The sequence below is a fragment of the Salmo trutta genome, chromosome 13, assembly GCF_901001165.1.
Source record: "Salmo trutta chromosome 13, fSalTru1.1, whole genome shotgun sequence".
NCBI classification, from domain to species: Eukaryota; Metazoa; Chordata; class Actinopteri; order Salmoniformes; family Salmonidae; genus Salmo; species Salmo trutta.
Genome location: NC_042969.1, coordinates 68,509,081 through 68,578,624, shown reverse-complemented (window position 1 = coordinate 68,578,624; position 69,544 = coordinate 68,509,081). Strand labels below are relative to the sequence as shown.

At 42.9% G+C, this 69,544-nt stretch overlaps 5 protein-coding genes across 47 annotated transcripts; 2 read left to right on the top strand and 3 right to left on the bottom strand.

The window, feature by feature from the left end:
* Positions 1–10,924: 10,924 nt before the first annotated feature.
* On the bottom strand, positions 10,925–25,451 carry LOC115206411 (bromodomain and WD repeat-containing protein 3). Of its 2 annotated transcripts, none has more exons than XM_029773345.1 (41): positions 25,150–25,451; positions 24,989–25,047; positions 24,851–24,880; positions 24,572–24,631; positions 23,557–23,704; positions 23,345–23,443; positions 23,015–23,175; positions 22,690–22,911; positions 22,277–22,377; positions 22,116–22,186; positions 21,790–21,890; positions 21,575–21,615; positions 21,376–21,477; positions 21,134–21,287; positions 20,666–20,800; positions 20,446–20,574; positions 20,131–20,356; positions 19,735–19,902; positions 19,298–19,487; positions 19,045–19,135; positions 18,797–18,940; positions 18,631–18,701; positions 18,315–18,519; positions 18,070–18,186; positions 17,727–17,834; positions 17,454–17,578; positions 17,267–17,349; positions 17,017–17,128; positions 16,844–16,905; positions 16,601–16,756; positions 16,210–16,456; positions 16,060–16,126; positions 15,924–15,971; positions 15,710–15,835; positions 15,475–15,627; positions 15,110–15,279; positions 14,716–15,011; positions 14,470–14,625; positions 13,944–14,297; positions 13,653–13,808; positions 10,925–13,538 (listed from the first exon to the last, which is right to left on the bottom strand). In XM_029773345.1, exons 1-41 carry the CDS (start codon positions 25,184–25,186, stop codon positions 12,127–12,129), a joined length of 6,693 nt encoding a protein of 2,230 aa, XP_029629205.1. In that variant the 5' UTR covers positions 25,187–25,451; the 3' UTR covers positions 10,925–12,126. The 2 variants fall into 2 exon arrangements, with proteins under 2 accessions (XP_029629205.1, XP_029629206.1); XM_029773346.1 differs by having other exon boundaries at positions 13,659–13,808; positions 25,150–25,450.
* A 2,087-nt stretch (positions 25,452–27,538) lies between these two features.
* LOC115206418 (high mobility group nucleosome-binding domain-containing protein 3) lies at positions 27,539–30,839 on the bottom strand. Of its 2 annotated transcripts, XM_029773394.1 has the most exons (7): positions 30,747–30,839; positions 30,621–30,658; positions 29,258–29,281; positions 29,140–29,169; positions 28,980–29,018; positions 28,734–28,865; positions 27,539–28,517 (listed from the first exon to the last, which is right to left on the bottom strand). In XM_029773394.1, the coding sequence occupies exons 1-7, from the start codon at positions 30,769–30,771 to the stop codon at positions 28,458–28,460; spliced, it is 348 nt and encodes a 115-aa protein (XP_029629254.1). In that variant the 5' UTR covers positions 30,772–30,839; the 3' UTR covers positions 27,539–28,457. The 2 variants fall into 2 exon arrangements, with proteins under 2 accessions (XP_029629254.1, XP_029629255.1); XM_029773395.1 differs by having other exon boundaries at positions 30,621–30,760.
* A 462-nt stretch (positions 30,840–31,301) lies between these two features.
* On the top strand, positions 31,302–42,921 carry LOC115206417 (tail-anchored protein insertion receptor WRB). Its single transcript, XM_029773393.1, has 5 exons — positions 31,302–31,416; positions 33,138–33,303; positions 41,691–41,758; positions 41,913–42,027; positions 42,351–42,921. The coding sequence occupies exons 1-5, from the start codon at positions 31,327–31,329 to the stop codon at positions 42,422–42,424; spliced, it is 513 nt and encodes a 170-aa protein (XP_029629253.1). The 5' UTR covers positions 31,302–31,326; the 3' UTR covers positions 42,425–42,921.
* A 298-nt stretch (positions 42,922–43,219) lies between these two features.
* On the bottom strand, positions 43,220–50,436 carry LOC115206412 (lebercilin-like protein). Of its 2 annotated transcripts, none has more exons than XM_029773347.1 (9): positions 50,225–50,436; positions 49,114–49,430; positions 47,134–47,411; positions 45,915–46,157; positions 45,551–45,688; positions 44,718–44,787; positions 44,485–44,618; positions 44,220–44,310; positions 43,220–43,913 (listed from the first exon to the last, which is right to left on the bottom strand). In XM_029773347.1, the coding sequence occupies exons 1-9, from the start codon at positions 50,311–50,313 to the stop codon at positions 43,300–43,302; spliced, it is 1,974 nt and encodes a 657-aa protein (XP_029629207.1). In that variant the 5' UTR covers positions 50,314–50,436; the 3' UTR covers positions 43,220–43,299. The 2 variants fall into 2 exon arrangements, with proteins under 2 accessions (XP_029629207.1, XP_029629208.1); XM_029773348.1 differs by lacking the exon at positions 50,225–50,436 and adding an exon at positions 49,542–49,905.
* On the top strand, positions 50,421–66,821 carry LOC115206413 (SH3 domain-binding glutamic acid-rich-like protein). Of its 40 annotated transcripts, none has more exons than XM_029773350.1 (12): positions 50,421–50,590; positions 55,146–55,331; positions 55,485–55,565; positions 56,761–56,928; positions 57,870–57,896; positions 57,993–58,019; positions 58,965–58,991; positions 62,048–62,074; positions 63,026–63,055; positions 64,273–64,314; positions 64,855–64,915; positions 65,820–66,821. In XM_029773350.1, exons 1-11 carry the CDS (start codon positions 50,546–50,548, stop codon positions 64,870–64,872), a joined length of 678 nt encoding a protein of 225 aa, XP_029629210.1. In that variant the 5' UTR covers positions 50,421–50,545; the 3' UTR covers positions 64,873–64,915; positions 65,820–66,821. The 40 variants fall into 40 exon arrangements, with proteins under 40 accessions (XP_029629210.1, XP_029629209.1, XP_029629212.1 ...); XM_029773349.1 differs by having other exon boundaries at positions 64,852–64,915; XM_029773352.1 differs by lacking the exon at positions 62,048–62,074.
* The last annotated feature ends 2,723 nt before the right edge of the window (positions 66,822–69,544 follow it).

Sequence of the window (69,544 nt, the reverse complement as noted above, 5' to 3'; positions counted from 1 at the left end):
GTTTGTTTCATTCTATTTCGACTTTATGATGTTTTTTTCCCAAGTGCAATATTTATGTGTGTGGTCACAAGCGTTCTATTATAAAGGCTGTCATGGCTAACTGCAATATTAGTGTATTGTTTTTTCTCAAGTCTTGAGTGTCATTTGCAGTAAAGTCTAGGCAACAAATAACATTGAATTGCTTTCTTTACACTTTTTAGCTGAGTTAGGTTATTATTAACCACTTTTTATTTTACACACAGAGACTGATCATGTAGATCATATTCTTTGTTGTTTAATTAGTTAAAACCTGCATTGCCCACTAGCAGGGATTTTTTGCATGTTTTAGTGCAAAAAGAAAGTGTCACCTTTTTGGGCCCTCAGCTATCTAACAATTTCTGCTAGTTAGTTTTTGCTACCATGTGGGTTTTAGCTTGGTTGATTTAAAACATTTATCTTTCAAAGGAGTTGTTTAATCTAACTGCTTAACTATTTATCTGTACATGGAATTGTATTTGTTGCTTTTTTTGTCATTTTTTCTAATCTTTACAGGAAAATGCCACGGGCACTATCTGATGTATGGAGACATTTCACTGCAGCTAATGTAGAAGGAAAAGCTGTGTGCATTTTAGGGCTGGAAGGAATACATCCTGTGACGTACGGCATTAGCATCAAATAGCCCCCACGACATGCAACTTTTCAGGGAAGTTAGGAACCAATATACACAGGCAGTTAGGAAAGCAAAGGCTAGCTTTTTCAAACAGAAATTTGCATCCTGCAGCACAAACTCCAAAAAGTTCTGGGACACTGTAAAGTCCATGGAGAATAAGAGCACCTCCACCCAGCTGCTCACTGCACTGAGGCTAGGAAACACTGTCACCACCGATAAATCCACAATAATTGAGAATTTCAATAAGCATTTTTCTACGGCTGGCCATGCTTTCTACCTGGCCATACAACTCTCCTTCCGTGGCCTCCAACTGCTCTTAAACGCAAGTAAAACTAAATGCATGCTCTTCAACCAATCGCTGTCCGCACCTGCCCGCCCATCCAGCATCACTACTCTGGACGGTTCTGACTTAGAGTATGTGGACAACTACAAATACCTAGGTGTCTGGTTAGACTGTAAACTCTCCTTCCAGACTCACATTAAGCATCTTCAATCCAAAATAAAAATTACATCTAAAATCGGCTTCCTATTTCGCAACAAAGCATCCTTCACTCATGCTGCCAAACATACCCTCGTAAAACTGACTAGCAAAATAGCCTCCAACAAACTACTCTATCAGTCTATCACAGTGCCATCCATTTTGTCACCAAAAATGCTCTCATTGGCTGTCCCTCACTATATATTCATCGCCAAACCACTGGCTCCAGGTCATCTATAAGTCTTTGCTAGGTAAAGCCCCGCCTTATCTCAGCTCATTGGTCACCATAGCAGCACCCACCTGTAGCACGCACTCCAGCAGGTATATTTCACTGGTCACCCCCAAAGCCAATTCCTCCTTTGGCCGCCTTTCCTTCCAGTTCTCTGCTGCCAATGACTGGAACAAATTGCAAAAATCACTGAAGCTGGAGACTCATATCTCCCTCACTAACTTTAAGCACCAGCTGTCAGAGCAGCTCACAGATCACTGCACCTGTACACAGCCCATCTGTAAATAGCCCATCCAACTACCTCATCCCCATACTGTTATTTTTATATTTGCTCCTTTGCACCCCAGTATCTCTACTTGCACATTCATCTTCTGCACATTTATCACTCTAGTGTTTAATTGCTAAATTAGAATTATTTCGCCACTATGGCTTATCTTACCTCATTTGCACACACTGTATATATACTTTTTTCTACTGTTATTGACTGTATGTTTGTTTATTCCATGTGTAACTCTGTGTTGTTGTTTGTGTCGCACTGCTTTGCTTTATCTTGGCCAGGTCGCAGTTGTAAATGAGAACGTGTTCTCAACTAGCCTATTTGGTTAAATAAAGGTGCAATTTAAAAAATAAAGTGCTATATACTGGTATTTATGCACTGACCGTTTGGGTTTTTACTTGACCTTCTATAACGGTATTTGAATGTTTGATTTGTTAAATGTGATACCCCGTGTGGAACGTCCATTTTTATAGTTTACTTCCTACTTGAGTCATCCCTCTCTGCTCTCTCTCCATGCCGCTTTCCACACAGACCTAGTCCCACCCCGTCACTCAAGGAGCGCATTTGTTGTTGCTTGACCACGAGACACTTTCGTTCAGTCTACATGGTCAATGCAGCACATGCAACAATGTTGATGACAACCATGTTGTTTCCACTTTGATCTTATTATAATTCCACAAGCGTTCTATAATTACAATATTCGTTTGTGTTTCTTACATCTGCAAACAGCTAGTTTGTGTTTTCTTAGCAAGTTAAGCTGAATCGTGTTAGCCACTAATGCTAATCGCTAGTTAGCTGGCTAACTAGTACTGAGTGAGAACAAACGTAGCTTGCTAATACAGCCTGATACCAGTACTGGTGGAGGCTTAAATCAGCATGTTGTTTGTGCAACAGTATCTCCTAAATCAAAGAGGAATAGACGAAGCATGAATATGTTGACTATAAATACAGATTTAATGTAGCCAAAGATTATAGGGTCCCCTAGGAAACACTGAACATCATTTTGGTTCCTACCCTATCACAATAACTCGTTCAATTGCATTTTCATTCGTTGTCATATCAAACAACACTGTATTCACAGTGCCCACTACTATTTATATTCTAACTATAGAATTATAATAAACATTCTATTTCCATGATCCCAAAATTTCACCCAAGTGTTTTGATCTAAATCGCAATTGCAACATTTGGTTAAAAATAAGGCCTAGTTTTTTTGCCCATATCGTGGCAGTGTGGAAATGATCTCAAATGAGTGCAGGAAATGCAAAAATTGATGGAAATGCAGGAAATTATTTTAGGTTGAAGTTGAATTGAACAGTACAAACAATTTGAATGGAGAAAGACCCATGGAAATAATTTAGAATATATATGTTGCCACCCTATGTTCACGCACTACTCAGAAAGCAAATGTATAACTTTTATTAATCAAAAACATCAAATACCGTCATATCGTCAAAAATTTGAAAAATACCATGATATGATATTTTGGCCATATCACCCAGCACTAGTGCATTTGCAAATACTGTACCCAATCAATCAATCAATCAATCAAACGCATTTATAAAGCCCTTCTTACATCAGCTGATGTCACAAAGTGCTGTACAGAAACCCAGCCTAAAACCCCAAACAGCAAGCAATGCAGGTGTAGAAGCACGGTGGCTAGGAAAAACTCCCTAGAAAGGCCAGAACCTAGGAAGAAATCTAGAGAGGAACCAGGCTATGAGGGGTGACCAGTCCTCTTCTGGCTGTGCCAGGTGGAGATTATAACGAAACATGGCCAAGATGTTCAAATGTTCATAGATGACCAGCAGGGTCAAATAATAATAATCACAGTGGTTGTCGAGGGTGCAACAGGTCAGCACCTCAGGAGTAAATGTCAGTCGGCTTTTCATAGCCGATCATTCAGAGTATCTCTACTGCTCCTGCTGTCTCTAGAGAGTTGAAAACAGCAGGTCTGGGACAGGTAGCACGTCCGGTGAACAGGTCAGGGTTCCATAGCCACAGGCAGAACAGTTGAAACTGGAGCAGCAGCACGGCCAGGTGGACTGGGGACAGCAAGGAGTCATCAGGCCAGGTAGTCCTGAGGCATGGTCCTAGGGCTCAGGTCCTCCGAGAGAGAGAGAGAAAGAAAGAAAGAAAGAAAGAGAGAGAGAGAGAGAGAGAGAGAGAGAAAGAGAGAAAAAGAGAGAAAGAAAGAGAGAATTGGAGAGAGCATACTTAAATTCATACAGGAGACCGGATAAGACAGGAGAAATACTCCAGATATAACAGACTGACCCTGTTATATCTCAAGTTTTTCTCCTGTCTTATCCGGTCTCCTGTGTGAATTTAAGTATGCTCTCTCAGCAAAATCATATGTGAAGAATGCAACAAAAATGCAGAATCATCTGGCCAAGTGCATAAAGTTCCCTCAGCGCTCACAACAAGCGACCTCTGACAAAAGTCCCTCTACTTCTATTCGAGGTGAAAATTATGAATCAGACACCTTATTGATAGCAACAGCTCATGGTCCTCCTGGAATCACTCATTTTTTTTACTCAATGGAGGAACGTAGTCAGAGAAATGCTGATGAATGTCTTGCTTGAGCTGTGTATGCAACTGGTTCACCTCTGATGCTCACAGGCAATGTGTATTGGAAGAGATTTCTGAATGTTCTTCGCCCAGCATACACCCCTCCAACCAGACATGCTTTATCTACTAATTTGCTGGATGCAGAGTTCAACAGAGTTCAAGTGAAGGTCAAGCAAATCATAGAGAAAGCAGACTGTATTGCAATCATCTCTGATGGGTGGTCGAATGTTCGTGGGCAAGGAATAATTAAATACATAATTTCCACCCCTCAACCAGTATTCTACAAGAGCACAGACACAAGGGACAAGAGACACACCGGTCTCTACATTGCAGATGAGCTGAAGGCAGTCATCAATGACCTTGGACCACAGAAGGTATTTGCACTGGTGACAGACAATGCTGCGAACATGAAGGCTGCTTGGTCTAAAGTGGAGGAGTCCTATCCTCACATCACACCCATTGGCTGTGCTGCTCATGCATTGAAAGTGAGAGCACCACATTGAAGCTGCCCAGAAACACCTGTTGGGGTGGTGTTGTCATCATGTTTGACAGACTCCTGGAGGGGAAGGAGTCTCTCTAAGAAATAGCCATATCACAGTCTGCCGATATGGACAGCCCCATCAAGAGGATTCTCCTGGATGATGTATTTTGGGAGAGAGTGGTAAGCAGCCTGAAACTCCTGAAATCAATAGCAGTAGTCCTTGCACGGGTTGAGGGAGACAATGCCATCCTGTCTGATGTTGACTCTGCTTGCAGATGTAAGAAGAAATCCGTACTGCCCTGCCCACTTCACTGTTGCTCCAAGCAGAGGAAACTGCAGTTCTGAAATACATCAAAAAACGTGAAGACTTCTGCCTGAATTCCATACACGCCGCAGCATACATGTTGGACCCCAAGTACGCTGGCAAGATCATCCTGTCTGGTGCAGAGATCAACAAGGCCTATGGCGTCATCACTACCGTGTCTCGCCATCTTGGCAGTCTGGCGAAGTACACTTCCAAGCAAGGGCTTTGGGATGGAGATGCAATATGGCAGTCATGCCAACATATCTCATCAGACACCTGGTGGAAAGGACTTTGTGGATCTGAGGCTCTTTCCCTTGTTGCCTCCATTATCCTTCAAATCCCACCAACATCAGCCGCCTCAGAGCGCAACTGGGCCTTGTTTGGGAACACACACACCAACGCACGCAACAGGCTGACCAATACAAGGGTTGAAAAATTGATGGCCATCCGGGCAAATCTGAGTCTTTTTGAGCCTGACAACGAGCCATCCTCAACAAGGTTGGAAAGTGACAGTGAAGATGAGGCCTCAGAGTCGGATGTTCAAGAGGTGGACATTGAGGAGGTCCAGGGAGAAGACATGGAAGCCTGGGAGGAAGACAACCAAAGCTTTAGTTTCTAGACTATCATTTTACAGATGTATGTTGAAAATGTTTTTGGGAGACGCGATGGATCATTGGGGATCATTCAATTTCCCTTTCTTTTGTTGTTCAGTGAAATCATCCCATGTGAAGAATCAACTTATTTAATTAAAGTTCAATTTGTAACTAAATAGTTTTTTACATTTCTATTGGAAGGATTTAATAATTTGCAATTATGTCTACTTATGATAAGGTAAAATGTTTATATTTCTGTCTCCATATTATATGGTAAATATATCCAATGCAAAAAAACATCTACATATAAATGATATTAATATTAATTTGCATATATTTGGGTTAATTCCCATATATTCCCATGGAAAGTTTCCACCTCTGAATATTCCCCAAAATGTGCAACCCCAGTCTGGGCATACTGCCAAATTTCAGATACTACAGTGAGGATTTCTGCCAGGTGTTCAATCAGTCACTTGCATGAACACAGAAATTGATTATTAGAAAAGCATAAACAGTACACATAAATTGGTTAATAGAAAAGCACAAACATAAACATTTCCATCACAGAACTGTACAGTCCTATTGATCAAACAACCATGAAAATATAGGCTATCTCCCTCAGTTATGCACATCAACAACAACAAGATCAACAACTAATGTTAGCCAGAGCAAGATGAGCTAAAATCTAAAAAAGGAACATTAGATAAACCCTCTCAAACATTTTCATCTAGTTGGCCGTCAAAATTCCACTGATAAACGATTGGGAATTGTAGCCTCCTTGTTCTTCTGCAGCTTGCCTGTCAATGCATGCTTGTCCCAACCAAGCGCCCAAGCTAACTAGCTAAAGTTGTCTAGCTCGCTAGCTAGCTACTACCAGACACAAAATGGCCACCTCACTCTGGCCATTTTACTCGCAGTAGCAGCGCTAGTTAGGCTGTTTTTATGTTATCTAAAGCGTTCTTGACTAACTTAATTTTTTTGTCTATGTTTACTGACACTGGTCATATTCAGCGGGTGTTGCGTGTTCATAAATTCATCACTTGTTCTGCGCTTTGGCACACACAGACAAGAGTCCTCTGAAATCAGAGTAGATAGCCAGAGTGAATTGGTGAATGCAAGAGATATGCTAACTGGATAACAGTCATTCAAGTTCTTGCTAGCTAACCAAATGACACCTGTATCTCTAGCTGTGTATAGCCACCGAAAAACGATATGAGGGGAAAAAGACTGTCACTCACCCACTCCTCCAATGGCATTACATGACATCCTCCTAGCAGCTAGCTATCTACAGTAGCTAACGTTAGTCTCAGTGTTTTTAGCTTGCTACAAAAATAAATACACTAGCCTATTAGCCCCCGTTATGACTGACTTGTGATCATTGCCCTTGCTAGTATTATTATTTATATTTTTTTACCCCCTTTTTCTCCTCAATCGATCTTGTCTCATCGCTGCAACTCCCCGACTGGCTTGGGAGAGGCGAAGGTGGAGTCATGCGTCCTCCGAAACATGACCCGCCCAATCGTGCTCCTTAACACCCGCCAGCTTAACCCAGAAGCTAGCCGCACCAATGTGTCGGAGGAAACACCGTTCAACTGTCGACCGGGGTCAGCCCGCAAGCACCCGGCCCACCACAAGGAGTCGCTAGGGCGCGATGAGCCAAGAAAAGCCTCACTGGCCAAACCCTCCCCTAACCCAGACAACGCTGGGCCAATTGTGCTCTGTCCTATGGGACTCCCGGCCATGGCCGGTTGTGGCACAATGCGAGAAATGAACCCGGGTCTGTAGTAACGCCTCTAGCACTGAATGCGATGCAGTGCCTTAGACCGCTGCGCCACTCAGAAGGCTGCTGCCCTTGCTAGTTTTATTGTATTGACATTCCCAGTCTTAGTTACATTTGTAAATTTTTGTCCAGAATATTGAGTCATTGAAACTCTACCAGAGCATCCCGAATGGAGGCAGCAATCAATTTACCAGGCCAGATAGTAATATTTTTTGGACTACCAAGAAATGTATTGTTGTTGAACATTAATCATGCATTGAACTGCATCCATCTATTCTGCCAACAATGCCTTAGTATACGCCATGGAACGCTGAGTCAAATAAAACCTATTTTTAAAACCTCTTATAAAGTTGGTTTTGTAGCATAAACTGTGCATTTAATATTGACTGATATTACGATTGTCTGTTTCATATCTGCAAAGTAGTTCAAATTAACGCTGTCAGTTCCACTTTAAACAGGTCACTGGTTACTTTGTGTGCTAAACTTAAAATGTTGTTTTTTTGCAATGGGAAGTAATAGTTGTACATTTCAATTGAGAAATGCTTAATGGTTGTGTTTTTGTATTCTTATGATTGGGACCTACTGGCTTATTATGTCTGAGTTCATTGATTGCTTAACTTTTAACATCATGCTGTATGTGACTGCTGTCTTTCCATTGGCTCTATGCAGTGGTGTAGTGGTGCCTGAAGAACTGGGTATACTCAGATTTTGCCAAAAAGTTCCCAAACGGCCCGCCCAGCGAAGGAAAGGCAACCTGTATGAAAAATCCTGTTTTCATATTCTTTTTTTAATTTAGTTTTCCTATAGTTTTTCTGATTTTCACTCACAAAAGCACACTTTTTTTAATAGAAAAAAATACAAAGATTTGATGGTCTAAGTCCACAACAATTCTTAAACCACATCAATCTGATCGGGTGGGCCTATCAGGGCATGGCTCCCCACCCAGGCCCATCCATGTCTTTGCCCCTGATGCAAACACATCACATCATATCATAAATAGCCTACTAACCAACACTTCGGACTAAACTTTTTCAATACCTGGTTTCAATACCCATTGTTGCCTTACTTAGCATTTACTGGTAGATATAAATGGAAACGTCTTTCCTATCCTACCGATGTAATTCTTCTGTGAGCTGCTCCATGCCAAAACCAGTTGAGAGCTGCACACTTGCTGCCAGCAGATGATATACCGCTGAAATTGTGCGCGGCGGGCATGTGAATGGATTTCACGTGCTTTGCGATTGCTTATGCTACTTTGTGCATGATTTCTCTATTGTACTACATAAATCGTATACCTGCACTACAATACTTTGATACGTATCAGTAGGGATTAAGAAGTAATTATAAACTGGGTGGTTCAAGTCCTGAATGCTGAATGACTAACAGCTGTGGTATATCAGACCGTATACCACGGGTATGACAAAACATTTATTTTTACTGCTCTAATTACATTGGTAACCAGTTTATAATAGCAATAAGGCACCTCGGGGGGTTGTGTTATATGGCCAATATACCACGGCTAAGGGCTGTATCCAGGCACTCCGCGATGCGTCGTGCGTAAGAACAGCCCTTAGCCGTGGTATATTGGCCACATACCACACCCCCCCATGCCTTATTGCTTAAGCGTATAAACTCCACTACACCAATGTGCCTGTGTTATACACTGCTCAAAAAAATAAAGGGAACACTTAAACAACACAATGTAACTCCAAGTCAATCACACTTCTGTGAAATCCAACTGTCCACTTAGGAAGCAACACTGATTGACAATAAATTTCACATGCTGTTGTGGAAATGGAGTAGACAACAGGTGGAAATTATAGACAATAAACAAGACACCCCCAATAAAGGAGTGGTTCAGCAGGTGGTGACCACAGACCACTTCTCAGTTCCTATGCTTCCCTGCTGATGTTTTGGTCACTTTTGAATGCTGGCGGTGCTTTCACTCTAGTGGTAGCATGAGACGGAGTCTACAACCCACACAAGTGGCTCAGGTAGTGCAGCTCATCCAGGATGGCACATCAATGCGAGCTGTGGCAAGGTTTGCTGTGTCTGTCAGCGTAGTGTCCAGAGCATGGAGGCGCTACCAGGAGACATGCCAGTACATCAGGAGACGTGGAGGAGGCCGTAGGAGGGCAACAACCCAGCAGCAGGACCGCTACCTCCGCCTTTGTGCAAGGAAGAGCAGGAGGAAAACTGCCAGAGCCCTGCAAAATGACCTCCAGCAGGCCACAAATGTGCATGTGTCTGCTCAAACGGTCAGAAACAGACTCCATGAGGGGGGTATGAGGGCCCGACGTCCACAGGTGGGGGTTGTGCTTACAGCCCAACACCGTGCAGGACAATTGGCATTTGCCAGAGAACACCAAGATTGGCAAATTCGCTACAGGCGCCCTGTGCCCTTCACAGATGAAAGCAGGTTCACACTGAGCACGTGACAGACGTAACAGAGTCTGGAGATGCCATGGAGAACGTTCTGCTGCCTGCAACATCCTCCAGCATGACCGGTTTGGCGGTGGGTCAGTCATGGTGTGGGGTGGCATTTCTTTGGGGGGCCGCACAGCCCTCCATGTGCTCGCCAGAGGTAGCCTGACTGCCATTAGGTACCGAGATGAGATCCTCAGACCCCTTGTGAGACCATATGCTGGTGCGGTTGGCCATGGGTTCCTCCTAATGCAAGACAATGCTAGACCTCATGTGGCTGGAGTGTGTCAGCAGTTCCTGCAAGAGGAAGGCATTGATGCTATGGACTGGCCTGCCCGTTCCCCAGACCTGAATCCAATTGAGCACATCTGGGACATCATGTCTTGCTCCATCCACCAACGCCATGTTGCACCACAGACTGTCCAGGAGTTGGCGGATGCTTTAGTCCAGGTCTGGGAGGAGATCCCTCAGGAGACCATCCGCCACCTTATCAGGAGCATGCCCAGGCGTTGTAGGGAGGTCATACAGGCACGTGGAGGCCACACACACTACCGAGCCTCATTTTGACTTGTTTTAAGGACATTACAACAAAGTTGGATCAGCCTGTAGTGTGGTTTTCCACTTTAATTTTGAGTGTGACTCCAAATCCAGACCTCCATGGGTTGATAAATTGGATTTCCATTGATTATTTTTGTGTGATTTTGTTGTCAGCACATTCAACTATGTAAAGAAAAAACTATTTAATAAGATTATTTCTTTCATTCAGATCTAGGATGTGTTTAAGTGTTCCCTTAATTTTTTTGAGCAGTGTATATACAAAGAGTGCATTCTCCTACATGAGTGCACTAGTATTAGGTTCCCACTGCGAGAAAAAAAACATGTTTATAATAAATATATGCTGTTAGGATACTGAATTAATGTTTCAAGGCAGAATTGTATTGACTTGGTCTGGCAAAGCGGTTTTATGCATTGACAATGGAAGCTGATAATTTGTTTCTTTACTTTGCTGTTTTCGGCTGGTCTCGGGAAGAAATTACATGTCCTCTGTCAGACCGAGCACAAATTTATCGATTTATCCGACAGAGACACTTAATATGTGGTCTCGAGACCAACACTGAAATTGATAACACATACAAAATGAGCCTTGAATTGATGTCTTTATTAACCAGAAAAAAAACAGCCCTCTTGCACTCCACAACCATAATGAGTACCAGGAACTTTTCCCTGTGAAATCTGTTTGTATCAAAGTATGAAAAACATTAAGCAAAAATGTCAACGCAATTGCAGTTCAAGACCCCCTCCACACACACACGCACGACTGGCAAAAATCTCCGAAAAGGAATTTAATACTGAGCGTACATAATACAGAACAACACTAGAATGTCTTCCCAATATGAGAAATCACAGTATTTTGCAATAAGTACTTTTTGGTTTCCTGTACTTGGCAAAAGGGTACCAATTTGTGACATGTGGCAAGACAATGCATTGTAATGTCATACAAAAGGAAAATTAATACTCAAATTTAAATAAGCAATGGTTTGCTACAGAGTGATCCCCAAACCATTCACTCAATCTCATATTTACACCTCAATCAATGACTAGAACACACAAGGAAATATTGCAAAATAAACAATGAAACAAATTAAGACAAAACAGAGGAAAACTAGGAATTCAAATTTGTACATTTTGGCTCATATCAACAAGTCACCACACAATCTATTAAAGGATAATTCATGTGGATTTACAAAGGAGTGTTGAAGTCAAAGGAGGGTGAAGAAGATTAATTGTCTCAGCGAGTGTGCTTGGACTGAATCCGCAATCCTGGAAATGTTTATCCCTACCTACTCTAACTCCCAAGACTGCATTTCTGAGACTACGGTAAACTTAGTTGACCCCTGAGTTCCTAATGCAAAACTAGTGTATGAAATACCTCTTTACAGTGTGTTTCTTAGTGCAAACCAGCAAAATATGCTTGATTAAACAGAGGTATATTAAGATAGCACCCAAGCTGACAATGCTCCCCCCGAACGGTTATTTAGCTGGCCAAATCACAAAAGCAGAATGGGAGGTGGTTTTCTCTATATACACACACACACACACACACACACACACACACACACACACACACACACACGTGAAAACCAGCTGTTCAAATGCTTGCATTCATTCATTTTATAAAAAAAAAAAATTTTCATAGAAAATATAAATATCCCTGAATGAAACAGATTCACAGCATTTCCTTTTGAAAGGGCTCCAGTGCTACTACCTTAATGTGGCGATCAAGTGTCTTCAAGTTCTCCAGTTAGTCTCGCTCTGGCTAAGCCTGCTGCGCCAAGTCCTTCATTCGCTGTCGTGATATGTCACTGTCCGTTTGCCACGGTTTCGGGTCTTGATACGTGTTCCACTCTGGGGTTCCCTGTACAACTGGTCGCTGTCTGCGTCAGAGGCATCCCTCCTGCGTTGTCGAGAGTGGCGGGCGGTACCCTTTTCGCTGACCCTTGACCTCTTGTGGCTTTTTCTCTTTGTATTGTTCTGGGAACCTGAGCTAGCAGAGGACTTCTCAGAGGCAGAGGACTCTTCCTCCTCGCTTTCAGAGGCAGAACTGTGGGCACTGCTGCTGCAGCTTTCTTTTCGCTTGCGTTTTTGTCGCTCCAAACGTCTCTTCCACCTCGGACACTCAACCTCCTTCTCATCCTCTGACCCTTGAGAAGAGGCATCTTCCTGACTATTACCGTCCTCGGGTTCTGACTTGGATCGAGATTCCTTCTTGGGATGCTTTGAGTTGGATCTTTTTGTCCCCCTCTCGTCCTTATCACAGTAGCTCTTAGCCTTAGTCTTGCGCATGCACTGTTTCTTTTCATCAGGGTTCTCTGAGGAGTCTGAGGTGTAAATGCGTTTTCTCTTGGAAGAGGACTGTCGTTTTGTAGCAGCTGGGGAGGCTTTTCTTCGGTTGCGTTGATATCCTTTATGTGAAACAGTTTTGCTCTTCCCATTCTTACAACTGCCTTGCATCTCAGAGTTCAAGTCCTCCTCAGAGTCTTCATTGATATATTTCTTTTTTGGTTGGGCTCGAAGGCAAGGCCGCCTGCTAGGGCTATGCTTCTCCTTCCCATCAGATTCTTCCTCTGAGGAAGCATGCAGTTTCCTCCTTGCTCTCCTGTTGGGTACAACTTCCTCCTCCTCGCTCTCTGAAGCAGAGTCATTGCGACTCTGTCTTTTGTTTCGCAATGGAGGTTTTTTATTGGATTCTCCCTCAGATTCAACATATGAATGGTTGCTGTCTGCTTCGTCTTCCTCTCCATCTTCCTCCTCTTCAGACTTCAATATTTTCTTGCGAGAGCTTGATCTCTTTGGAGTGTCACTGAGTTCCTCTGATTCAGGGCCATCCTGTTTGTGGGTTGAGGCAGCTGTTTGCTCTTGGCTTTTTGATGGCAATTTACAATTTTTCTCAGAGTCTTTAGGATGTTCTTCCACCTTCCTCCCGTTTTTGTGAGGGTGCTTTTGAGCATTGTGGTCTCGTGTTGTGTGTTGTCTCTTTCTGGAGCCAGACTTCTCTTCCTCCACATAACTGGTAATGCAAGTTCTACTTTTGCTCACTGCAGCAGTTGCGGTGCTTCTGGAGGACTTCTGAGACACAATAGTTTCTTCCTCCTCCCCTTCTTCACCATCAGAGCTCTCCTCATCCTCTTTCTCAGAGTTACTATCAGCCGGTTGATGTTTTGTGCTGTAGCCATTTACATGAGACAAATCATCTGAAAGAGATAGAAACATTAACACTACAGCAACAAATTAATGAAATTGGAGTAAAGGCAGAGAGAAAGTAGCCTTGACTGTGAAAGCATCTACAGTATGCCTGTAGCTCTTACCCTTACCCCTCATCCCTGCAGCTTGTCTGGTCGTCCTGCGGCTGCTGGAGTTCTTACTCTCTCCATTCTGATGGCAACGAGAGGATGAAGCTTCACTCTCAATACTGTCCTCATTGTTCTCCCAATCACCCGATGAATCCTTGCCTTTTTTAGAACCTAGGTGAGAGAAAGAATGTTACACAATAGTGTTGAAATTTGTTCTCAAAGAATGTCCCCTTTTGTGGCTCTGGTACAGTAGATCCTTGAACAAAAAAATTGATCCAAACCAGTCTAAGCTGACTGTGTGCTTACTCTGTGCTGATGACAGATCCTCGGATCCAGAGGCTGATGACTGATCCTCGGATTCAGAGCTGCTCTGGATCACGGCAGTGCGTTTGCTGACTCGGGTCGCATGGCGGCTGCTTTTCCGCCTATGTTTGTCCTCATCCTCTGAGGCTGAACCATAGTCTTCCTCAGAGGCTTCCAGAAGCTTCATCTTGTTGACGGCTGCCCTGGCAGTCTTCCTTTTCAATGTCCTGCGGCCCACATTCTCCTCCTCATCCCTGTAAGTGTCTGTACCCTGGGATGGTGATCTCTCAGAGTCGTTTCCTCGTCGCCTCTCTCGCCCAAATGTTCTGCTGTGACCGTTCATCTGGGAACCCCTCTCTGGACACACAGTGCAGCAACATTTTAATGGCTAATAATCATATAATAACTAAAAAAAGATCTGCTCTGTACAGACAGTTCAGACCTTTGACCAGAAGGGCAGTTATCTGCTCTCCACTCCCTGTTCTAGTTACCTCTCCTTTTCCTTGCTCTGTGGTGTGATGGTGTTTACCTGGCCGTTTGGTATGCTTCCTATGGGCAACCGCATTATTCCTGGTTAGCCTGGTGCTGGACCTGCTGGGGAATCGGCGAGACATTGAGTTGGACAACTTCTCACCGTCCTCACTCTCCTCCCGCTCATTGGAGGACTCACTCTCGCTCTCAGCAACTGAAATAAAATATCAAAAACAGGGATTTTATTAGAAGGACAACTATTAAGAACTAGCTGCCTTCTGCCGGATTTATGTGAAATACTCACTTTTTTTCTTCTTTGCCCCATTGTTCCTGGTGACTCTTCTGGTTCCCCTGGTCTCTCTGCTGTGATGGTGCTGTGAGGACTTCGGGCGTTTCTCCTCTTCAGAGTCACTCATATATAACTCACTGTAAATCTCAGAGTCTGACCTTGAGGAAGCTTCAGAAGAGCTGTGGCCTGAGCTGTCACTGCTGTGGCTCCTCCTCCTGGTTTTCTCAGGAGCAGACACTTTGGCTGAGGTAGATTTGGTCGTCGACGCCGCTTCCACTTTTTCCTGAGTTTTTAGAGCAGCCCTCTTTTGACTGAAGGGAAAGAACAATATAATTAGAAGTGCTGTACGTCATGTGGACAAGTACGTTTCCTTAAGCCCAATGAGGTGGGCAGTAGAAGTGAGGCCTACCTTGTGGTGTCAGTGCTGGGTGCAGCAGACTCGTGGTGCTGAAGCTTCTTTCGGAACCTCTGGCTGCGGCGGAGCTTCTCGCTGCTCTTGACGGCAGTTTTGTATTGCGATATGATTGTTCTGATTCGCTCTTCGAAGAATGCAGAGAGCCGCAAAGTCATACTGTAGATCTGGGGACAGAGGAGATAAAAATATGTAGAGTACACCAATTTGGCATCAGGTCCTAGTCACTAGATTGATGACAATCCAGAACCTGACCAAAGTCAAATTGGAAATGAAAAATCAACTCAATGAGTTTTGGATTAAGGTAGGATTTTTTACACTGGAATCACTTGTATGGTTTGGAAATGCAAGAGCTGAAATACCTTTGAGCGTTTGTTTGGCGTGAAGGCTTTAGCATTGGCAAATATCAAAAGTGTGTCTTTGCAGAGCTCCATGGGGTTTTCATAACGGTCCTCCTCAAGGGTCCCCTTCACCATCCCAAAGTCCATGGGAGTGTCAATGATCCTAAGGTAGTCCTGCAAACAGACATGAGTCACATTCGATCAACATTTCTAACAAAGCCAGAGTCATTATTACAGTAGAACTCTGTTCTCTTACTGGGTAGGAGGTAGGATCCACAGGCTTTCTGAAGGGCTCAGAGTCCTCACACTCAAAGACATAGTTCATCAGGCGCTTGCACTGCCCCTTCCAGGAGTCTGGGTCAGGTACCGTCTCAGAAGAGCGCTGGGATGAAGGAAGACACATAAGATAACTGAGGGAAGTGGCTGGGGATGTTTTCATAGCTGATTTTACATAATCTTTCATTACTTACCTGGCACAGTCTGTGTCCAGAAGAGGGGCCTGGTGCCTCTTCCAGGTCCTGGGAAAGACATTCAAATCAACATCAGTTCATCCCAAACATTTCAGAGCAAGGTTTGAATAACTTGCCACATCAAAACCTGATTTACCTCATCCGTGTAGTCCATGTCTTCAATTGCATTATAGATCTCCATGATATCTGTACAGCTAGGTCGACTGAGGAAATAAAAAAGGCAACATATGTTGTTAAAAATGTATCTGTATAAAAGTTTGAGCTCAATAACATTTGGACAACTCACTTGATAAATTTTAGCAGGACATCTGTGATAAGTTTTGCTGAATGGGCTATCTTGCTCCTTGGCTCATTGAAGGTCCGGGCGTTGTGCACAATGTATCTGGCATCCCAAACTACAGCGGACAGTCGCCTATAGAACCTACTCATCAGTCTCAGTCTGATGGTGCTCAGGTCTGTGGGGAAGGCTATCACCGTGCAGTAGGTTGGGTATTGAACTATGTCCACCGGGCCAGAGAATGGGGCTACAATATCTGTCAATGAGAAGAAGAAAAAAACAGAAGTAGTATGAATTTGAAATTCAAAACCTCACTAGCCCATCTAGGAATGGTATACAATGCAGGGTCTGTTGAGGAGGAAGTAGAATCAAAATGCAGTGGGGAGGTGAGTGTTCTTACCGACAGTGATGAGTTGGTCAATGCCTGCTATGATGCGTTCACACTCGTCATCTCTGCTCCTCTCACCCCACTCTCCTGTCTGGGGTTTATACATGACCTCTCTCATCTCCTCTGCTGTCACTGGAACCCCTCCACCTACACACTCAGGTTGCTGGGCTGAAGAGCACACACCATTGTTGCCATATAGTCCATTGCCAAATACTGTACTAGAATGTCCCATTTACAACAGTCTGTTAAAATTACCATCCTCTGGAATAGCTTCCACATCCCAAGGACTTAGCTTCTCCGTTTCGCCATTGTCCCATCTGGCAACAAAACAAAGACAAGCAGGTTAGAAGCATCAACCGTTGGGGACCATTTTGACTGGTTTCCAACATTGCAGATCCAATCATACTAGCACTTTAATACATTCTCACCGGACTTTGAAGCACTGGAAATGACTGTCTGGATATTCAGGCTGATATGGCTCCTGACAAACAATGATCCCAAACCACCAGGCATCATCTATTACGGACCGGAATCTGTCATCTGCAGTGAGGAATGTTACCATTTTAGGTGGGGGAATGCAGAAAACATTGTATTGAAATGTTGATCTGTTCATCTCATACGTTACTGGACCTTGAGTAGTGTGAGAAAGCCCTGAAGAGAGATGTATCGTTAACTTACTCGGCTGCCAGACTCTACTGCGTGCTTCGTCGTAACTCTGCCGAAGCACAAGGAAGTCAATCACATCCGGCATGTCATGATACCTGAGGGGAGGCGTACAGAAGTGCAAAGTTACAAAATGTCTCTGGTAATATCTGTGTACATGCATCTTTAATGTTAGACCCTTTGAAGCTGTTGCATCACTTACTTGACATAAAATGATTTGTCTGTGATTTTGCGCGTGCCGTGGTCAATGAGCGTCAGTTTCAGGCGGCAGAGTGTCGGAGGGCACACTTCATACTTGATCCCAGTTATTTTAACAAACTCTTGGTCCTGTAGAGAGAAGGAGAGTGTCAAGTTACTCTTCAACAATGTCCTTTTAGACACAGGCCCTCTCAACACACTAGGCCGTTTTCTACCGCATCAGTGGAAGACAGATTCATCCGTTTCCTAGTTTGGAGCAGAGTGGATATGTTCTTACCCTCAGCTCCATCTTCCTCCAGGGCTGTTTCTCCATGTTAATGGGGTACAGGTTGTTCCTGTTCACCGCCTCCACATACGCCTCGTGACCCTGGCGGAAATAGATTACCTGAGAGAGAGAGAGGGTAACAGTAATTAGATCAGAGGAGGCTGGTGGGAGGAGCTATAGGAGGACGGGCTCATTGAAATTGCTGGAATGGATACGTGGTTTCCATGTTTGATACAGTTCCATTCCAGCCATTACTATAGCTCCTCCAACCAGCCTCCTCTGATTTAGACATCAGAGATGCACACATGAACACAACACAGTAGGGGAGACATATGGTCCAGACAGAGCCACGTACCTCATCACCCATCTGGGGAACGAAGGGAGACTTCCTGGGAATGACATCAGTGATCCACGTTGAGGGTCTGAACTCGTTGGAGACTTCTCTGTTGATCGACGGCCTGGCTTTAGGCCGCTGTGATACGTAATTGTTAATTTGTAAGATTTATTTAATATTCAATAGAGAAGTGTGAAACTACTTTGTCATACCATAACAGGATGCAAGCACTGACAAAAAATATGCAGGTTAGTACAGTGGCTAACCTTGGGCTTCTTGGATTTCTGCTTGCTAGTCTGAGGTGGTCGTTCCTCATCCTCACTTTGCTGCTTCTCCTCTTCCTCCTCGATCTCTTCCTCCTCCGAGCTGCTAAGCTGGCGGCGAACTCGTTTCCGTGATGACACGGGAGTGGAGGGCTGCAGGTTAATCCCAGCGTCTGCTGTCCAGTCAGAGTACTCACTGGATGAGTGGCTGTCATGGGAAATGCAAGTTATGTTAGCATTATACCAAGGGAAACAACAATATGACATACGTCATGTACCTCTTGTAAGGAATCAAGAGAAGCAAAGAGCTTATCTGTGCCTTGAACTGTCACTTTTCCATTCCTCTTCCTCATTGGATGAATCCAGTTCACTGCCCTCCATCTCATGGTCCTAGAGGGATAGGAGATGGCAAGATTGACCTCTTTTACTAATATTCGAAATAGCTTGTTATTCTCTAACTGACATGTCAAAAGCATAGAATGTACCTCTGATGTTGTGGTCCCCTCTCCCTCCTCACAGGAGAACTCGATTAATTCCTCCATAATGCCATCTCTGCTCTGCTGGAAGACTTTTTGCTTTTTGCGGGACTGTGCTCGTTTGATGCAAGGCAGTTCATCTTCAGAATCATCCTGAGGCAGAAGCAAAGCAGAAATGCAGGTATGACGTCAGTATCATTTAAAAATTCCTGTGGTCAGTCATGATTTTTAAAAGTAATAAACATATGTCTACTTACTCTACAACTGCCGTATGTCACACGGCGTTTCTTTGCATTGTATAAGGCAATCTCCTCCTCTCCTTTTGTAATTCGGAAGTCATCCTGGTAACTAAGATCATTTACACATTTAATTTAAACTTGCATTTCAGGAATAATGTTCTAGAGATGAACCATTCAGGAGTAGGCTTGTTTATATACATGACATCCTTTGTGTTATATAACTAACTATACAGATTATCTCCCCCTGTTGTTTAAGGGATGTCGGTCTCACCTGTAACCGCTGGATGAGAGCTCAGGTACCACCACCCTGCGTCTCCAGGCCTGCAGGTCCCTCTCCGTGGCCATCTGGCTGCGAGGGGCATTCTGGTGCATCTGTCTCACCCCCTCCACCTGCCCACTGCGCCGCAGACCCACGTTAGGGGACGACTGCACCTCAGCTGCACCTCGCTCATTCACTGATGCTGGGTACAGAGTGGGAGAGAAGGGAACACAACATCACTGCTTGTCCAGGACCCAATCATTCATTCAACCATAATGGATGAGAAATTATTTTCCATTTCCAATAGAGTCCTCGACCATTAACATGTAGGAATACAAAGTTTTTGAGCATGCCCCAGAGCAATGGTAGCTTGTAGAAAGGAAGAGGGCTAGGAATATGCCACCACACAATACTGCTAGTAGAACAGACAGTATGGGTGTGTCCGGTACCTCTGCGTGGGGTGCTGGGGGCTGGGGCCAGTGTCCCTGGTCTGCTCTGCCTGTCCTGCTGCTCCTGCAGCTGCCTGATGGTGTCGTCCAGAATGCTGCGTCTGGCCGTGGCCTCCTCGTGGTCCGTGGTCAGCTGACTGATCACCTGCTCCATCACCTCGCCATCACCTAAGGGGGACAACATGGACAGTCTTAAGTAACACAACCACTTACTCAAACAGATTCACAGATCCACCCACTCACAAACTCTCAGAGAAACAGATGGTAGTTGCACTGGTCAAACAAAATCCACCCATCCACACGTGCCCAACTGCTATTTTAGTGTTGTCGTACTGGTCCAATAAACACCAGGATCATATTGCCTTACAACTGTCTCGTAAATGCTTGTTTACATACTTGTGGCAACATATCCCAGCTGAGGCACAAGGTGTTCGTCTGCAATGTTCTCCCTCCCGGGGACCAGCCGCTGGTATCTAGGGGGGTGGGGGTTCCCATCCACATCCACCAGGAAGGGAGGGGGCATGAGATGGGGTGCCTGCTGGGTCTGCTCATCCAACACAAAGCCGTTGGCGTCCCGGATCAGTGGCCGATAGTCGGTGTGGAAAAACACCTGATCTGGAAGCTGGACGAAGACAGACAGGGAGTCAATCTCAAACCATTGAATAAAGGACTCTTTCCTATGCATAGATGTAGTAGGAGCTCCATCCTTACCTTCTCGTATGGCTTGGAGCTCCCAAAGCCGAAAATGACCAGATGACCGTGAGAGTCTGTGCAGGCAAAGCGCTGGCCGTCGGGAGTGAACTTGCAGTCAAAGACAGCACCATGACCCTGGCCCTCAATCTGTAGGGCAGACAGAGCAACCAAGATGGAGTCAGTCATAGTTGGAGAGAATGGATGTTACCGTCTTCTGTGGTGCGAGGCCCCTCCTCACCATGTTGAAGTAGTGCTGTGTCTTTGTGCCCCGGACGATGTCCCAGATGAAGACGTTTCCGTCGTGGCCAGCAGACAGCATGATCCTGGGATCTGAGGGGTGGGGCTCCAGGACAAACACCTCAGCCTCGTGGCCCTGCACAGAGAATCACACAGCCGTCAGGCCAAATCACTGTCTGATGCTATTCTGCTATTTTACCAAGTCACTGGACAAAATGTTTTGAGGAAATGCTCCTGAAAAGCATGCTTACAGTGACAAGCAGTGGCAAGGGGAAAAACAGTACAACTATAATGTCCTCCTGACTAAGGAATCTAGGACTATCCCTCAACAGTTCTTTATATACAAATAGTTTAAGGATGGAAATTCCTCTACACTACTAGTAGTCATAGCTACAAAATGTCCTCAGCTATCACTGTGAGACAGCACTGTTCATGAAAATAGAATGTAAGACAATGCAGTTGCTCCTACTTTAAGGATATGTAGCAGCTGGCCCGTGTAGGAGTTCCACACTTTGAGGATATGGTTGTTGACCGCTGTGATTACTGAGTTGTCATGGCGATCCCACGCTACCATGGTGACCTTGGGCTTGAAAAAGCTTTCCTCATTGGTCGTGTGTTCTGAGCTGCGGAGAAAGTTGATATGAAAGGATAAAACAGATACAAGCATGTGTAGGTGTAGGTAATGGTGCCGGCAAGCTGTTCATTCCTTACCCTGGTAGAGTGGCGTTCATGTTGAGAAGAAGGCTCCTCCACTGCTGACGCTGAGTCAGCCTCCAGATGCGTGCTGTGCCATCTCGACTGCCACTCACAAACCTACGAGACGAGGCAAACCAAGACAATGGACTCTAGGCAATCCTCATGAAAACGGTTGGGCTAAAGTGAGTGCTTCAACTAATCACATTGATCATACCTTTCTCCTGAGTGGCAAAATTGGATGCTGTCGACCTTGTCCTAAAAATTAGAACATATATTGGACAACCCAATGATTACAATATTACATCAACGTTGTTTGTATTTGTTGTAAATTAAAGCTTCAATGGATTTAATGATTATTTGTTTTAGGAACTCATTATTTTCTAGTGTTCAGCTTTTTGCTGGTTTATCTGCTCTTCAAAAGGATCTTACCGTGTGTTCATGAAGCTCTGATATTTTTTCTGGGTTCCCACCTCCCAGGTAATATATTCTGATGACATCGTCAGTACTTCCCGTTGCTAAGAACATGCCACCTAAAAATGTTTTATAAAACAAAAAAACTCAATTTATCCCAGTTTGGTTCAACCTTTATATACCCATGTTAGAATAACTTGGAACAGTGAGGTAAAAAGTTGAATCAATACTTCTGTTAAAATCCTATCAGCTATGGTTAGTGTAATAGTATGATCAATTTGTAGAAATGTATTTAAAGAGCCAAAGCATTCTTTTACACAAAACTGCGATCTTGACATTGTTACCTGGACTGAATGATGAGCACACCATCTGAACTCCCGGCCTGGGTCGCTCTGTAAACTTCTGTGGGCGATCACTTTACAAACAGAGTAAATGTTTCAGATTTGTCATTTTCAGGATGCAATTACTATCTATCTAAATCAAATTACCAGTAGTTGAAATTCACCTGAAATTGATGTTATTGACATCCCACTGCCAAAAGCAGATTGTTGCATCAGTTCCAGTGGACACCAGGTATCTCTTTGAGCCCTTGGCAAACGGTGAGAACTGAGACAGATGTAATTCACAAAGTTAAATGCTGTTCCAGATATACTTATGCAGCCACATCTATACTGAGGGATGTCTACGGTACAGACAGCAAATCACACTAGTGGTCCAATGTGAGCTGCTGAAGCAATCAGGTTTAGTATGTACATCATGAGTTAAAAAGTGCTGTGTGCAGTTAACACATTACACTGTTGCATGGTGTCCTACATTTGCAAAACTGTGGACAGCATTAGCTTACATACTATTTGCCCGGCTAACATTACAGTCGATAGAAACATAATAAGGGTGTTGGAGGAATATGGAAGCTCCTACCTGTAGGGAGGTAATGGATCCACTGTGCCCCTGTAGGACAGCCATAGGGGCACAGGTACGAAGGCACCACACTCGGATGGTTTTGTCACAGCTGCCAGCTGCCATCAAGGTATTCTCAAAGCTGACAGCCAGGTCTGAGATCTCAGCAGAATGTCCTCGAAGGGTGGAGTGAAGCCTCCCATCAAACGAAGACCATATCTTCACCAAGCAGTCGTCCGAGCCCTTGAAAGTGGGGTTTGATAAGGTAGATAAAGTGATGAGCCTCGGGTATACCACCTAACATGATTTCCCCCAAGAACTTGATCTTTATGACGACAAAACTCACGGTGAAAATCCTGAGACCGGTCCGATCAAAAGCAATGCAGTAGACTGCAGACAGATGACCCAGAATCCTCCTGTGCATCCGCATGTGCTGATAGTTGCTCACAGGGTTCACAGTACTGAACCGTTGAGTACCTGTTAGCTCCCTTCCTCTGTACACCTCCACTGTGAAGGACAAAACACTATGATTCAGAGTCCAAACATGATAACAGAATCATGGTAACAGAAAACAACAAAGAATGTGTTGAGTTATAAGCACACATTGAATTTACAGCACCGGCATGAATAGAAAATAATGTGTGAATGTGTCAATCCTGTGTCAGGGAATACCCACCTAGATTTGGAGGATCTTTGCATGTCAAAGGCATCTCTGGTGGTCTCCCTCTGTTCAGGGCAGCAAATGATGAGCCTTTCCTCTGAACATTGCCGTAACCTGGAAGAGATGGAAAGAAATAAGTAATTGAATCATTTCATTTTAGAACGAATAGTTGCTGATGTATATATTTAGAATGCACGCTCAATCAAGATGCATGTAAAGCTTTGCACCTTTTGATGTTCTGAGTAAGGACTGCCTCCCAGTTCCCAGTAGGGAATGTACGCCTGGAACACATGGCACTTCTTTGTCCAGAATCGGCCCAATCTTCTTACAGATCTGCAGCAAATGGTCAGGTGCAATGTGTTGGTTGGCTGCAACCTATGGGATCAAAAATAGTGTTGATGATGAGCAGAATGTCTAATCCAGCTTTCATTGTTAAACCATTATGCATGCTTTGTTCTTTCTTCAATCAAGCCATCACAACATTTGTACATTTATATTTGGGTAGCTGTTAAGAGCGTTGGGCCAGTAACGAAATTGTCCTGTTTCAAATCCACGAGCCGACTAGGTTAAGTCGTTCTGGAGCGTCTGCTAAATGAAAAAAAAAAAAAAAAAAAAGATGACACCAGGAATCATGAAACTACAGTACTGCAACCACACTGTCTATTTATTATCATTTAGATCATCATAGTCTTTGTCTAATACACTGTCAGCCAGTGGCACTGGAACAAAATTGCATCTATTTTTCTAGGGGGTAAAAAAAAAAATCACTGACATAGCTTGGGTTCTTCATGTACATCGGATCTCATTCCACCAGTGTGCTGTATTCTTTGTGGGCAGAACGTTTTATGTAAAACACATTCATCAACCGGCGAATCACAACACAGGTCACAAGGAAAATAACGCAACTACAGCCTTTCTAGGACGTGGATTGGTCAACAGTGGTGTCCTGACGTAGCCAGAACCCCAAGAGTCCCCACCCTATCTGCAGTACAACAGATACATTTTATAGAGCATATATAAGTGTGTTCCTATACTACAGCGTTAAGCTTTCGAAACATACAACAATAAGTAATCCTACATACCGGTAAAAGTTTAAAATCAGGTTATTATGTAACAAGAATGTAACAACGAATAAAGCTGAATAGAACAAAGAGTAAATGGCCCAAGCATGGACAACGTGGCTGTCACTCAACAATAACAGATATTCGACATTTAATTTACATCTATAGATTATAGACTTACCAAATCTTCGTAAGATCTTGGATGTTCATTTCCTTGCCAGTCTAATCTGCAAGGCAAAAGCTATCCAAAAAGGTGCGTGTTAGTGTAAATCACAACACTCAAGATGCTAGAAATACTGCCAGAAATTAAGTTAGTAAAAACATGTGATGTCAAACGAGTGAGGCGGTCAGAGAAACATTAAAACTCATGAGTGAGACAAGTTCTACGTTCCAGTCCAATCGGGATAGCTAGTAGCTACATACACCGACGGCAGAACGCCGCTGCTACCGGAATACACACCTGATATTCTTCTAGTTCGCTCGCTAGAATCTGCAATAGATACAAAAATAGTTTTTTCGAATGTGTTGCTTTCATTAACTTTTCGCCAACAATTTTGAATAGTAAGAAAAATGATGTCAATAAGGCACGCCAATTTACCTCAGCCGCGCTCTGACATGGACCCGTTGTTAGAAAACGTGAAATTAGGTAATATAGCTCTGTAAGTGAATAGAATAAAATAGTGAGCACAATTGGATATCAATTAAATCAAGATTTATATATAATTTAAGCAATGAATTAGGCAACTATATTCGCCTTACCTGATTCAAGGAGCGAAATATTCCGACTTTTGGCCATTGAATCGGCCGTGATTTGGTGGGTCTACAATTTTAAACTAACTTTATGACTAGTGAGAGTATGATATATTTATTTAATTTCGGTTACACTGCTCTGACCCCCTCCACAGTTGCTCCCGCGTTCTAATCAGCCTGTTTTCAGTCGCCATTGGAAGGATGAGGCCTCAGCAATACGAGTTACTTCCGCCACAGCAGAGGAAATAGGGGGTGGGGAACAACTCTTTATTTTTTGTTCGACTGCAACAAAGACAAAGCGAAGCTCGCCCTCTAAATGAACTGACATTCTATTTGAATACATTAGGAAGCTTTGGGTCAATGTAACGAAAGAAAGCTATTTATATATGCGAAATTATAGTATAAAGACCGCATTGTTGTTGTCTTCTACAAGGTCGAGTGTCTTGTTGATGACGTCATATGTGATGGCAAAACAAAAATGTCAATCTGTCGCATTTTATTTTACCCGGTGCAATTTGTCTTTGATACACTCACTTAGCTACACTATTTAGGCTTTGTTTCAATAACTCAACTGAATAAAGAAAAACATCCATGTGTGGTGTATAGACAAATAGGCTATGCAATGCTGATGAGAACAATGCAGTATTAGCCTGTGCAGTGCACGATAGGCTTCAATTGCGTTGGCGAAATATTAGTGCTATGACAATATCAGGAATATTATATTTTTATTTTTAGACATTTGTCTGGAGATATGACATGATAGACCCACATTTCTTACATCATGTAAATACACTACATGACCCAAAGTATGTGGACACCTGCTTGTGGAACATCTCAATCCAAAATCATGGGCATTAATATGGAGTTGGTTCCCCCTTTGCTGCTGTAACAGCCTCCACTCTTCTGGGAAGGCTTTCCACTAGGTTTTGGAACATTGCTATGGGGACTTGCTTCCATTCAGCCACAAGGGCATTAGTGAGGTCAGGCTCTGATGTTGGGCGATTAGGCCTGGCTTGCAGTCAGTGTTCCAATTCATCCCAAAGGTGTTCAATGGGTTTGAGGTCAGGGCTCTGTGCAGGCCAGTCAAATTCTTCCACACCGATCTCAACAAACCATTTCTGTATGGGCCTCGCTTTGTGCACGGGGCATTGTCACGTTGAAACAGAAAAGGGCCTTCCTTAAACTGTTACCACAAAGTTGGAAGCACAGAATCGTCTAGAATGTCATTGTATGCTGTAGCGTTACGAGTTCCCTTCACTGGAAATAAGGGATCTAGCCCAAACCATGAAAAACAGCCACAGACCATTATTCCTCCTCCACCAAACTTTACAGTTGGCACTATGCATTCCGGCAGGAAGCGTTCTCCTGTGCACTGCACAGTAGGCTTCAATTGAATTGACAAGTAGGCAAAATATTAGTGCTATGACAATTTCAGGAATATTTATTTTTAGACATTTGTCTAAAAATAACATGACATGATATACCCACATTTCTTACATCATGTAAATACTGTATATTGTTTTCTAGTCTCCATGTGGTGTCTATCCTGCACTTGCATTAGAAAGATCTTGACTAGATGGGATATGCAGCTAATGTCAGAAGTGACTTTTCATAGCAGGTCAGGAGAATTTACGCTGCAGGTTTGGAGAATTATGTTAAGGTTAGTTAAAACGCAAAAATCCTCCCCGGTGCTATTCAAATATGAAAGTTTTGATGTCACTGATATTAGCGGCATCCCTTCAAGACACGACCCATTCTAGGCTATGTATGGTACAACAAATGTCATTTGTGTTTAAAAAAAAAGTCATATTGAAAAAAGAATGACATATGCAACAGATATGAAAGCTTCATAAGTAGGTATAACTGAATAGTTACTTATAAAAAAGCATAACTTTATGAATAGTTATAACTGTTATTAATAGGTAACTAATTGGTTGAAATAGTTAATGGGCCATCAACTAGATTCAGCTGATTTTTTCCTGAGAGGACGGTCGGGGCCTGAACATAAATATAAATAATGTGCACTCTGCAAATTTACACAAGAAGCCCAACGGATCTTTGTAGGCTATTAGAATTTAATCCGAAAACTTGGGGGCGGGGGAATAAAATCAATAACGGGACGAATTCGGGCCACAAGTTGACAATCCCTGAAATATTGTGATTGTCATGCAGCTACTTGTCGAATAGGTGGTGTATGGCTACACTGGCCTAATAGAATTACAGACATTTGCTCAATATTTGGCAAGCACCAAAAAACAATCACACATTTTCAATCAATATGATATAAGAGATATTACAGAGTATTTAATCAATGCATAGTAAGTGTCTGTGAATTAGACTATCACGTGTATACAGTTTTTATTTCACTTGTGATCAATAAGAGAACAGAGAAAACAGAGAAATTACAACCATTTAATTAAATTGGCATGTTTATATCAATCATAACACAGATACAGCTACAAAAAAAAGGAGAAATACTGTACATAAAATCCTAAAACCACATGTAAATCTTGCTACAGCTGCTATGTTCACTTGAAAGATTAAGTGAAATTACAGTCATGTTTATCAGTATCCCCAAAAGGATAAGCTACAACCAGTATGTTTAACACTGTAATGCATTTCATGTTATTAGCTTGGCTAAAAACACATGAACCATCCCCATTCCTCACAACGTACCATTACATACTGCATAGAAATTATGAAAAAAACGTAGTTTCACAGCAGCTATATCAAATGTTATTGCAATGCCATCACCGAACAGAGTCAAACAACATTTAACATAATGCACAGGCCTGACGAAAAATCCAGTACATGTACTAGGGAGGATGATGATGAACCATAACTGTGGATTCATAAAACAGTTAATATTCATAGAGCACAGCTTAAACAGTCACCACCTTCCTACCCATTATAAACAAAAATCAAACAAGTATTATTGTGTATAAACCCCTCCAACCCTTCCCCATACAATACAGGTTAAATAAACTGTCCCTCATAAAGCCTATGGAATGTTAGTGTCAGACAAGCTCTCCCAGTTGAATAACAAATTCCTGATATTGGCATGATTGCATGTCATTGCTGCAAACCTGCCCCCCCTCCCTCTGACAACTGCCCCAGACTACAAAAGAAAAGGGAAACACACAATGACCATAACTTTTCTTCCAGAGGTGTAAAAAAAGGGGAAAAGGGAAAAAAAGTGTTTCTACAATCTTACTACTACACAACCTGCCTTTTCTTAAGAAAATAGTTGATAAAAATATTCCTCTGCATTGTACAAGAAAGGAGGTACGGGGAGCACTGGCAAAAGTGTAAGCATATTATTCTGCCTCATCCTCCTCTTTCTCCGGTTCATCTGCATCTGCCACTTCTGCTGCCTCCTGGAGGATGAAAAAAAAATAACATTCTCATATTATAGGATAGTTATTTTAGGTCTTGTTGGTTATACAATATTTTTGTGTGTGGGGGACAAACAGCTGTCAATGCCAATTATAATAGTTGTCCTGTTTGTAATACCTAATACTCCTGATTTTGAATGCTGTATATATCAGTGGCATGGCATATCGTATAATTGAAACTAAACCAACAAGTCTGACCTCCTCATCTTTGGTCTCTCCGTTTTCTGCCAGTGCTGCTTTTTCCTCAGGAGCTTCTTTCTTCTCCTCAGGCTTGACCTTCTCTACTACCTCCTTTACTTTTTTGGGCTTGGCTGCTGCCTTGACTGGTGTCTACAAGAAACAGACAAACATGATATACATGTCAATATAAAAATGCATAGTACGCATAATAATTGGGTGCTTTTGGTTTCAGCAAAAGCTGACAATTACAACATTTGTTTTTACCTTTGTCTTAGGCTCTGGTTTAGCCGGAGTAGTGGGTTTCTGCAAAATAATGAATATTTGATAATTAGTCCAATTACAAATAGACAATAGCATCTATTAATCAAAAACATCCTAAATAGGCTATACAACATATAAATATTATGATATATAGTAAACTTACGGATGACAACCTCGTGGATCGCCTTTTTGGCTGGTGAGAAAAACAAAAAAGTTAAATCAGTTATTGCAGAAAAATAATTTATCTATAATGGACAAATATAACAGCATCAAATACTAACCTCGACTTCAGTGTCATTACTTGCCTGTGGGGGTGGGGAGAGAGAGAAAATAAAATGTTAGTATAAACCAAGAACAACAATCCCACATTCATGGATCGGGAGCGGCCGGGAGAAGTGGGAGTGTAATGCTTGGGGAGGGGGATGGGCTCACATGCTGTACCCCCGCCGCTCCACCCCCAAATTAACGAGGAATTATGTAATCTGAAACTGGGTGGGGGAGGGGAGGCTAACGTATTTACATTACTATGCCATTTGACTTTTCCCATTGTCATGATGCAAAAATAGAGCATTTGTGGTAACAGTTATCGGGTGATCGACAAGTAAAATAGTATGTTATAGTCAGGCTTTAGTAGCCTATACACATAAAGGCCAAATGCCGCCCCCCCATCCACCAGCAACACACGGAGATGTGTTACATGAAGGCATCCATCCACCCGCCATGTCAACCAGTCTACTGTATGATCCCGCCATTAGTAATATCTATAATTCCCTGATCCAACCCTATACGATCCCTTATGCGCTGTCAATGTTGCATTAGGAAAGCAAAGACAGGAAATACGCACGAACAAATAGCAAAACATTTTTTTTATTACCGTGACCACCTATAATTCAGGTGGTCTTTTTCTTTAAAACTAATTATTCTATGACCCCATTTAAGTGATACATAATGCTGAGTTGTCGATGCCTTTCGTATTTGCAAGGGCTGCCATGATACTCCAAAGACTGTACCTTTCCATGCCATAGGGTGTCGCGCATTACACTACGCTTTACTGCACACAGGACACAAAGTGATAATATACGATGCCACAAGCATCTGTTTTTTTTTTGATTAAAACGGGGCTATTAAAAGTATTTGAATACAAACGTGAACTTAATATGTAGGCGATTAAAACACTTCCAATATTCACAAAATATCCTATAGTTCATGCACGCATTTCTGCAATGGCAACATGTAGCTTACTTACATCGCTGGTGGGTTACACCCCTTTGTCTGATCTCATTGCTGAGAAGGCTATTAAGCTACTTTACATTAATGAAATACCCAATATTTGGGTGGAATTATATTATATGATTACGTTACTTATATAAAAAGCACAAGCTGCGATAGTTGATCATGTACGGGTTGTTAAAAGGAGAAAGTGAGATCGAATGGAAAATGTTACCGCACTAAGTAAAAAGGCGCCACTTCCATTACAACATGACAGACATACAAAAACATTCAGACTTTAAAGCAAAAGTGTTACATTGTATCAAGCATATTTTAGCGTACATGCATTTGTTGCAGGTATTTATAAAACACTTCCTGTGTTAAATTATATATTGTAAAATAAGGTTTAATTTAAAGGTACACAATCCAACTTACTTTGCTTCTTTTCGGCATGGCTGCTTTACTTGTATTGTCTAGAAAAGAAGATAACAAATTAGCCTTCTCAGTTACTGAAAATTCAGTGCAGGCTTCTAAAAGTGTTCGATGTAACTCAGTCAGTACCTTCAGAACACACTGTAACTAACATAAATGTTCCATCAGTAGGCCTACGTACAGAAACGAGCTGAAACCGGATTGGATCCCCCTCTCTATATTATATTCCTTATCCTACCAACCTGACGGCCAATGCATTCTCCGCCCCTTGTTGCCATTGATTGGCTTTAAGGTCCAGGCAACATATTTTTAAACCATAGCAAGTTACCTGTGTGGGTATGTCTGTATGCCAATCAGTCGTTCCAACTTTCAATTTTTATTAAAGGGGTGGGAATAGCTTCAAATGGTGTTATTTTCGTTGATATTATATTAGAATAATGTACACATACTGTAAATGACCCTTATAGAATTGTCTTTTTTTTTTATTGAATAAAGTAATTTAGTACATTTAGCCCATGTGGATAATGAATTGATATATTACATCTTCTTATGCATATATTTTGCACATTCTCATAATGATTTGAAGTTAATAAAATATGTTGTATTTGAATAAATAAGAGTTTCTAATGTGAAAATCAGCCCATAGTTCAGACTGGATGTGTCTTCCATTTATGATGAGCGCAGCAGCAACAAAGGTTGATAAGAAAAAATGGCTGCCGGGTGCGCTTGGTTCCTGGTGCTGGGATCTGTCTTTTTGTGCAATCTCTTCAAAATACTGTTGCCGACCATTTCCTCTTTCGTAAGTAGGGGTTATTTAGGCATTGGTCGTGTGAGAAATGCAGGTTTGGCTTGTAAATCATGCAATGTTTTGGCAGATTTGCCCAGGTTAAATTAGCTAGCTTGCTATTTCACCTATCGCGCCCCTCAAACAACGAAGCTAACTAACCATTCCATCCTGTTGGCAAATTGTTACATTGGATAATGGAAGGTGTGCTAGGCTGATAATATTGCCGGGTAGATAATGCCGTGTAGTTATCTATTGGGTACAGATTCAAATAGCAACCATAACATGTCAATACATCTGAGGTCTTATGGTATTTCTAGCCTATAGGCATAGAATATGGGTTGTTATAAACTGGGTGGGTCGAGCACTGAATGCTGATTGGCTGAAAGCCATGGTATATAAGACCATATACCATTGGTATGACAAAACATTTATTTTTACTGTTCTAATTAATTTTGTAACCAGTTTATAATAGCAATAAGGCACCTCTGTGGTTTGTGGGATATGACACATATACCATGACTAAGGGCTGTATCGAGGCACTCCGCATTGCATCGTGCTTAAGAACAGCCCGTAGATGTGATATTTTGGCCATATACCACACCTCCTTGTGCCTTATTAAGCAATATACTCCTAAACCAGGTGTTGCATGTTCTCATGCAATAAACCATAAATGACCCATGGAGGCAGAAAATACTTGTCACTTGCCAAGGCAATTTCATTACAAAGAAAATAGACATTTAAATGAGTAAACATTTGGTATCCTACGTCATTGACTATCAGAACAACACATTTAACAGGATGACGTACAGTGTTTATCGGACATAATACAACTTTCCTATACTTTTGCACTTTTGTTGCAGTAACATATTGGTAACTAGCTCTCAAACTCTAGGCGCCATTTTGCCTTCAGCCATTAGCTTCATCCACAACTACCTCACATGAACTACACTTACATTTTAGTCATTTAGCAGACGCTCTTATCCAGAGCGACTTACAGTAGTGAATGCATACATTTCATACATTTTTTTTTCTTTTTTTGTACTGGTCCCCAGTGGGAAGCGAACCCACAACCCTGGCGTTGCAAACACCATGCTCTACCAACTGAGCCACACGGGACTACAATCCTGGGCGCTGTGTTTTAATTTTTAGAAACATCAATAATCATCACTTGCGATTCGGCTTTCGAAACATATGGCCCTTATCTTTCACCAGAGAGAAAGAATGTTTCAGATAAAAAAAAAATCTACACTTACTGTAGCAGTTTTGCACAGATCCATACAGCTATGGGGGCCTCCATCCGAAGAAACTACACTTCCCGAATTACACTTACACACAGGTGTTCGGAGCATGCTAATTAGCACTGGTGGCCGCCTCTTGTCTGCCATAAACAAGCGCTGTAATATGGAGATATGGCCGCGTGGGAACACTAACCCTAAACCTATCAAGGTGTGTTTAAATTTATCTTTATTTCTCGCTGATATAAAAGACAAGGTCCTTTCTTATACTTCCAAAACCGTACCTCAAGCGATGCGTGTTAATGTTCATATTGAGCGTCGGGTCTCTTAACAAAGTTCCACTGTATATAAGACACCTTCGTCCAATGAATTATGTGTAATGAAACTGAGTCATGATCAAGGGAAAACTGGTAACCATCCCAAAGTTATCTCCTATCAGAAACTAGGCTATACCTGTAGTGTATTAGCCATTAAATGTTTGTCTGTTGGGATGTGAAGCTGTCGAAGGTCCTTCAGAACGATGCTGAGCAGGAGAGGGATATGAGGGCTGAGATCCAGGAGATGAAGAAGGAGCACAACTCCGTTAGCATGATGGATGAGTTTGCCAGGTACGCCAGACTAGAGCGCAAAATCAACAAGATGACTGACAAGCTGAAGACACATGGTAAGAGAGACACACAATTTAAAGTGGGTTTAGGTGGTCGGTGTGGCAGGGGGCGTGGTCGGGCCAGTTGGCTCTGCTGAATTTCTCTACACCCCTATCTTGGCCATGTAGAGAAATTTCCTGCAGTTCTACACATTTTGTTCATAGAGCTGAGATACATTTTTGCAGTTTTAAAGTTAATTTCATGCAATTTCACATTCTGCAATGGAGCTAAGAGAAAATTGTTTTAAAGCTTTTTTCTTGAAATTCACCATTGCTAATGCTGTGTTCTTTTGCTCAACCATAATAACAAAATCAATACTGCTAAATTCATTGCTTTTGGAATTTTCAATTCTCCCTGATATTCTAGCTTTTATAAAGGTTATTTAATTAAAAAATATATGTATTTTATATTTTCTACATACTTTATAGCTGGTTTTAGTTGTTTAAGTTTACACTGAAAGTGTTTTTCCATCCCAAAAATGTAGTGTATTATTATAATTTTTTTTAAATTTAACACTGTTTGGAATTAGGTGGCCTGAAAAAATGCTTAGGCTGCCCACCCAGAGATTGCAATGGCAGAAAAATCCCTGATAGTGAGTAGGGTTGCACATTTTGGGGAATATTCAGAGGTGGAAACTTTCCATGGGAATTAACGGGAATATATGGGAATTAACGGAAATACATGCAAAGTAATATTAATATCATTTAAATGTAGATTTTTTTGCATTGGATATATTTACCATATCATATGGAGACAGAAACATAAACATTTTACCTTATCATAAGTAGACATAATTGCAAATTATTACATCCTTCCAATAGAAATAACGATTTCTAAATATTTAGTTACGAATTGAACTTTAATTAAATAAGTTGACTCTTCACATGGGATGATTTCACTGAACAACAAAAGAAAGGGAATATTGAATGATCCCCAATGATCCATCATATCACCCAAAAACGTTTTCAACATACATCTGTAAAATGATAAGCAAAGCTTTAGTTTCTAGACTGTCTTCCTCTCAGGCTTCCATGTCTTCTCCCTGGACCTCCTTAATGTCCACCTCTTGAACATCAGACTCTGAGGCCTCATCTTCACTGTCACTTTCCAACCTTGTTGAGGATGGCTCGTTGTCAGGCTCAAAAAGCCTCAAATTTTCCTGGATGGCCACCAATTTTTCAACCCTTGTATTAGTCAGCCTGTTGCGTGCTTTGGTGTGTGTGTTCCCAAACAAGGCCCAGTTGCGCTCTGAGGCGGCTGATGTTGGTGGGATTTGAAGGATGATGGAGGCAACAAGGGAAAGTGCCTCAGATCCACAAAGTCCTTTCCACCAGGTGGCTGATGAGATATGTTGGCATGACTGCCATATTGCATCTCCATCCCAAAGCCCTTGCTTGGAAGTGTACTTTGCCAAACTGCCAAAAACCTTGCCCTCATCCAGGCCAAGGTGGCGAGACACGGTAGTGATGATACCTTAGGCCTTGTTGATCTCTGCACCAGACAGGATGCTCTTGCCAGCATACTTGGGGTCCAACATGTACGCTGCAGCGTGTATGAGCTTCAGGCAGAAGTCTTCACGCTACCCCTTTTGGATATAATAAATATCAAAGACTCAAACCATCTGCCTCCCGTGTCTGCATCTGGGTCTCGCCTTGTGCCTTTATAGTACGAACTGGCCATGACAGACCCAGCAGACTTGGACCAGCTCCGCCACGCTGTCTCCTTGCAGGGAGCCACCATTGGGTGGCATGAGGATCTACTGCTGGACCTTTTGGAAGGGCTTCGTTCCCTGATGGAATGTCATGACAACGGATTCAAGGCTATCATGGTGCAAATCAGTGAGTTAGCTCATAGGCAACCTGCCACCTCAGACCTCCCAACCACCCAGTAACCTGTCTACTATTGTAACGCCCTGGCCATAGAGAGGGGTTTTTGTTCTCTATTTTGGTTAGGCCAGGGTGTTACATGGGTGGGCGTTCTATGTTTATTTTTCTATGTTGGTTTGTTTCTTTGGTTGGCCGTGTGTGGCTCCCAATCAGGAACAGCTGTAGTTCGTTGTTGCTGATTGGGAGTCATACATAGGCAGCCTGTTTTTCCTTTGGGGTTGGTGGGTGATTGTTTTCTGTTTAGAGTATTTCCTGACAGGACTGTTTTGCTGTCTTCTTTTGTTTATTTTTGTAGTGTTCTCTTTTTCAATTAAATTTCAAGATGAACACACGTCCTCCGCTGCACCTTGGTTTCATTACTACGACAGCCGTTACAACTATCAGTGGTGGGTTTGTACAGCCTACCCCAGCTCCCCGAGAACCCCCGCTTACCACCTCCGGAGCGATATTCTGGGGATCCTGGAACCTGCCGGGGTTATCTTTCTCAATGCTCCCTTATTTTTTAGCTACATCCATCTTCGGACCGGTCGACGATAGCGTATATTATTAGTCTAATTTGGGAGCAACAATACGCCATTTGTTGTCATCTGGAGGATTTCATGGCAGAGGTGAGGAAGGTATTTGATTCTCCGGTATCCGGGAAAGAGGCGGCCAGTGAACTTCTTGAATTACTTCAAAACTCCCGTAGTGTGGCAGACTACGTGGTTGATTTTCGCACGTTGGCCAACCGAGAGTGCCTGGAATCTGGAGTCTCTTTTCGATACCTTTCTTCACGGATTATGTGAGGTGGTAAAAGATGAGCTAGCTGCTCGGGAATTACCGGTGGACCTCGACTCCCTATTCTCCCTCACTATTACAATTGATAGACGCCTAAGGGAACGCAGGAGTGAGAGGTCTGGTCTCGGGCACACTCGTTGATCCGCTATGGCTCGCTCACCTTCGAAGGAATCCAGAAGTTCCCGAAGGCAGTTTTTCCGAGAGGATCCGAAGCCCCCCCGAGTTCCCTCGTGAATCATCAACGACGGGTGAGTTGGATACTCCTGAGCCTATGCAATTGGGAAGAGCCAGGTTATTGGTTGGGGAACGCTCACGTAGGCTGAGTTCAAATTGTTGTCTGTACTGTGGAGGGGCAGGAAATTATATAGCTACCTGCCCTGTTAGGAAACCTTTGTCTCTGGTGGGTACAAGTACTCTGGTGAGCCAGACTGGGAGTTCCCTATTTCCCATCACCCACGCACCTTTTTTTGTGCTTTTGCTGTGTGGAGACCAGTCTGTCTCTCCGAGTGCTCATGACTCTGGGGCTGATTAAAGTTTTATGGATGCTACTATTGCTTCAGAGCTTGGTATTCCCACTCAACCTCTCTCTGTTCCCATGGATGCTAGGGCACTGGACGGCCATTCAATAGGTAGTCACCCATAGTACTGTGCCCGTTCATATATGGGTTTCAGGTAACCACAGTGAGACCATACAGTTCTTCCTTATTGCATCTCCCCATGTTCCGGTTGTCTTGGGATTTTCATGGCTCCAAAAACGCAACCCTGTTATTGACTGGACCACGAGCTCCATCCTGGGTTGGAGCCCATTTTGCCATTCCCACTGTCTTCAAGCTACACAGCCTTCCCCCAGACGTCTTGGTCAGGATGTTAGCAAGGCTTTGGATGTTTCTGAAATTCCCACTGAATACCATGACCTCCTTGAAGTTTTCAGTAAGCCACATGCTACTTCCCTTCCCCCCGCACCGTCCTCATTGATCTTCTCCCAGGTACCATACCACCTCAGGGTCGGCTATATTCTCTATCCGGGCTGGAGACCAAGGCTATGGAGGAGTACATAGAGGAGTCTCTGGCTACTGGGGCCGTCCGTCCGTCTGCATCTCCTGCCGGCGCAGGGTTTTTCTTTGTTGAGAAGAAGGACAAGACCCTGCGTCCGTGCATTGACTACTGGGGACTGAATGACATTACGGTTAAAAATCGGTACCCCCTACCACTCCTTTCTCCTCGGCTTTTGAACCTCTCCAGGGGGCCACCCTTTTTTCCAAGCTGGACCTTCGGAATGCCTACCACCTGGTTTGGATACGCGTAGGGGATGATTGGAAAACAGCCTTCAACACAGCCAGCAGACATTATGAGTGCCAGGTCATGCCATTTGGCCTCACCAACGCCCCGCTGTCTTCCAGGCTTTGGTAAACGATGTGCTCCGGGACATGCTAAACCGTTTTGTGTTCGTCTACCTTGACGACATCCTGTTTTTTTCCCGGTCTGCCCAAGAACATGTTCTTCATGTCAGGCAGGTCCTTCAGCGCCTCCTGGAGAAGCAATTGTTCGTGTGAAAGCTGAGTAGTGTGAGTTCCACCGCTCTACAATCGCCTTTCTGGGATATGTCATTGCTGAGGGTAATGTCCAGATGGATCCTGGAAAGGTGAAAGCAGTGGTGGATTGGCCTCAACCTAAGTCCAGGGAGCAGTTGCAACGATTCCTAGGCTTTGCTAACTTCTACCGCAGTTTCATTCGGGGTTACAGCACTCTGGCGGCCCACCTCTCCGCACTCACCTCTCCCAAAGTACCGTTCACATGGTCTCCAGCTGTCGACAAAGCCTTTGTGGACCTGAAGCATTGGTTCACAACAGCACCCATCCTCATCCATCCGGACCCGTCTCGTCAATTTGTGGTAGAGGTTGATGCTTCTGATGTTGGAGTGGGGGCCATCCTGTCCCAGCAATCTGCCCAGGACCAAAAGCTTCATCCCTGTGCCTTCCTGTCCCATCGTCTCACTCCTGCAGAGAGGAACTATGACGTAGGCAACCGAGAACTCCTGGCGGTCAAGATGTCATTGGGAGAGTGGAGGCACTGGCTGGGAGGAACAGAACAGACATTCTTGGTCTGGACCGGCCATAAAAATTTTGAATATCTCCGTACAGCCAAGCGCCTTAACTCCAGGCAGGCTCGGTGGGCTCTCTTGTTTACTAGATTCAACTTCACTGTTTCCTACCGCCCAGGGCCCAAAAATGTTAAGCCTGACGCTCTCTCCCGCCTATACAGTTCCTCTGCCTCACCTTCGGTCTCCGAAACCATTATCCGTACCTCATGCCTTGCAGCCACAGTGGGTTGGGGTATTGAGACCCTGGTTCGCAAGGCGTAACGCTCCCAGCCTGGACCTGAAGGGGGCCCGGCTAACCGGCTGTTTGTCCCTAACTCAGTCCGGTCCTGGGTCCTGGAATGGGCTCATTCCTCCAGGCTAATCTGTCATCCAGGTTCCCGCCGTACCCTAGCATTCCTCCGACAACGTTTCTGGTGGCCCACAATGGTTCCTGACGTCTCTGCCTTTGTTGCCACATGCATGGTGTGCGCCCAGAACAAGACTCCACGGTAAGCTCCTTCTGGCCAACAACCACTACCGGTTCCTCATCGTCCCTGGTCCCATATCTCTCTGGACTTCCTCAATGGGCTTCCCCCGTCTGATGGCAACACCGTCATTCTGACAGTGGTGGATCGGTTCTCTAAGGCCACTCATTTCATCCCTCTCCCCAAACATCCCTCTGCCAAGAAAACGGCCCAGCTCATGGTGCAGCACGTCTTCTGTATCCATGGACTCCCGGTAGATATGGTTTCAGACTGGGGTCCTCAATTCTCATCTCAGTTTTGGTAGGCGTTCTGCACCCTAATTTGAGCGTCGACCAGCCTATCCTCCGGATTCCACCCCCAGTCGAACGGCCAGTCGAAGCAAGCTAACCAGGACCTTGAGACCACCCTAAGATGTCTGTCAACCAACCCCACTACCTGGAGCTGACAACTGGTCTGGGTGGAGTATGCCCGGAACACCCTTCCCTGTTCAGCAACGGGACTCACCCCATGGAGCACTCAAAAGGGCAATCAACCTCCGCTCTTCCCAGAACAAGAACCGGAAGTCAACATACCCTCGGCCCAGATGTTCGTCTGCCGCTGTCGATGTACCTGGAGAAGAGCTCGGGTAGCACTTCTCAAGACCAACTCCAGGTTTCGTACCTCCGCCGGACTCCAGTTCCCCACTACCGCATTGGGCAGAGAGTATGGCTGTCCACACGGGACATGCTCCTCCGGGTAGAGTCCCGCAAACTGTCCCCCCCGTTTCATTGGTCCGTTTCCCATATCTAGTGTCCTTAGTTCCACTGCTGTCCGTCTCCTTGTTACCCCGTACCCTCCATATTCACCCTACGTTCCATGTGTCTAAGATTAAGCCAGGGTCTCACTGTCCTTTGTCTTCTGTCCCCATATCTCTACACATCAGATAGTGCCCTTGGCATTTTCCTGTAAAGATTAGAATTTAAAAAATAACAAATTCCAAATACAATTCCATGTACAGATAAATAGTTAAGCAGTTAGATTAAACAAGTCCAAACAGGTGAATTAACACTCCTCAGTTAGCAGGCTCAAGCAAGCTAAAACCCACATGGTAGCAAAAACTGACTAGCCAAAATTGTTAACAAGTTAGAAATGATTTAAACACACTTTGCTGTAGGCTACTAGTTTACAAAAAATCATGTATCTCATTATAAAATATATTCAACCCTCCCAGTATTGTAATCAAAACTTACCAGAAAGCATGTAGTCCTTGGCTCAGACAGTGTAGTAGTGTGGACTTATCTAATTCCTGTGCAAGATCTTGAGAATCAGCTGTACATGTGATGGAAGAATGCACTGTGCATGCAGAGGGTTGCAATTCCATTGAATTGGGGCTAGTTTAACCAAAATATGTCACAAGACCTAGAGTTGCCTTATGTGTATCCCACAAAAAAGGTTCACTATTATAAGCTAACTTTTTTGATGAATTTAAGCAGAATTCCCCAAATTCCCAGGCTTAACTTCCCCTGGTAAATTTCCAACCATTTTTGGAACTCTAATAGTGAGACATTATCACACCTTTGGGGGGGTTAGATGAAAGTCAGACTTTTACTATAGCTCAGTGCAGGCTGGTGGGAGGAGCTATAGGATGTTTGATACTGTTCCATTGATTCCATTCCAGCAGTTAAGATGAGCCTGTAGCTCCTCTCAAATCAAATCAGCAGATGTTACAAAGTGCTTATACAGAAACCCAACTTAAAACCCCAAACAGCAAGCAATGTAGATGCAGATGCTATAGCTCCCTCATTTACCTTCTATATAAGATAAGGGGCAAAAAGGCGGGAAACCAAATTATCCATACCTCTAGGTTTTTCAAACTGCTCTCTGCTGCCTGTAGGGGACTTGAATGTTAGCGCACCATGTGAAGACAGTGGGAGGTGGGGTTCAGATAACAGACTGAGTGTTCACTGGGGGGCCTGTTGTTGCAGCTGCTGCCTGTTGCTCTCCTTCATGTCCAGACCATAGCTCTGGACTCTACAGAGGCAGGAAGCATAGTATAGAGCTCCATTACGAGTGTGTCATACAGACACACACTCCATTGACTATCAGACAACAACCACATGTCTCCAACAGCCATTTGACGAGTTAATGTCATATGAATGACAGCCTTTGCATTACACTATGCCGCCTGCCCTGCAACCGTAAGGGCTATGACCGAGCAAACAAGGAAATACTATACTCAGATGGATTTAATAAAAAAATGAAAAATACGTTATGGACAAATTCTCAGGAAGGAGAATGGTTTGTTTGGAAAACATTCCTCAGTGGATTTCTGTTACAGTATATATATATATATTTTTGTACAGGGGCAAATACAGGTTGTGACAAAAACCCAAAGGCAGTTTTTGGGGTTTTGTTTGAAAATATCTAGTTTTGAATTTGTCAAAATGGCCCAAAAAGTCCACACTTTCACTCTTTATCACATTGTTTAAATGAGTCACAACGCAGGTGACCTTGATATATGGTGTTTTATATGCTGTCTCAGTTCAGGGCCACTGCCTATCAACCAACATGCCTTCAAGTTCAAATCCTGTTCAACGACAGAAATATTTCACTATTTTAGAATCAAAAGCTTTTTCTCATTGAAATGCACCACATGTATTTCTCCAGTCATACCCGAGTGGTGCAGCGGTCTAAGACACTGCATCTCAGTGCTAGAGGTGCCACTACAGAGCCTGGTTTGATTCCAGGCTGTATCACAACTGGCTGTGATTGGGGGTTCCATAGGGTGGCGCACAATTGGCCCAGCGCAGTCTGGGTTAGGGTTTGGCCGGGGTAGGCTGTCATTGTAAATAAGAATTTGTTCTTAAATGACTTGCCTAGTTAAATAAAGATACTTTTTTTTAAATGCACTGTATAAACTGGTCACACATCAGTCTTATTTGTCACTGCCAACCCCTCCCTTACGCCATACCATAAAAAGCAGGTTCTATTCCAATGCAAGTTGTGTAGTGTACACTGAAATTAATTGTGAAGAACACACAAAAGGCAACTGTTATTAGATCTGATAAAATTCCTAACATTTAATGTATGTCTGTAGGCATTTTAGTGGATGTTTATTTGATATTTAGAGAGTAGATACCAGTAATTAATTTAGATGGTTCCTGCGCAGATTGGTCATTTTGTTTTTCTTCTTACAGTCAAGTCAAGAACTGCTCAACAAGCCAAAATGAAATGGATGGTGAATATAGGTTTTTATATCCTGCAGGTGAGTTAAACATATTTAAATGAGAAATATGTCCTATATTCTTTAATAGGTGCAAAATATACATACCTTTTTTTAAATGTCAATTGTCACCACCAGAGACATGCACAAGTAATTCTGATGCACTGAATCAGGCTGTTTTCTCTTGTCTCTCTAGGCTGCTCTGATGATCTCACTGATTTGGAAGTATTATGCTGACCCAGTGACTGTTGTACCCAGTAAGTGGATTGCCCCCCTGGAGCGGCTGGTGGCTTTCCCATCTGGAGTAGCAGGTAAATTGTGTGATTTCAACACCTGAGAATTGAGGCCCACACTCGCTTTCACTGTGGGTAAATTCATTGTAATCAAATGTAGTGTTTAATGTGTAAAAGACTTAGTCTTGGCTAATTATAGACGACTACTGAATGTCCCTTTTATTCGGTCTCTTTAAATACTGAAGATGGAAAAGAGTCATGTGATTCTATCTTAACATGGAATTCAAAACGCTGTGTTGTATCCAAATTCCACTTTCTTTTCTTTTGGAAACTGTCATCAAATACTGCTAACCGACAACTCCGACGAAACCTATTTGAAACCAGTCTTTTTATCCTTTCAGGTGGAGTTGGAATCACATGCTGGCTGGTGGTGTGCAACAAAGTGGTGTCTATTGGTCTACATGCTGTTAGCTAAGGAATGGTATCTTCTCATGTCTTGTTTATTCCCCAAATGTTCTGAGAATGAAGTCAGGCAGTGTTACTCAGCGCTTTGATATTAAAGTTTAAACCGGTACTGTTGGTAAGCACTTTTTTACAAAGCACCCCATATTCAAACGTTGCCTTACATTGCCAGTGTTATTGCACATATTTGACAGTGTCTCATGTTGGCTTTGGAATTGGATGTTATTTCACAAGTTGCTACTCTGCGTAATGATTGTATGAGCATGTTTTAATGACCATGTATTTAAATCTCATTCCAACTTATTGAGATGAGTTGAGCAAGAAGTGTTAAAATTGTTTAATTGTTATGTCATTTTGTTAATTTGTTATTCATGTTAATTGTAGGCATGGTCTGTGGCACATTTTCATTTGCTGAACTAATATCACAAAGTTTACTGTTTGGGTTTTGGAAGTGTTGAAGTATGCATAAGAAAATATGCGTACTTCAACACAATAAAGAATTTGAAATCCGAAGGCCTCAAGTGTTGGTTGTTCTTAGCATCTTGGGTATTTTACAGAAGCTGTTACAAAATTGTACAATGTACCATTGTGGCATAGGAATAGTCTTCATTGAATGTTGCTTTCATTACAATCTGATCTCAAGGGAGTTAAGGAATTCGTCATGAGCAATAGTGTCAGAGAATGTTTGATGCTCTAATCACAAACAGATAGCTTAATATTACCTCTGTAACAAATAGTTAAACAATACTTTCCAGGTATATAACTCACTATAAATATCACGTATACAAATACTCCATTTAGTAATGCGTTGAGTTGCCATGGCAGATGAAAGATTTATTAAAATAATCAACTTGTGAAAATAGATTATCTTTTTGTATTGTTCTTGGGTCAATCAAAAATTATCTTGGTCTCTCTCCCAGGTGAGACCGGACTAGCATCTCCTGTATGGTGAGATGACATTCTGTCCAGGTCTGTGCTTTGAACTCTTGATCTGCCTGTCTGCATGGCAATTGGATCAGTGATTGGGGCCTGGCCGAAAAGCTCTTTCATCAAGCTGCTCTTCTTGCTGCGGACTACACCATCCTCCGGTTGAGGGCCCCTGGTGTCACGCCTTTGCCATTTCTCTGCTGAGAGAGTGACAAAGGAGGGCTCATATGCCCCAGACCCAAGGTTCTCCACCCTGGCCTGGCTCTTGATGTATCTAGGAGGGCTCTTTCTCAGGCTGTGGGTATGACTGGTATAGGCAGGCTTTCCACTGTGTAGGTTCTGGATGGTTTCTTTGAATTTGTAGAGGCGTTTGGTCCTGGGAGAGGATTCAAGGGGCTTGTTGGCACGTTCTGTATTCAGAAAATCCTCCAGAGTGTACCGGACCTGGCTTTCAAATGGCTCTGTTTGCTCTCCTGAAGCCTTCGGGGAACTCGCTGCCTTCTCTGCAAGGCAATCCTCCTCACCCTGAAGCTGAGGATCCTCCTTGTCAGAATCACCATCCAACTCTCCATCCTCTGTGGATAAATATGATAGTTGCTTGCATTTGCGGTTGTCATTCCCTCAGATTTTTTTGGGATATAACATGACACAGGAAATGTTATTTCAGTCCTGTTAATTACTATGACACGTAAGCTTTAATTATTCCCAATATTTGGGAGTTTTTTGTGTTTGCTGTCTTGTTTGCATATACTGTGACTGGAGAGTACATACAAGACTCTTCAGAATGTAATTTAACCATTTATTTCCTCAATATCCCTTTCGCTTTGCAGCTGTTCATTGGTTCTCCCAATAGTCTATAGTAAAGTAAAAGAAATCCTTACCAGCAAAGTCTTCATTATTGTTTGATCCGCAGTCATCCACTAACGTGTCTGCTGCGTCACTTCTGTCTGTGAAGTCGATGGCAAAGGACTCCTGAAAAAAACAACCAGATATCAACTTTACACTGGATCTCACTACACAAACTTTTATCAAGGAGTTACTATCTTGCTTTTATCGGTCAATATTGAATTAATGTTTTGTTGACCATTACTCAGTTATACAGCTTTCTGCACAGAATGTGAGAGAGAACGAAATCCATTTACGTACCCAGCTCAAACTCGTCTGCTTCTCCAACTCCAGATGCTGGAGTGAACAGGCATATTCTAGTTCAAGTTGGCATGGAGCCTCGATGGGGAGAGAGGATAAGTCATCTGTTTGAACAGATTTAGTTTCTCTTGCCCCTGTAAATGTGAAAAGATATTCAGCCTCAAGTGAAAACAAATAGTCTGATCTGGATCATGGGTTGAACATGTTAAAAGTAGCTCATAATGTCTTTGTACCTTTTCCGTTCCAGCCATTTGGAAATCTATGTGAGTAGATATTGTGGATCTCCAATTCTCTCTCTTTTTCCTATATTTTGTATTAAATGCGTCAGTAAACCATTTCTCAAGAATGCAATATGTACAATAAATGTTACTTTCTCAAATGTAGTGTAATCATCCTGATATCTGTTACCAGGCTGGTTTGTTGCCAGTTGCCCGACGACTCAAACTGAATTAGTCCGCTTCTCTGATTACTTTGTTTTGTTGAACAAAACAAAGTAATCAGCGATTGGATCATTTCTAACCAATTAGATTAGAGTATCAAAGCCAATGACACATTTTCAAAACGCTGCCTTACCCATGTGTGTTCTGGCTCTGGCCCAACCCATCGCTTTCTGGGACCAATCAGAAGGGTTAGAGTGTGTTTGCGTTCTAGAAATCGTCGGGGAGGTACTCAGATCCAGGTTCATTGCGGAGAAGAAACTAACGTCTGTGGGCGTGGCATAGCGTTTGGGTAGCCAGGCAAGTTTACGAGAGGGAAAATGGGTATTTCGCTTCATTCAATTATGGCTTTTGAAATACAGCTGTATTAGACACCCTCTTGTGTTTACATTGCAGTACTGCGAGTTAAATGATGGTCACTCTTTCAAACAACAGTACTGTTCCAAATCTACTCAAATCTGGAACAGTTTACATACACTGATTGTACAAAACATTATGAACACCTGCTCTTTCCATGATATAGACTGACCAGGTTGGGGGTGGGGTGGGGTGCAACTCAATATTAGGAAGGTGTTCCTAAAGTTTTTTACACTCTGTATGTTGCTGCTCTCAAGTTCTTATAAACTTACTTTGATTTTTTTGGTCAACAGACTGATCTGTGCCTGGAGGTAATCAGACATCTCTCTGGCCTCATTGGTCTTCCTTGTTTCTGTGGCAAGATGGCGATTGAAGGATATCTGGCTCAGCTCAAAATTTCTTTCCAAGTCCTGCAACACACAATATATGTAAGTTTCACTACAGATATAACATTGTGATACTATGTGTACAGTATCAATCTAGCATAACTGTATTGACCCTGTCTACCTATATTGGTCTCCCCATAGAAGACCAATACAGATGGACAGAGTTGAAAACCCAATCAGTTTCAATACAGGGATCCACCTGGCCTGTGAACATGGAGTCAGCCCTGCCTTGTGAGTGCATGTACTGTACCTGTATTCTCTTGTTCTTCCTGTTCAGGTCCACACTGATCAGGGCCAGCCTGTGGCTAAGCTCTTCCCTCTCTTTCAGGCTGCGGTCCTCGCTGAGCAGCTGCAGCCTGTGCAGAACGTCCTTGGTACGCAGCAGCTCCTCCTCGGTGCCCCGCAGACGCCTGGACAGACTGTTGCGGCGGATGCGGGCTTTGCGCAGGAGCTCCTGCAGACCGCGCACCTCATTGCCGTGCTTGGCCAGGACCTGAGGGTGTGGGTGGGTGCAAAACATTGCGATCTTAGCCAATGCTACAAGATCAGATTATTGTTGTTAGCTGATGAGTTTGTTACAGCTGTGTTACAGATCAGAGTTTGTTATAGCTGTGTTACAGATCAGAGTTTGTTATAGCTGTGTTACAGATCAGAGTTTGTTATAGCTGTGCTACAGATCAGAGTTTGTTATAGCTGTGTTACAGATCAGAGTTTGTTATAGCTGTGTTACAGATCAGAGTTTGGTATAGCTGTGTTACAGATCAGAGTTTGTTATAGCTGTGTTACAGATCAGAGTTTGGTATAGCTGTGTTACAGATCAGAGTTTGTTATAGCTGTGTTACAGATCAGAGTTTGTTATAGCTGTGCTACAGATCAGAGTTTGTTATAGCTGTGTTACAGATCAGAGTTTGTTATAGCTGTGTTACAGATCAGAGTTTGTTATAGCTGTGCTACAGATCAGAGTTTGTTATAGCTGTGCTACAGATCAGAGTTTGTTATAGCTGTGTTACAGATCAGAGTTTGTTATAGCTGTGTTACAGATCAGAGTTTGGTATAGCTGTGTTACAGATCAGAGTTTGTTATAGCTGTGTTACAGATCAGAGTTTGGTATAGCTGTGTTACAGATCAGAGTTTGTTATAGCTGTGTTACAGATCAGAGTTTGTTATAGCTGTGCTACAGATCAGAGTTTGTTATAGCTGTGTTACAGATCAGAGTTTGTTATAGCTGTGTTACAGATGAGAGTTTGTTATAGCTGTGTTACAGATCAGAGTTTGTTATAGCTGTGCTACAGATCAGAGTTTGTTATAGCTGTGCTACAGATCAGAGTTTGTTATAGCTGTGTTACAGATCAGAGTTTGGTATAGCTGTGTTACAGATCAGAGTTTGTTATAGCTGTGCTACAGATCAGAGTTTGTTATAGCTGTGTTATAGATCAGTTATTAAAGCCCCCAGAAAAACTGCAGCGTACCTGGGGAAGGCCACTCTGTGAGTCTTGGAAGCGCTGTAGCGCCACTGTGTGGCGGACCTGGAGCAGCTTTAGCAGTTTGTTCTCTGTGGCGACACCACTCAGCTGCTGCTGTAGCTCCCACACTTGGCTGTTGAGCTCCTTGATGCGGTGCCTGTGGGCAGACCTAACGCGCTGGTTTGGGCCCTCCAGGGGCTTGATTGGAGGGATGAGAGAGGCCTTGTGGTTCCTTAAATTAGTGTTTTTCTTCTTTTTGCACCACTCCCCTCCCTTGTTTTGTGCTGAGAGGAAAAATGTGCCCAAGTGTGATGTGTACATAGGAATATGCTGTAAACCATCTCTGCCTATAGACCTACACTTACAGTACATTCGGAAAGTATTCAGACCCCTTGACTTTTTCCACATTTTGTTACGTTACAGCCTTATTCTAAAATTGATTAAATCGTTTTTTCCCCTCATCAATCTACACACAATACCCCAAAATGACAAAGCGAAAATAGATATGTAGAAATGTTTGTATTATGTATTAGAAATAAAAACTGAAAAACCTTATTTACATAAGTATACAGACCATTTTCTATGAGACTCGAAACTGAGCTCAGGTGCATCCTGTTTCCATTGATCATCCTTGAGATGTTTCTATAAATTGATTGGAGTCCACCTGTAGTAAAGTCAATTGATTGGACATGATTTGAAAAGGCTCACACCTATCTATATAAGGTCCCAAAGTTGACAGTGCATGTCAGAACAAACATTAAGCCATGAGGTTGAAGGAATTGTCCGTAGTGCTCCGAGACAGGATTATATCGAGGAAGGGTACCAAAAAATGTCTGCAGCATTAAAGGTCCCCAAGATCACAGTGGCCTCCATCATTCTTAAATGTAAGAAGTTTGGAACCACCAAGACTCTTTCTAGAGCTGGCCGCACAGCCAAAATGAGCAGTCGGAGGAGAAGGGCCTTGGTCAGGGAGGTGACTAAGAATCCAGAGTTCCTCTGTGGAGATGGGAGAACCTTCCAGAAGGACAACCATCTCTGCAGCACTCCACCAATCAGGCCTTTATGGTAGAGTGGCCAGACGGAAGCCACTCCTCAGTAAAAGGCACATGACAGCCCGCTTGGAGTTTGACAAAAGGCACCTAAAGGACTCTCAGATCATGAGAAACAAGATTCTCTGGTCTGATGAAACCAAGATTGAACTCATTGGCCTGAATGCCAAGCGTCACGTCTGGAGGAAACCTGGCACCATCCCTAAGGTGAAGCATGGTGGTGGCAGCATCATGCTGTGGGGATGTTTTTCAGCGGCAGGGACTGGGAGACCAGTCAGGATCGAGGGAGAGATCCTTGATGAAAACCTGCTCCAGAGCACTTAGAACCTCAGACTGGGGTGAAGGTTCACCTTCCAACAGGACAACGACCCTAAGCACACAGCCAAGACAACGCAGGAGTGGCTTCGGGACAAGTCTCTGAATGTCCTTGAGTGGCCTAGCCAGAGCCTGGACTTGAACCCGATCGAACATCTCTGGAGAGACCTGATAATAGCTGAGCAGCAACGCTCCCCATCCAACCTGACAGAGCTTGAGAGGATCTGCAGAGAAGAATGGGAGAAACTCCCCAAATACAGGTGTGCCAAGCTTGTAGGGTCATACCCAGGAAGACTCAAGGCTGTAATCGCTGGCAAAGGTGCTTCAACAAAGTACTGAGTAAAGGGTCTGAAAACGTATGTACATTTTTTCCCCCATTTTTTATTTTTAATACATTTGCAAAAACATTTGCAAAAAATCTGTTTTCGCTTTGTCATTATGGGGTATTGTTTGTAGATTGATGAGGGGGAAAAAATGATTTAATCCATTTTAGAATAAGGCTGTAACGTAACAAAATGTGGAAAAAGTCAAGGGATCTGAATACTTTCCGAATGCACTGTATGTCATGAAAGCTAGGCTGTCTGTAGTAATGAGAAGATATGAAATATCAGATATCACATACTTCGTGTTTTAGCTGTCTTCGTGCCTAGACCTGGCTTCTTGCTTGGTGAAAGGGAAAAGGTCCTATTTGCAGTAGTGTCAGCCTCCTCCTCGTAGTCTGACTGGGTGCATGACCCTTGAGAGTCTACCCTGCTGCCTGTCCTACTGCTGTATCCCCTGCTGGACCTAGAAGGGGTGGACTGGTCTGAAAAGTAGAATGAGTCTACATCCCCTGCTCCAACTTCATAGTTAGCATCGTCCTGCTGCACTATGCCTCTGGTGTGGTGTCTCAGACTTAGAGACATGTCTCCCATGCAAAAGATGAGCCTGCACCAGTTTCTGTAATATAGCAGAAAGATATCCAATTAGTTGAAGTAGTTCATTTAGCCACACTGTATGTTAAATGATAAGAATCAAAGCAATCTATACTTCCAACTATAGCGTACTTACATTATTTAATAGTATAATCCGTTTAGCTAGCTATCTAACGTTATCTGCTAGGCCAATTGAAGACACAGAGCGAGTGAAGACAATCATTGGCTTGATTGAAAACCTTTCCTGACTTCAACTATTCTACATAACTAACAACCAAGCCTAATAATTCCCCATGCCAAGGCTATCCCTACATTCAATTATTAAAATATCTCAATGTTTTTTCCCCCTACTCGCATTCAGTTGAGTTATTATTTATCTTCAATAGCAAGAGACAGTCATTGACGATTATGTTGCTGGCTGGCTGGCTCTGAAAATGTATTTTTGGTTGCCCTAGAAACAAGCGTTCTCATAGAATAGGACCATGGGAAATGTAGTTGTCTGTCTACTGGACCGCTTTGGAATACGTTCTAATTATATGGTTAAATCACAGCTCATAGGACATTTATTTGAACTGACAGCTTTTGGGAGAATTAAAAAACACACCATCCTAATTTGTGAATAAACTCAAACTGTTTTCAACTAAAGCAATTATATTAGACTTAGTACAAGTTAGTACTTAATACAATTGTTTGTTTTGATCAACTTTCAGGATATACTACAATTAAAAAAACGATACACTAGCCTATAATAAACATGCACACTGTAGATCTACAAAAATAACTGTTAGGCCTATAGATAATCATGGTCCAACAGCATACATTTCACCTGCCGCTTTAACTCTTGATTTTGGTTTCACTAGTTGCTCTGTTGGGCAGTGGCTATTTCTGTCCATATATGCACTATGCATGTAGCTGCGAACTAACTTGTGGTCCCCATACCGACAGACAGCTGAAGTTGCCAATCACTCGGTCAGCGCTGCACCCCTAAAACCTGGCCCACCAATCCTGCGGTGATGGAGAGTTTGGGGACAAAAATAGCCTCAGTGGTGTGGCTTGTGTGCGCTCTACTATTAGGGGAGTCAGCCTTTATCTTTACTAACCTACGTTAGTACCTCATTCTACAGAACACATTGTAACAAAATGGTTATAAAAGTATTTCTAGCTTCTTCATCAGGATCGACAGCGGTAAGCACATACCCGAGTCTTTGTTTTTACATGCTATTAACTTTGTGGCCGGTTTACCACGACTATTGTTCAGCTCTTAATTCATATGCGTTTATGTGACTGGCAAACAGATTCAAATCGCTTGAAGTTATTATAGACCTAGGCAATTTAGCGGTTTGTCAACTTTTAGTACCGTTATTTGCGTCTAACTTCTCATTTGAGGAGCACTAGGACTACCCGAGTTCCTTATATATCTCTACCGTCGCTGAGATCACATTCCTAACCTGCAACAGCAATCTCTTGAAGATGAATCACCATGCATTCACTTGCAGAACCTTCTGGAATATATTTGGACTACCTCAAACCTAATCTACAATATCAAAAGGAAATGTACACTACATGACCAAAAGTGTGTGGACACCTGCTTGTCGAACATCTCATTCCAAAATCATGGGCATTAACATAGAGTTGGTCCCCCCTTTGTTGCTATAACAGCATTCACTTTTCTGGGAAGGCTTTCCACTAGATATTGGAACATTGCAACTGGGACTTGCTTCCATTCAGCCACAAGAGCATTAGTGAGGTCGGGCACTGATGTTGTGCGTTTAGGCCTGGCTTGCGGTCAGTGTTCCAATTCATCTCAAAGATGTTCGATGGAGTTGAGGTCAGGGGTCTGTGCAGGCCAGTCAAGTTCTTCCACACGGATTTCGGCAAACCATTTCTGTATGGTCCTTGCTTTGTGCACGAGGGCATTGTCATGCTAAAACAGGAATGGGCCTTCCTCAAACTGTTGCCACAAAATTAGAAGCACAGTATTGTCTAGAATGTCATTGTATGGTGTAGCGTTACGATTTCCCTTCACTGGAACTAAGGGGCCTAGCCCGAACCATGAAACACAGCCCCAGACCGTTATTCCTCCTCCACCAAAGTTTACAGTTGGCACTATGCATTGGGGCAGGTAGCGTTCTCCTGGCATCTACCAAACCCAGATTCATCCGTAGGACTGTCAGATGGTGAAGCGTAATTCATCACTCCATAGAATGCGTTCCCACTGCTCCAGAGTCCAATGGCGGCGAGCTTTACACCACTCCAGCCGACGCTTGGCATTGCACTTGATGATCTTAGGCTTGTGTGCAGCTGCTAAGCCATGGAAACCCATTTAATGAAGCTCCCGACGAAACAGTTATTGTGCTGATGTTGCTTCCAGAGACAGTTTGGAACTCGGTAGTGAGTGTTGCAACCGAGGACAGGCAATTATTACGCGCCTCAGCACTCGGCGGTCCTGTTCTGTGAGCTTTTGTGGCCTACCACTTCACGGCAGAGCCCTTGTTGCACCTAGATGTTTCCACTTCACAATGACAGCACTTACAGTTAACCTGGGTAGCTCTATCACGGCAGAAATTTGACAAACTAACTTGTTGGAAAGGTGGCATCCTATGACGGTGCCACGTTGGAAGTCACTGAGCTCTTCAGTAAGGCCATTCTACTGCTAATGTTTGTCTATGGAGATTGCATGGCGGTGTGCTCGATTTTATACACCTGTCAGCAACAGGTGTGGCTAAAATAGCCAAATCGACTAATTTGAAGGGGGTGTACACATACTTCTGTATACAGTTGAAGTCGGAAGTTTACATACACCGTAGCCAAGTACATTTAAACTCAGTTTTTCACAATTCCTGACATTTAATCCGAGTAAAAATTCCCTGTTTTAGGTCAGTTAGGGTCACCACTTTATTTTAAGAATGTGAAATGTCAGAATAATAGTAGAGAGAATGATTTATTTCAGCTTTTATTTCATCACATTCCCAGTGGGTCAGAAGTTTACATACACTCAATTAGTATTTTGTAGCATTGCCTTTCAATTGTTTAACTTAGGTCAAATATTTTGGGTAGCCTCCCACAAGCTTCCCACAATAAGTTGGGTGAATTCCAGTCCATTCCTCCTGACAGAGCTGGTATAACTGAGTCAGGTTTGTAGGCCTCCTTGCTCGCATCCACTTTTTCTGTTCTGCCCACAAATTTCTATAGGATTGAGATCAGGGCTTTGTGATGGCCACTCCAGTACCTTGACTTTGTTGTCCTTAAGCCATTTTGTCACAACTTTGGAAGTATGCTTGGGGTCATTGTCCATTTGGAAGACCCATTTGCAACCAAGCTTTAACTTCCTGACTGATGTCTTGAGATGTTGCTTCAATATATCCACATAATTTTCCTTCCTCATATTTTGTGAAGTCCACCAGTCCCTCCTCCAGCAAAGCACCCCCACAACATGATGTTGCCACGCCCGTGCTTCACAGTTGGGATGGTGTTCTTCGGCTTGCAAGCTTCCCCCTTTTTCCTCCAAAAATAACGATGGTCATTATGGCCAAACAGTTCTATTTTTGTTTCATCAGACCAGAGGACATTTCTCCAAAAAGTACAATCTTTGTCCCCATGTGCAGTTGCAAACCACCGTAGTCTGGCTTTTTTATGGCGGTTGTGGAGCAGTGGCCTCTTCCTTGCTGAGCGGCCTTTCAGGTTATGTCAATATAGGACTCGTTTTACTGTAGATATAGATACTTTTGTACCTGTTTCCTCCAGCATCTTCACAAGGTCCTTTGCTGTTGTTCTGGTATTGATTTGCACTTTTCGCACTAAAGTACGTTCATCTCTAGAAGACAGAACGCGTCTCCTTCCTGAGCGGTATCACGGTTGCGTGGTCCCATGGTGTTTATAGTTGCGTACTATTGTTTGTACAGATGAACGTGGTATTTTCAGGCATTTGGAAATTGCTCCCAAGGATGAACCAGACTTGTGGAGGTCTACAATTTTTTTCTGAGGTCTTGGCTGATTTCTTTCGATTTTCCCATGATGTCAAGCAAAGAGGCATGAGTTTGAAGGTAGGCCTTGAAATACATCCACAGGTACACCTCCAATAGGCTAATTGACATAATTTGAATCAATCAGAAGCTTCTAAAGCCATGACATAATTTTCTGGAATTTTCCAAGCTGTTTAAAGGCACAGTCAATTTAGTGTATGTAAACTGCTGACCCACTGGAATTGTGATTACCGTAAATTCCGGACTATAAGCCGCAACTTTTTTCCCAGGCTTTGAACCTCGCAGCTTAAACATAATATATGTTTTTTTCCCACTTTCAATTTTTTTTTCTCCAAAAAAACACATTCTGTGACGCGCTCAGTTTTTTGGCGGCATGAAGCTTTCATTAGACCAATGAAATTGCCAAACGGGTTAAGGTCAAACAACTTTTTTGTTTACTGTTTAGATTAAATCGAGCGCTCTCAAACTTCCCATCATTCTGATTACGGTAGTCATTTTGTCGCCCTCATCATGGCAAAGACACGGAGAAATGCATATGATGCAGCTGTAACAGTGTAGGTTCCGTCCCTCTCTTCGCCCCAACCCGGGCTCGAACCAGGGACCCTTGCACACATCAACAACTGACACCCCACGAAGCATCGTTACCCATCGCGCCACAAAAGCCACGGCCCTTGCAACACAAGGGGAAACCCTACTTCAAGTCTCAGAGCGAGTGACGTCACTGATTGAAACGCTATTAGCGCGCACCACCGCTAACTAACTAGCCTTTTCACATCGGTTACACTCACCCCCCCTTTGACCTCCTCCTTTTCCGCAGCAACCAATGATCCTGGTCAACAGCATCAATGTAACAGTGTAGGTTCCGTCCCTCTCTTCGCCCCAACCCGGGTTCGAACCAGGGACCCTTGCACACATCAACAACTGACACCCCACGAAGCATCGTTACCCATCGTGCCACAAAAGCCCTTGCAACACAAGGGGGAATCCCTACTTCAAGTCTCAGAGCGAGTGACGTCACTGATTGAAACGCTATTAGCGCGCACCACCGCTAACTAACTAGCCATTTCACATCGGTTACACAGCTTTCAAGTTGAAGGCGATTGATCTGGCTGTTGGAAAAGGAAATAGAGCTGCTGCACGGGAGCTTGGTCTTAATGAGTCGATGATAAGATGTTGGAAACAGCAGCGTGAGGAATTGACTCAGTGCAAAAAGACAACTAAAGCTTACTGCTAATTTTTTATTTTTTGTTACAAGCCGTGTTTCGTTAAAGCCTGTGTAAAGTTAATTTGTTTCAATGTACCGGTAGGCACCTGCGGCTTATAGACATGTGCGGCTTATTTATGTTCAAAATAATATTTTTTTTTTAATTCAGTGGGTGCGGCTAAGTGAAATAATCTGTTTGTAAACAATTGTTGGAAAAATTGCTTGTGTCATGCTCAAAGTAGATGTCCTAACCGACTTGCCAAAACTATAGTTTGCTAACAATACATTTGTGGAGTGGTTGAAAAACAAGTTTTAATGACTCCAACCTAAGTGTATGTCAACTTCTGACTTCAACAGCATATAGTGTATGATATGTGAATAGATTCTTTGTCAAACTATAAAACAAAAAGTAAAAAGCTTTCATTAATGTATTAGCCTACTCTGCTCTCCTCAACCTAGTGAAAGAAAAAAATCTGCCAAACATGATCTCATGAAGAAGAAGCCTATCTATACTGTGTTTGTTGTTTGTCTGTACACCTGTGCGATGGTCCAGATCAAAAAGAAGCAACAGGATGTGCTTGGGTTCCTGGAGGCCCTGAAAGTGGACTACGCTCCATTGGACATTGCCTGCAATGAGGACAACCGCATGTGGATGAGGGAAAATGTCCCTGTGGAGAAAAAGCCCACCAACGGGATCCCTCTACCCCCTCAGATCTTCAACGAAGAGAGCTACTGTGGGGTGAGCATAACAAGATAATATAGAAGGTGTGGTGACCAATAAGCCTACTCCCTACTGAATGGTTCAGGTAAAGGTGGGGGAAAAGTGTCCATTCAAATGCTGAGAGAACGATTGGAGACTAAACAGAAATGTCTAATTTGCCTTTTACCATAGGACTACGAGACATTCTTTGACGCCAAAGAGGACAATGCGGTGTATGCCTTCCTGGGTCTGCCACCTCCTCCAGGTTCCAAGGTTGGAATTCAACTTTCACTTCATTTTCTAAAATATAAATTGTGTTTATATAGCTTTTTAGCTATAGAATTCAGCTACCCAATGTGTTTTCCACTCAAGGGATTGGGATTCGATCCAGCAACCTTTCGGTTACAGGCCCAATGCTCTAACCACTAGGCTACCTGCCGCCCCAAGTAACTAGTAATGTTGATAATCCTCTCATTGCATGGATGAGTGGCAATTTAGAGTTGGTTTAAAAACAGTGTACCCGTCTCTCATTAATTAACATGTGTACATTTCTCAGTTTTTACAGTGTTTCATTGTGTTTATATTTCATCTGTAGTTTTTGCAAAGCATATAAAGTATTTATAATAATTCTATGATATTATATAGGATTTATACTCAATAGAAAGCAGACGATTGGGAATCAGTTCATTATTTTTCTAATTCATTATTTGTATAATAGGACTATTCTTATAGAAGAACATGCTGATGCTGTTGTAAAACATTATATGAACATTTATATGTAGATATATTAAGAAAAAACTTAAACTTCTCAACTCACTTTGGGATGCTGCCAAACCATAGAGAAATTATTTGTATCTTTTTTCCAAAAAGGTGGCAAGGGACAGCAGAGAAAGTATTGCCCAGCTGAACCTGTGATCTTCCTCTAACAAATCCCATAGGCTTTTAGAGGGTGCTGTTTCGAGAAGGGTGCAAATTGAGTTAATTTTACTGGACAAGCTTCATGGGTATTTCTGGGAAAAGAGTTCAGACTCCCTCTGCTTTCGCTGTTCTCCAGAGTACCAGGCCGGTTAATTTTCCATTTAAGTTGCAATGTTGTTGGAATGACAGTTTTTTTTTATTGATACTGTTGACTGGACTGATTTAGCTGGCTCCCGACAGTGTGATAATATGCAGTCTTCCTCGCTACAGCATACATCATTAAAAACCTCTAATTTATCTCCGCAGCACCACTATGCTGCTATTCATCACCTTGCAACCATATGTAATTGCCCTTCATTTATTCATGCATTTTCCTTTACTCAGAGGAGCTGCTGATGCCTTACTCTGTGATGTCTTTGAACATGTGACTCCAGCAGTAGGGCTGCTCCCCTCCTGGTGTTTGATGTGTGCCCATGACAGCTGCTGTGTCATTATTATTCTAACACGTCGTTTTTTCCCCCTTGATGGCACATGGTTGTTTTCACTCTAGAAAAGAGAGGTTCCGATGGAGGAGTGCAATGGAGATGAACACACAGAGGAGGTGGAAGCAGAGGTGGGAGGAAAAACAGGAGAGGAAGCAGCAGAAGAGGCCGCAGAAGAGAAGGTGGCAGAGGAGAAGGAGGCAGTTGAAGACACAGAGGAATCCTTAGAGGACACTGTAATTGGCTCCCAGAATCCCATGCTGTGTCCTCCCGTGACGTCTCCTCTCTCCATCTCTTTAATGTTGTCTTTTCCTCGACCTCAAGGTTTTGTTTCCCTCGAGCTCCTGTTATTCTCGTCTCCTCCTCAACTCTGGACCATACCAATCCACCTGTATTCTGTTATATTGACTGTCCCATAACTGTTTCTATTGACTGTTGACTGTTCTGTTTGTTCCTTAGATCTGTTGGATGTTCAACCACTTCTCTGTTCTGTAGCAGTTAACTGTAATGTCGTCTCAATGACTACATAATCGTTGGTCTTGATTTTCTTTGATATGTACTATGTCCTTTTGTTCTACAACTATGTCTAGGTGTGTATATGTTGTATGTTTCCATGTCTAGGTGTGTATGTGTCGTTCCACTGACCACCCATGTCTAGGTGTGTATGTGTCGTTCTGCTGTCCATCCATGTCTAGGTGTGTATGTGTCGTTCCTCCGTCCATCCATGTCTAGGTGTGTATGTGTCGTTCCACCGTCCACCCATGTCTAGGTGTGTATGTGTTGTTCCTCTGTCCATCCATGTCTAGGTGTGTATGTGTCATTCTGCTGTTCATCCATGTCTAGGTGTGTATGTGTCGTTCTGCTGTCCATCCATGTCTAAGTGTGTATGTGTCGTTCTGCTGTCCATCCATGTCTAGGTGTGTATGTGTCATTCTGCTGTCCATCCATGTCTAGGTGTGTATGTGTTGGTGGGGGTCCTCTGGAAATCCCACCATGTTGTTGTTCAATGTGCGTGATCTGTGAGATCTGTTCAAGTTGCATGACCTTCAATGTAGAAGTGTCTCATCCATGTTTGAGGAGAGGTTCTCTGTTTCCCATATGCCTCCTTGAGGTCATGCTATCATTCTAAAAATCCTGATACACAATCTTTTCTATATTCTCCCCTTTCTGCCAGAAGGCCCCTGTGAAGGAGGAAGAAGCCCAGGTAAGTTGTTTTTACATTTCTGAAAAGTATTGAAATCAAATAGAAATTTCGGAGTCATGTCCCAGTCTCACTGTTTTTCTCTCTTATCCTAAACAGGAAGAAGTAGAGGATGAAGAGGCTAAGGTAACAGGCAACACTGTTCACTGGAGTAATTCCTGATATGAAGGGCATTGTCATTAATAACAACAGCCACTGCTCGCTGCATTGTGCCATCTGCCCCACTAAGAAACGATCTTAGCTTGGATCTCATAAACCTGACACATGGTTCCATACTACATTGTGCCTTTATTGAACTCGCTAATATTCTGGAATTAAGTAAATTATTAACTTGTAGATATTTTAGTCATCCAGCTATTCTAAACAAAGCATATACATGTACGTCTAAAAGGGACATAGGTCTATGTTTTCCTGGCCATAGTCACTGATTATCAGTACTATGAAGATTCTCTTCCAATGCCCAGTCACAGCTGTCTGCTAGCCATTGTAACAAAACATGATTACATCATACATGCTTAATAACATGCTATATACATTTTTAAAGTTTCACAACTCACCAGTAGCTTAATTAATAAATGCTTTTATTGTGACTTGAAAGCTGTATTGAGAATGGTAAAGGTTAAAGGAAGGCAAAAGCCTGACTGATCAGCAAAGGTCAAATATCACATTGTTTTAATGTCTCATACCACTGTTGTGTTCTGTTGGGCTCAGAAGTGGCACAGAAGCTAGCTAATGCTGGTACTGAATACAAAGTGCTGTGGTACAAACAAACAGACGCAGGGTAAACCGAGACGTGTTAGTGTTACCCAGGGCACTATTGTTCACTACAGAGTGAACCACTATCAACTCTTTATTGATAAGATATAAAGTTATAAACTCCTGAATAAGTTCTATATAACTGAATATAACCATCAGACTTATGTGCAATGTGTCAATAGATATCAAAGCACTTGTGATGTTATTGGATTGTAGTAATAGTCAATTAGTTAAAATCTCAATTTCTTAGTTAAAGTAACCTGGTGAAAGCTAGTGAGTTCATCGAAAGCTAATCATTGCTATTCGTTGTTTTAGGGAGAAGACGATCAGCCGGTTTCTGAGGTAGATCTACTTATTTTTTTATGTTGTTTTTTTACCCATTTTTCTCCCCAATTTCGTGATATTCAATTGGTAGTTACAGTCTTGTCCCGTCGCTGCAACTCCCGAGTGGACTCGGGAGAGGCGAAGGTCAATAGCCATGCGTCCTCCGAAACAAGACCCAGCCAAGCTGCACTGCTTCTTGACACACTGCTCGTTCAACCCGGAAGCCAGCCGCACCAATGTGTCGGAGGAATCACCGTACAGCTAGTGACCGAAGTCGGTGGGCATGCGCCTGGCCGCCACAAGGAGTCACTAGAGCGCGATGGGACAAGGACTTCCCAGCCGGCCAAACCCTCCCCTAACCCAGACGACGCTGGTCCAATTATGTGCCGCCTCATGGGTCTCGCGGTCGCATGCTACAAAACCCGGGATCGAATCCGGATCTGCAGTAACACCTGTAGCACTGATCATTGCCTTAGACCACTGCGCCGCTCGGGAGGCCGAGGTAGATCTACTTTCAATTGTGTTCTATAGCTGTAGTGTTCAGTCCTTAAAGTCGAATTCATTATATACTGTTTTCTCAATTTCTGTGCTAAGGGCCTTGGGTGTTCAGTTTTAATGTGTGGTTTGTTTGCATCCTTGTGATGGTGGTCTGTGTCTGATTGTCCAGACAACTAACCTCACATATTCTTCTTTGTTGTCGCTTTTCTTGTGCAATATTGAATGCTGAAACCCCTCTTCCTTCGTAATCCCATGACTTGCAACTCCAGATCCACTTTTGCCGTTTTTGCCCCCTTCTCATTTTCCACAGGTCTCCTATGGAGGGATTTCTGTACGTTTGGATGCATTTCATCTTAATCCTTGACACAGTTTTAGAACACTGATATTTTCTATGGCATGCCACCTTAGAGATATAATCATTAGATACCCTAGTCATCCACATTCATACATTGCCTTCAGAAAGTATTTAGACCCCTTGACTTTTTTCACATTTTGTTACGTTACAGCCTTATTTTAAAATGGATTACATTACAAAATCCTCAGAAATCTACACACAATACCCCATAATGACAAATTAAAAACAGGTTTTTAGAAATGTTTGCAAATGTATTAAAAATAAAAAACGTAAATATCTTATTTACATAAGTATTCACACCCTTTGCTCTGAGACTCGAAATTGAGCTCAGGTGCATCCTGTTTCCATTGATCATCCTTGAGATGTTACTACAACTTGGAGTCCACCTGTGGTAAATTCAATTGATTGGACATGATTTGGAAAGGCACACACCTGTCTAATATATGGTCCCACAGTTGACACTGCATGTCAGAGCAAAAACCAAGCTATGAGGTTGAAGGAATTGTCCGTAGAGCACCGAGACAGGATTGTGTCAAGGCACAGATCTGGGGAAGGGTACAAAAAATGTCTGCAGCATTGAAGGTCTCCAAGAACACAGTGGCCTCCATCATTCTGAAATGGAAGAAGTTTGGAACCACCAAGACTCTTCCTAGAGCTGGCCTCCCGGCCAACTGAGCAATCGGGGGAGAGTTCCTCTGTGGAGATGGGAGAACCTTCCAGAAGGACAACCATCTCAGCAGCACTTCACCAATCAGGCACCTAAAGACTCTCAGACCATGAGAAACAAGATTCTCTGGTCTGATGAAACCAAGATTCAACTCTTTGGCCTGAATGCCAAGCGTCACATCTGGAGGAAACCTGGCACCATTGCTACGGTGAAGCATGGTGGTGGCAGCATCATGCTGTGGGGAATGTTTTTCAGCGGCAGGGACTGGAAGACTAGTCAGGATCGAGACAAAGATGAAAGGAGCAAAGTACAGAGAGATCCTTGATGAAAATTTGCTACAGAGCGCTCAGGACCTCAGACTGGGGCAAAGATTCACATTTCAACAGCACAACGACCCTAAGCACACAGCCAAGACAATGCAAGAGTGGCTTCAGGACAAGTCCGAATGTCCATGAGTAGCCCAGCCAGAGCCCGGACTTGAACCTGATCGAAACATCTCTGGAGAGACCTGAAAATAGCTGTACAGCAACGCTCCCCATCCAACCTGCTTGAGAGGATCTGCAGAGAAGAATGGGATAAACTCCCCAAATACAGGTGTGCCAAGCTTGTAGCGTCATACCCAAGAAACCTCAAGGCTGTAATCGCTGCCAAAGTTACTTCAACAAAGTACTGAGTAAAGGGTTTGAATACTTACGTAAATGTGATATTTCAGTGCTTTGTTTTTTATAAATTAGCAGAACCTGTTTTTGCTTTGTCATTATGGGGTATTGTGAGGGAAAAAAACATTTAATACGTTTTAGAATAAGGCTGTAACCTAACAAAATGTGGAAAAAGTCAAGTGATCTGAATACTTTCTGAAGGCGCTGTATTTGTCATTTGATAAGATAGTTTGATGATTTGATTTTGAAAAATGGCTTGCTCCTTTAGCTGCTACTCTGTCTATATTGTATAAGTAGTTAACACCAGATACAGTAAAAAAGATTGTAAGTCTAAATAAATACAATAAAGATAATTAAGTTTAACAAAATATTTTAGGGCTCCATGTTGAATCATGCATGAAAAGCTATCTGCAAGAGGGTCTTCTCCGCCAGCAACTCCTTGTACCTCCTCCACACATTGACCTCTCTCACCTTTGCCCTTTTCCCCCATCTCTTCGTTTGGTTTTCCAGGGATAAGAGGATTTGGGGTCGGAGGTAACTGGGCTTCGGCGGCTGTGAATTTCTGTGGTTGTTCCCTTAGCCACGAGCTGTGTGGGTTTGTCTGGTAGAGATCAGAAGGCTTTGTGTTGTAGGACGGAAGAGCTTGTCTTGTGATCTATCTGCCGTTCGTTCCCTCATCAGTAGTCCATGTTCACTCCCTCTGAACCTCTCTTTCTCCCCTCTCTCTTAGCCTTCCTCCTCATTTATTCCCTAGTCCTGTAGCTGCTTCCTTTCTGTCAGCCTGAACTATCCCTGTAGATAAACATTTTAACAGACCTTTCCTATCGCGCATGCTTCTGGTGTCACCTCTGACCAGACCATCCACACCACTGACACTCAATCTCATCCTTTCTAGGAGGAAGAAGAGCTGCGACAGCTTGAGGTAGATTGATAAGTGTTTTTTTCCAACTACGCTCGTCCCCCCTCTACCTCTTCACTATTCTATCAATGCTGCTTTTCTTGCTTCCACATCTTGCACAGTTTATTCAGCATTCCTTCAATTTCCTCCTTCACTACTTTTTGTGTAGATGGAACAGACCCTATCTCACCTATGGCATCCGAACAGACTGTAGCCCTTTACTATATTTCTTTAGCCCTCTGTCTCATGCCAGATAATGATATCTCAATCACATAGTTGGATGAGCAACATGGTAACTCTGGTAGCCATCAGAACACAGACCATGATAGAGAAACCCAGCACTGTCATTCATCCTGATTTTAGAATTTTTCTCACTCACTCACTCACTCACTCACTCACTCACTCACTCACACACTCACACAGAGCCTCTCCAACATTCCTTACTGCCCCTGCCTGTCCTCTCTTCTCTTCCACACAAGCTTCACTGCTTTTGCTCTCTGCTCTTATTCTTTCTCCCCTTTCTTGCTCTCCTCCACCTCCTATACTTTCTTTCTCTCCTCCACCTCCTATACTTTCTTGCTCTCCTCCACCTCCTATACTTTCATTGCAGGAGCAAGAAGTCAGTCAGTGAGGTTGAAATAGTTTCCTCTGGATGGAATTTGTGGCGTCTTCTGTGGATCTTAGATTGGAAAGACCCTCTCTCTGTCTCTCTCTATCTCTGCTGCATGGGTGGTAGTCTCTGTGGTACAGATAACTGATGGTGTGCAGCATGGCAGACAACATCGCCAACACGTCATTCGGTTCACTTATGGTAATAATAATGGGAACATTAAGTAACACAGGGTTTTCCTCCCTCTTGTAGTCTCTTTAGTGACATGCAGATTTGCTTTTCTCAAATATAGGCTGTTGTATCTCTTGCGTTTGTTCCCTCTTTGACATTGAAATGCTCAAAACCCCTGATATCCCCTACCTTAGGAAGAAGAAGAGGCCCCAGAGGTAACAGAGGTATATTCTGGCTGCTCTCCAAGCCCATTGCATGGTGTGGCCCCTGATGTGGAGTAAATGGATATTATGCATGACCCTACTCCTTCATATGTGGATTTAGTGTGGGTTGGTTTGTGAAGAGCTCACTACCATCATATTCTTCGAGGCTGTCAGCATCCCTCCTGTGGTATGCTGTCTTTAATTTGGGGAAATGATTGAGCTCTCTCTGGACTCTGGTTGTGGTTTTGATGCTGTGTGACTGGGATGAGGTCATTACCCGTTGGTTTACCTGGAGGCTTGAGGATTCTGCAGCATTGTGCCAGTGGATGTTTCATAACAGGTGACATTCATCGTTTGGTGTCAAGATCTGCCTCTGCCCACATGAGTACAAGTCTGACACATAGACATGCTTGTGAATTGGATCTTACAGTGTTGCATAGGGATCCCTAGTGACTTGACCAGAACTCTATGACAACCAGGATGTTTAAATAGCCATTGGCATGGCTTCACTTTGCGAGGAGAGTCTTGAGACTGAGTGTGGACAGGACAAGTACAGCAGAAGATTAATGGACTGTTTGTTATTGTTCAATGCTCCCTTACAACAAGATATTGGCAGTGTCAGATATGTTGCACCAAACTACACTGCTTTAAATAATGTGTTACTGTGGACATCATTTATCAAATCTTGAATACACAGCAAGCACTATATCCACAAGCAAGTTCTGTAAAATTTTGTCATTAAAAACAGTGAATTAATTGGTCACAGGACTAATTAATTGCACTTCACCACCTGTTTTAAGTGTAGAATATAGGGTAAAGGCTTTTTACATTTGTAGAAATGTAGCTAATTGCAAGACCATGCTCAACCCAACAGATGCACCTCGGAGTGAATGTGGTCTGATGATTTGTGAAGTATGCAGTGCCTTGCAGTTTCACGTCATATGACACCACCTCAGAGAGGGCCTTGCTTAAAGGCCCACACTAATCTTACTACTTCACTAGCAGTTAAGGGAATGGTGCACTATCCCTGTTGGTAACTTGTTCCATTGGTCTAAGTAATGTTGATATTCCTAGTGTTCCTAGTGTCTTCCCAGTCTCATCTCTCCTACCTGTTTTCTTGATGCCTCCCCTGGATGGTTTAACTCCATTTTAACCCAACTATACACACTACTTTTTCCTTTCCCCTATGCTGGACTCTTCCCTTCACAAAAAAACAATCTTTTTTTTGCTATGCCAAGGAGGAAGAAGAAGAAGAAGAAGAAGTGACAGAGGAAGCAGAGGTAGTATATCAACCAGCAAACACACTGATGTTCTCACCAGTGTTCGCCTTGATGCAAAGACTCACCAGTGTTCGCCTTGATGCAAAGACTCACCAGTGTTCGCCTTGATGCAAAGACTCACCAGTGTTCGCCTTGATGCAAAGACTCACCAGTGTTCGCCTTGATGCAAAGACTCACCAGTGTTTGCCTTGATGCAAAGACTCACCAGTGTTCGCCTTGATGCAAAGACAAATTGCCTTATCTGAATGAAATCAGTTTCTCCACTCCTCAGTAATCTTGTTCAACTGTAATCAAGCACAGCTGAGAGATAACACTTAATTGAAGAGGAAAGCTTTCTTCTGGCTGCTCTCTTTATTAAACTAGCACTCTCTGTCATCTCACAGTCATCTGTGCTCTTTTTTTAAAGAAACTAATATGGATTTAAACTACGGTCTGGTTCTTATATTCTTATATTGATAGGACTGAGTGGGATATCTTGGTTCTCCTCTCTTCTGTTGTCTTGCTTTACTTTGTCATTACTCAGTTTTATTTTCTCAGCAGGAAGAAGAGGATGAGTAGTTCCAGCCAAGAAAGGTTTAGGATGTGATTTACTACTGCCCAGGTAAAATACACTACTTTATTACTTAATCAGAATTCTCTTCTCTGCCACTGAGTGGCAGTATTAGAGCAGTTAGTTTGCCGTGAACTGACGGCTGTATTGTAAAACTCGTAAACATGTCTTCTTGTTACTGAATATCTTTCTAGAGTCATTTAAAAATAAAACTATTCAGTACATGTATTACTTTGTGCCTTTTTGACCCTTTTATCAAATGTCTCCTCATACTGGCATTATTAAACCATTGTATTGTTTAGTGCCCTACATGTACCCAGATTACAGATACAAATCCTAAAAAACACATAACCCAACCAGTGTAAAGTGAGGATATAATCCCTGTATTTAATGTACACTGTGTTGCTGTTCTGTATTGGTAGCTGTGTGTTAAGTGTTCTATCAGAGAAGCTAGAGAGAACAGATCATTGGGCTATTTAACAGGGACTGTCACCAGTCTCTACACCGAAAGCTTCAGTGAGCCCAAAATGCCTGAAGGATCAAGTGAACAGCCATATAAAATGATATCTCATGAATTGTCTTTTATTTTCCTGCGGCAGTGATGATGATGATGATAATAATAATAATAATAATAATAACCGTAATCTTCAAAGCTGCACTCATCGCCCCACTCCAGTAGTGTAGAAAAGGGCTCTGCTCGCTGCAGGAGATATTTGGGTTGAGGAGAGGGAACCGCCTGAGACTTTGGTCGGATGGCACAGCCCCCCCCCCCCCTAAATAAAAAAACAAACCTGTCACGCCCAGTTAGAGAAAGCAGCTAAGTGAGCTACTGAAGGGCCTCGAGAGGGACTGGCACTCAGGATGGCATGGGCAGTTTGGGCACAGTGGTGACTAGAAGCTTAGGACCCACAGCCACTAGCAGAGGCGCATTGGTGACCTTTTTATTGTCTTCCAGCCTAGAGAGACCCCTTGTTCCGGCCCTTCCTGACCCCTCTGATCCCTCAGACCGTCCCCCACCGGACTACCCACATTGCCCCCAACTGCTCACTGGGAACGCACATGTCCCCCTGCGGGAACCTGCTGGCTGAAACCTGCCAATCACACACTGTCTGTACGGCCCACCCATACTCCAGAGATAACCCCCTATTTTACCAGATGTTTATATTGCATTCAGTGTGTAGCTCAATTAAATAGTGTTATTAGTTTGTAGTTTTTAGAAGCTTTTCTAATTGTACATACACAGTCATATGTTAAGCATTTAAATATTTCAGACATACTTCTCATGTTTCAAATTGAAAAGGGTAGTTTTATACCACAGTTTGTATAGGATGATGAGCATCTTACCACCAACACCTTAGCAGTCAATGACCGACAGCTTTAACCCTGTGAGTATCTGAGTGAAGATCACTCTACTGTGAACTGCAACCAGTGAATGGACTCTAGGACTGAAACAGATCTATCAATGCAGTGCCTCTCACTCGATGCCGGCAAAGATGTTAGATCTATATGTGTGAATGCAACCCAGTGACTATCAATGTCTCAGTCCAACATGAGAAAGACCCTCATGTAGGGTTTCCACTAGCTTCCATAGCCACAAAGTCAGATTCCACAGCCACAAAGTCAAATATGACAAAAAAAATAGCTTTTTGGTCTTACTTTAAGGTTAGGGTTAAGCATAAAGTTAGCAGTGTGATTTGGGTTAGGTTTCAAATAAAATGTTAAGAAATTGTAGAAATGGGCGGGGTTTAGCCATCATTATGACTTTGTGGCTATGGAAACTAGTGAGCACCCTCATGTACCGTGACTTATGACAGCTACTGGACACCATTCACTGAACATTACTGTTTGCTGATTTACTCTGCAGTTTGTTGAATGTAAAAGGAAGTGGATGACTAAGAAATCCTCCCTAGATGTAAGAGAAGTGAAATGCCAATAAAGTTACGTGGTGTAAACAGCTCCCCATGGCCTATTATGTTCTATTTGCAATTCATCGGGTTTTGTTTATAGATCAGTATACAATGTTAGGGCTGGGTAGTGCAAGGTCAAGTCAACAGGATGTAGCTCAGTGTAAAGCCTTTCTCTGGGGGACTCCAGAAAGAGGTATGGATTAGGGTATTGCACAGTGAAAATATATAGGTGAAAAAGTATGTTTATGTGTACATTTTGATTGAGTATTATTAGTTTTGTGAATTTGTCCTGAAATGTGATATTTGGTGCTCTCTTTTGAAGACATACCTATATTGAAAGATATATGCATTTCAATGGAAGAGACCTGAGAAATCAATATCGTCTGTGGTCTCTCCCTTGGAACACAGCATACTTTTGGTCGGTTGGCATTACAGTGATCAATGCTCTCCCTCTAAATTCACACACAGGTCATCATGTCTGTCCAGACCCATTCTCCTGAAGAGGGAGGGGAGCTGCCATGAAGCCCCTGTAGACTGGGGGAATTTCAATGGCATTGTTCTCTCTGGGACTGTGGGAGTGAATCATGTTGAACAGTTGAAGTCGGAAGTTTACATACACCTTAGCCAAATACATTTAAACTCAGTTTTTCACAATTCCTGACATTCAATCCTAGTAAAAAATTCCCTGTTCTGGGTCAGTTAGGATCACCACTTTATTTTAAGAATGTGAAATGTCAGAATAATAGTTTAGAGAATTATTTATTTCAGCTTTTATTTCTTTCATCACATTCCCAGTGGGTCAGAAGTTTACATACGCTCAATTAGTATTTGGTAGCATTGCCTTTAAATTGTTTAACTTGGGTAAAATGTTTCGGGTAGCCTTCCACAAGCTTCCCACAATAAGTTGGGTGAATTGTGGCCCATTCCTCCTGACAGAGCTGGTGTAACTGAGTCAGGTTTGTAGGCCTCCTTGCTCGCACACGCTTTTTCAGTTCTGCCCACAAATTTTCTATAGGATTTTGGTCAGGGCTTTGTGATGGCCACTCCAATACCTTGACTTTGTTGTCCTTAAGCCATTTTGCCACAACTTTGGAAGTATGCTTGGGGTCATTGTCCATTTGGAAGACCCATTTGCGACCAAGCTTTAACCTGTTAGGGATAGGGGGCAGTATTTTCACGGCCGGATAAAAAACGTACCCGATTTAATCTGGTTATTACTCCTGCCCAGAAACTAGAATATGCATATAATTAGTAGATTTGGATAGAAAACACCCAAGTTTCTAAAACTGTTTGAATGGTGTCTGTGAGTATAACAGAACTCATATGGCAGGCCAAAACCTGAGAAGATTCTATATGGGAAGTGCCCTGTCTGACCATTTCTTGGCCTTCTGTAGGCTCTTTATCGAAAATACAGGATCTCTGCTGTAACGTGACATTTTCTAAGGCTTTCATTGACTCTCAGAAGGCGCCAGAACGTTGAATGATAACTCTGCAGTCTCTGGGCGAAAAACAGTAGGGGTTTTCGAGAGTGGTACTTCTGAGAACAATGACACTGGTGCGCGCGTGCATGTGATGACTCCATTTTCTTATTTCAGTGTTTGAACGGATACGTCTCCCGGTTGGAATATTATCGCTATTTTACGAGAAAAATCGCATAAAAATGTATTTTAAACAGCGTTTGACATGCTTCGAAGTACGGTAATGGAATATTTTGAATTTTTTTGTCACGATATGCGCCGGCGCGTCACCCTTCGGATAGTGTCTTGAACGCAAGAACAAAACGCAGCTATTTGGATATAACTATGGATTATTTGGAACCAAAACAACATTGGGTGTTGAAGTAGAAGTCCTGGGAGTGCATTCTGACGAAGAACAGCAAAGGTAATCCAATTTTTATTCTAGTAAATCTGAGTTTGGTGAGTGCCAAAATAGCTAGTCATGATGGCCGGGCTATCTACTCAGAATATTGCAAAATGTGCTTTCACCGAAAAGCTATTTTAAAATCGGACACCGCGATTGCATAAAGGAGTTCTGTATCTATAATTCTTAAAATAATTGTTATGTTTTTTGTCAACGTTTATCGTGAGTAATTTAGTATATTCACCGGAAGTTTTCGGTGGGTATGCTAGTTCTGAACAAAACATGCTAATGTAAAAAGCTGGTTTTTGATATAAATATGAACTTCATTGAACAAAACATGCATGTATTGTATAACATAATGTCCTAGGAGTGTCATCTGATGCAGATCATCAAAGGTCAGTGCTGCATTTAGCTGTGGTTTTGGTTTTTGTGACATATATGCTAGCTTGAAAAATGGGTGTGTGATTATTTCTGGCTGGGTACTCTCCTGACAATATCTAATGTTTTGTTTTCGTTGTAAAGCCTTTTTGAAATCGGACAATGTGGTTAGATAAAGGAGAGTCTTGTCTTTAAAATGGTGTAAAATAGTCAAGTTTTTGCATTTTTGAGGTATTTGTAATTCGCACCACTCTACACCATTGGATATTGGTGAGGCGTTCCGCTAGCGGAACGTCTGTCCCTAACAGGTTCTTCCTGACTGATGTCTTGAGATGTTGCTTCAATATATCCACATAATTTTCCTTCCTCTTAATGCCATCTATTTTGTGAAGTCCACCAGTCCCTCCTGCAGCATAGCACCCCACAACATGATGTTGCCACGCCCGTGCTTCACGGTTGGGATAGTGTTCTTCGGCTTGCAAGCCTCCCCCTTTTTCCTCCAAACACAACGATGGTCATTATGGCTGAACAGTTC

What these genes read in the sequence shown, in the direction of transcription:
- LOC115206417 (XM_029773393.1), top strand. Translation starts at nt 31,327, where the DNA reads ATGGCTGCCGGGTGCGCTTGGTTCCTGGTGCTGGGATCTGTCTTTTTG. An exon ending in TGCCGACCATTTCCTCTTTC is followed by an intron (nt 31,417 to 33,137) that starts GTAAGTAGGGGT and finishes TGGGATGTGAAG; the next exon opens with CTGTCGAAGGTCCTTCAGAA. An exon ending in TAGGTTTTTATATCCTGCAG is followed by an intron (nt 41,759 to 41,912) that starts GTGAGTTAAACA and finishes TTGTCTCTCTAG; the next exon opens with GCTGCTCTGATGATCTCACT.
- LOC115206412 (XM_029773347.1), bottom strand. Translation starts at nt 50,313, where the DNA reads ATGCATAGTGCATATATGGACAGAAATAGCCACTGCCCAACAGAGCAA. An exon ending in GGAAGAACAAGAGAATACAG is followed by an intron (nt 45,689 to 45,914) that starts GTACAGTACATG and finishes TGTGTGTTGCAG; the next exon opens with GACTTGGAAAGAAATTTTGA. An exon ending in CAATAATGAAGACTTTGCTG is followed by an intron (nt 43,914 to 44,219) that starts GTAAGGATTTCT and finishes ATTTATCCACAG; the next exon opens with AGGATGGAGAGTTGGATGGT.
- LOC115206413 (XM_029773349.1), top strand. Translation starts at nt 50,546, where the DNA reads ATGGTTATAAAAGTATTTCTAGCTTCTTCATCAGGATCGACAGCG. An exon ending in ACGAAGAGAGCTACTGTGGG is followed by an intron (nt 55,332 to 55,484) that starts GTGAGCATAACA and finishes CTTTTACCATAG; the next exon opens with GACTACGAGACATTCTTTGA. An exon ending in ACGATCAGCCGGTTTCTGAG is followed by an intron (nt 58,992 to 62,047) that starts GTAGATCTACTT and finishes CATCCTTTCTAG; the next exon opens with GAGGAAGAAGAGCTGCGACA.
- LOC115206418 (XM_029773394.1), bottom strand. Translation starts at nt 30,771, where the DNA reads ATGTTAGTTACAGTGTGTTCTGAAG. An exon ending in AGTTACAGTGTGTTCTGAAG is followed by an intron (nt 30,659 to 30,746) that starts GTACTGACTGAG and finishes CTTCTTTTCTAG; the next exon opens with ACAATACAAGTAAAGCAGCC. An exon ending in GATCCACGAGGTTGTCATCC is followed by an intron (nt 29,019 to 29,139) that starts GTAAGTTTACTA and finishes ATTATTTTGCAG; the next exon opens with AAACCCACTACTCCGGCTAA.
- LOC115206411 (XM_029773345.1), bottom strand. Translation starts at nt 25,186, where the DNA reads ATGGCCAAAAGTCGGAATATTTCGCTCCTTGAATCAG. An exon ending in TGGAAAAGTGACAGTTCAAG is followed by an intron (nt 18,520 to 18,630) that starts GCACAGATAAGC and finishes TTCCCATGACAG; the next exon opens with CCACTCATCCAGTGAGTACT. An exon ending in GACAAATCATTTTATGTCAA is followed by an intron (nt 17,350 to 17,453) that starts GTAAGTGATGCA and finishes GCCTCCCCTCAG; the next exon opens with GTATCATGACATGCCGGATG.